We start from the raw sequence: 72,089 nt of genomic DNA, 5'->3' as shown, positions 1-72,089 counted from the left end.
CTACATCATTTGATGCAATATACAGAAAATGCGCCTTTCCTCGAACTAAGTTCTTAGAAAAACTTACATCTTCAGTTCATTCAGTTCAGTTGCTTCTACGTTTTTAAAATGATGACTTAGTATTCTATACTAAAGTACTTTGAATATGCGTTACCCAATCTGTTTCGCTCGTGTAAACATTGTTTTAGTAAATTAGTTTATTTTCGATGTTCATAAAATGTAGCGGTCATAGTACGCAACATTGTATAATAAGTGTGGAATTAGAATAATTTTTACATGTATATACTAAATATATAACAGTATGATGTAGTTTCGTTTGAAAATCTAAAACTTAAAGTTGGATTGACCAAACGGTTGATTTAGTCATGTTTTTTATTCTTTTAGTTTACTGTTTCATGATAATCCTCTTTACGGTAACTCAGGGGGGTGATTAAGGTAAGTGAATGTTAGTGGAGTAATAGGTGGAATTAATATCTTGAGAGGAAACGCGAGCACTCACCGAAAAACCCACGGACATACTGTTGTCCACCACAAATTTACTTGGCCGGGGATCGAAGCAGAGACCCCACACAACAGAGTTAAGACCTCTAACACTGTGTTGCTCTTCCCCCTCAATTTAGAGATATTGAAGATTATGCCAAATAATGTCCCCTTTCGATATGCATATATTAAGAATTTTCAGAGTTTTGTATCTATTAGTTTAAAAATTATTAGTGTGTAACAAATAAATTCTCCACCCTATGTATATACAAGGTTTGACTAAACAGCGGGACTGGGAAACAGGTCAGTAGTGTACGTAAAGCAGGAGAGAGCGCATGCACGCACATGAACCTTATACCTTTGACAAGAGATCGATATGCATGAGTTGCCGTTGCCGCTCTCATTGAGGTTTAGTCTGTGAGCAGTGATTGAAGAGGGAAGTGTACAATCGTGTTGCCGTGAAATTAAAGAAGTCACCGAATGAGTGTGTGAAAGTGTTGCACTATATATTCAGTGATAATACGATACCGCGTATGTGAGTGTTTAAGTGGCACACGTGCAGCAAAGTGAATGAGAACTTTAATGATCATGATAGACTTTGTTGTCCTGTCACAGCAGCAACAAATAAAAATATGGCAAATGTGACTTACGTTGTCCAGAAAGATCGGGGGCTCAGCATTCGATTGATAACAGATACAATGGGTACCGAAGAATAGCCTGTCCTAGGAAATCTGTATGACCATTTAAACATGCTCAAAAGTTATGCTAAAATCGTAACAAAAAAAAAATGAAGCAGAAGCTGAAAGACTTCCGAAAGCTTGTATCATCTCGAACGTCTGGAATCAGAAGCGGACATGATAATAAAAGTTGCCATGGGAGACAATACGTATATCTTTCGGTATGATCCTGAAATAAAAAGCAACCCAAGCTCTGGAAAACTCCCTCGTCACTGCGAATGGAAAAGCCCTCAAACGCAAATCAAAGTTAAGGTCATTCTTATTATGTTATTTGATGTCAATGACCTGCTCCTGATTGAATGGATATCATCAGGCCAGGCAGTGAATGAGCAGTATTATAAGCAGGATGGGTGAAGCTTCGAGAATGCCTGAGATAGAAAGGGCCCCTCTCTTGTAGAATAACAGTGAATGGATTGTGTATCACGACAACTGCTCCTTCGCATACTGATTTGATTGTTAAGAAATTCTGTCAGCTAAGATGACTTGCAGTGTATGAATACCCACCTTGCTTGCGTGATTTGGTACCGTGCGAATAGTTTATTATCCCGAAAGTGAAATCCACCCACAAGAGAACTCATTTTCAAACTATATAAGAGGGTTATCTTGAAACTGCAGCGGTTCTCGAGACAGTGGTACCTGAAGTTTTCCAGAACTGCCGCCAACAACGGAAGCTTTGGGTGGAAACCAGTATATAGAGGGGAGGGGAGTATATTATAGGGAATCACATTTAAATTGTAAGGTTATGAAGATAAACCGTACTTTTGGTACTAGCCCCTTTATTTTTTAACTGGACCACGTACTATATCCAGTAACTGCCACTTCCAGTGAAATTCAGTAAGTATTACATTCATGTGATTATGAACTGTAAATGGATTTTAAGACTATAAAAATATCTCTACTAATCTCAATTTTTTGTAATAATTAAGATACTATCGTATAAGAGACCGGACATCTAGAAATGATCATGACAGTGCAGGAGAACTCAAGGGAGAAGGGTGAGAACTGTTCTTAAAATATTGGGGAAAAATCACTTTTCATCTGGGAAACAAAACTTTTTTGACTCACTTGAGCTGAAATTCAGTGGTGCCATTCGGAGCATCAGCATTCGAATCCAAGTGCACTTTCCTCCAAACTTTCCTCTCTGTGTGGCTATTTTTGGAGATAAACCTAATAATATTGGTACCGTCGGAAAGATAATTTAATGCTTTACAACCTTAAGTAGGGATGCTTTCCATATATGAACATATTGGGGAGATACAGAGCAAAAGAGAAAATATTGAGTACAAAAATGTCAGTTTTTAATGTTTAAGTTAAATTTTTCGAAGATTCGCAGGGTCTATCCAAAGTATGAATAGACAAAAGTGTAAAACAGACCTTAAAGATAAAATCGGATAAAGACATTCATTAATATCTTGATTAATTGCGGAGATATGGCCTTTTATTTAAAACGCTCATTTTTTAGCATCAGTTGAGGGGGAAGGGGTGTACGGGGGATCTTCCGCTCGCATCACGCGACCGGTGGTCTAGAAATGATCAGGATAGTGGACTTGATGTTTTAAAACCACCAGTTGCTTTTACTCTCTCGGGTTGATCCATGTTCTTATTTTGGAGACTTTTCCAAATTCTGCCTCCCGACTATAAAAAGAGACGTTAGTTACGCACTACAGCAACGGGGCAGTTAATATAATTAGCGTTTACAAACTTAATGCAGAGGAGACATTCTTATCTCATCTCATTATAACCGTTATTCATAATAATTAGCCTAAATCGTCTATTTCAGGAGCGTCATATGTCAGCCATGTCCCGAAAACGAGTTTACATGTAGCTTTGATTCTTGCAGGATAGCTACTCCGTTGGACTGTGATATGTCAGAAGTCACGCAAATTGTTTGTGCAACATCGAGCTGTAACAAGTGTCCTGAGCTGAGAAAAGTCAGAAATCATTGACTTACTGCATTATTGACATTACTGACTTATGACGTTTCTTAAATCAGCGATTCAATTTTTTTACTGTAGTAGAGAGCATTATGCGTTACTTGTCCTTGAATCAAGATTTATGGTATTTTGCCCTTGGTCAATTAGCTATAATTATATAAAGTATATAGCATTAACAACTACCTCTACATTTTGGCAGGGGTACCACGGGCAGAAATTTTTGAGGTGTACATAGTACATCACACTTATTTTTTCTAACTGCTAAAACTAAAAAATGGTATTCTAGTACAGAACCGGGATGTGTATCTCTTCAAGTTTAGTTTGTCTCGTTTCCTTTCATGGTATAAAATTTTTAAAAATGTAATTTTAGGAGATTTAAATCTACTGTATTTTGTTCTCTCTAATCAGGTTTTATCACGTTATATGATTGTATAGTTAGGTACAGAGGTCATTTTCGGTTTATAGGACATAAGTACATTAATGCACCCGTCTTAAATTTCTGGACGATACATTGTTACCTTAAATTCAGGAATTGTCAGGAACTAAACTTTTGTGTATGTTTTCTGGGACCAAATAAATATTTCGGTTAATGTAGTTATTCTAGCTTGCCTATTTCAATAAGCAAATATTATTGTAAAAACTGTACATATTGACATACTTCATGATGCTCTATTACAACATATGGTTATATAGTTGAATTTATTATCTTCCGTAAAACACAATTACTATGTATTCATCTCTTAGATTTAGGGAGAAGCATCCTAAAATTTCTGAATTTTCAAAAAATAAAATTTGGTAAATATTCTTTAGGACTCGAGTATCTACTTGTGTACATTTCAGTTGGACCTGCTTCGTCCCTTCTCTGGTAAAACATTGTCATATATATATAATATTTCAGGTGACATTGTACTTTTATGTTCTTCTGTTATTGTTTGGAGGAGTGCACAGGAGAATCACCCCATAATTTTTAAACTGTCAAAAAGTAAGATAAGATACACATTATTTTACATTGGAATGTAACTTTGTCAATTTAGGTGGTCTTGTTGATCCCCTTGTATGGGTAACAGAAAATAACAACGAGTTCGTATTGCCATCTGCTAAGAATATGATCAGTTATTGATATTTATCTTTTTGATTAGCCTTTATCAATTATAAAGCTACATGGCTGAGCACATGGATCAATTATCTTATAAAAGAGACGAGTATCTTCATGTCTTCTCTTAAATTTCGTATTGGGATATGTTCGCCCGCATTCAATTTGTGAATTATTAAAAGGATAACAATTGGTAAATATTCTCTAGGATGTAAATACCTCTATAAATTTGGTTGCTTTACCTTATGTGTTTTTGTGATATTTTTTAAAACAAATATGAAAGCTAGACGTATAATTATACTTTGGAGAGAATTTTCAATATTGGATGGAACTTTGAATAAGCGTCAGAAGGTATTTTGAATATCATGGTACAAGTTCCACTTAGATGAGGCTTTATTTCAAAATATCATTTACATATATATATATATATATATATATATATATATATATATATATATATATATATATATATATATATATATGGATAGATAGATAAATCAGTACATTGGTTTCTTCTCTTGAATAGAGCAGAGTAACATGACATTTCTCAAATTCAAATTTTGCAACATACCTATATACCTAGTTTCCCTTTTAATGTGTAGTTTTATGGTAATATATGATAATAACTTATGAGTGAATACAGGGGCCCTGATTGTGTTGTTGGACATAAGTACCTCGTTACACGCGTCTAAAATTTTTGGAACGTGCATTTGGGCTACGCTAAATTTTGAAATTTCAAAAAAATGAAGTTGAAACTATGCTATGGAACTTTGCGATATATTTTTATACATTTAGATAAGACATTGATCCCTTGCACTGATCACTCACATTAAAAGATGTGAGATTTAAGTTTCAAAGATTTTGGCCTCATCTAAAATAAGAGTCCTCATTCTATCATGAAGTGATATGAATCAGTACAGAACATAGTCTAACGTCATTAATGAATTCTGATTGGGTCTGAACCTTTCCATCTAACTAAAAAATTTGGACTTGAAGCCTGATAACTAATTGTTGTAACGTATTGAAGTAAATGAAAAATTTATACTTTGTGCCTTAGAATTTTACTTACAACAAATAGTGTAAGTTCACTGGTAGAAAAGTTTAGGACTTGAACACTGATACTTAATGATTGAGACGGTTGGAATGCAAAATGTCATTTTAAAGTGGTTTTGGGTTTAAGTAAAGGTGAAGTTTTAGTTTAAGGCAACCTCAGGAGCAGCTGTTGATTATTTGATTAATGGTTAATTTTCGATTTGAGTTCATTGTGCATCGTGAACGGCTACCAGCTGGTCAGAGGATCAATGCAAATGTGTACTGTCAGCAGCTGAACCCTGTTTAAGAAAAACTGAAAACTCTGGAGCCACTACTTCTGAATAACAAAGGGGTCTCCTGTTACAGGACAACACTAAGCCCCACGTGGCTAGGACGACACGGGATACCATTCTATGCCTTGGATGGAAAACTATCACATCCGTCATACTCCCCGGACATTGCACCGTCCGATTATCACCTGTTTCATTCCTTTGGACGTTTACTTTAGAGGACGCCAGATCAAATCCCTAGTAGAGGTGCAAAATGCACTTGATACCTTTTTCGCTTCACGGCCCACCAAGTTCCACCGCGATGGAATCCACGGCCATTCGGAACGTTTTCAAAAGGTCGTTGATGCTGATGGGGAACTATTTGTGATCTTCCAGGTACGTCCTAGGTAACATAGCGATGTTCGAATGTGGCGGGTGAAAACGCGACAGAATTTCCTTGGCTATCTTTATATAAGGGTATAAACTACTTACATTATTGAAATCGTGATATGACAACATGAAATTTCTCTTTCTTTTAAGGTTATTTGGTGAAATTCCTGGCAATAAGAAACAGTACTTTAAAGATTTTGCAGTAGCAGTTGCAAATGTAAATGAAACAACAATGGACAAATTCATTGAATTTGAAAATGATGAAGTACTTGTCCAAAGGAACTTAACACAGATTCAACAGGAGGTAAGAAAAAAATTGATAACATCGTATTTTCAAGCCAATTCTATCTGAAAATACATACACCATTACCCAACTTGTATGATTTGTATTGTATTTGCAGGGTAATTAATTGATTTTTCTGACATGTGTAAATTTTGATTTTGAATAAATATATAGGTGAGGTGAAACGTAGTGGCAACAGTGTTCTTATGACAAAGGAGTGCATCTGGAGTGTATCTTAACAGCAAGAGACTTAAATAGTTGATAAGGAAATGTGAAACGATGAAGTGTGACAAGTAGTATCAAACAGTCAAAAGAAGCAGTACTATGAAGAAGTGTAGGAAAGTGGAAGTGACTTAAAAATATATTTTGAAAAGACGAAGAAGATGCGTGGATTAAGATTGAAGTGCTACGTGGGAGAAATGTTCATTAGGGACGTCCTGACGAACATTTTGCCAATATATATAATGATAGAAATAAAAAAAAAACAAATAAACAAAGTACGAAGACAGTTCTGAACCATATACAAGTGGATCGTTTCCCAGTGTGTTTGAGAGCGCCCGCGACTCATCCCGCGAGTGGTAGAGCAAAATGAGATAGATGTAGAAACTAGCAACTCAATATTTGTATTTTTACATCGTTAAGTATTTTATTTCATATTATGTTCCAAACTTATTGAAAGCATTGCATATAAGGAGCACATTTCATGATGTGGATGACCAGAGATTATGTTGTGTTATAAGATTTACAAATGCCTTTATGATTCAAAGAAATTTGCGTTTTAGTATATACTAGCAGCGTTCACCCCGCTTCGCTGCGGTCACCCCGGAACGCAATAAACTTTGTTACTTAGATAATTTTTACTTTTTCGCTTTCAAGTGATATGATAAAAACCATAGAAGATTGCAGTAAATGTTAACATTATATCGCCTGTCATTTATGTTAACCCGCCCCGCTTCGCTGCGGTCACCCCGGAACGCAATAAACTTTGTTACTTAGATAATTTTTACTTTTTCGCTTTCAAGTGATATGATAAAAACCATAGTAGATTGCAGTAAATGTTAACATTATATCGCCTGTCATTTATGTTAACCCGCCGAGTGACACGGTCATGCGGGTTGCATATAAATACGTTTATTTTTACCTATGATGAACTAACAAAGGATTTGTACGTTATGGACACTTGAATGGTCAATTATCTCAAGACACTGGTAGTTAAAAATTAAAGTGATATGATAAAAACCATCTAGGGTCCAAATCCTAATAACCCCCCAAAAATAAAAGAAATTGGTTCAGCCGTATTAGCGTGATGAGGTAACAAAGGATTTGTGCGTTCTCTTTTATATATAAGACTAACAGCGTTCACCCCGCTTCGCTGCGGTCACCCCGGAACGCAATAAACTTTGTTACTTAGATAATTTTTACTTTTTCGCTTTCAAGTGATATGATAAAAACCATAGAAGATTGCATTAAATGTTAACATTATATCGCCTGTCATTTATGTTAACCCGCCCCGCTTCGCTGCGGTCACCCCGGAAGTTTTCGCTTTCAAGTGATATGATAAAAACCATAGTAGATTGCAGTAAATGTTAACATTATATCGCCTGTCATTTATGTTAACCCGCCGAGTGACACGGTCATGCGGGTTGCATATAAATACGTTTATTTTTACCTATGATGAACTAACAAAGGATTTGTACGTTATGGACACTTGAATGGTCAATTATCTCAAGACACTGGTAATTAAAAATTAAAGTGATATGATAAAAACCATCTAGGGTCCAAATCCTAATAACCCCCCAAAAATAAAAGAAATTGGTTCAGCCGTATTAGCGTGATGAGGTAACAAAGGATTTGTGCGTTCTCTTTTATATATATAGATATCAGACAGAGTGAGACATTTAAATAGTAAATAATTAGACTTCAGTCGCCAGAGTAAATTCCCAAAGAAAAAATAAAAAAGAAACAACAGCAAAATCCATCAAACGAGGAATTTGAAGCAGAGATGAATACGCATAAAATTAATTTACTAGATGACACTTTGTTTATGATTATTATTTATAAAAATCGCCGTAGAAGACTACAACCCATTTGTACACTAATGTTTTCTCCATTCAGACTGAATTGTAGTCCCAGTTCCTCACATCTATAGCCACTGTTCGCTTCAATTGCATCCTGAAGATCTTCATTTTGTATATGCGTTAGTCTTCCAGGACGTACTTCGTCTTCGAGTGTTTCGTCAACGTCCTTAACCTTTAAATGTCGACCAGGAATTTTAACTAAATCGTAGAATCTCACGTTAGGGTTTCTGGTGACCCCTCTAATTATCAGAGTCAGGATTCATATACATCGATGGAAAGTGTTATGAATGACAAATTTTAACGAGGTAGCATTTGTGCAATTCCTGCTTTATTCGTAGAAGAAGAAGAAGAAGAAAGAGAAACAAATATGAAGAAATAGGACTTAGGAGGCCCTGGAATCTCTTACAATCATCCTACGCTAACAAAATGAAGCTCATTGCAACAAAAACGAAATGAATTCTTCGAGTTTTACGTTCCACGTTTACGCCGGTTAGGCTAAAAGAGACGGTGATGATGAGTAATAAATGAAATGGTGGAATGAAGAAAGTGGAAGGAAACGGGAGAACCACGAGGATACTCACGCACACAGTGTTTGTCCACCGCAAAGTTCACTTGGCAGGGGCTGGCATCGAATCCAGGACCCCAAGCACCAGAGGTGAACGTTCTACCACTGAGCCACCGCGTCTCTGGAGCTCATAGCAGTGCAAGCAATGAGGCAACATACTTGTGACAATAATACGCAAAAATGGTAGCAATGGCTGCAGTACAAAGCGAGGCATTCAGAAAAATATTCCTAATAAAAACGCCATGATTTTCGATGAGCGATTGCAAATCTTGACCGGTAGGGTGAGAGCGAAAGTGAAAGAGGGTGGTAGACAAGACTGCTTCTGCTTAGTTATTCGGAATTCTCCGCCGGTAAAGTAACATTTGTTTTCCATTTGTCAACAATGACGCAGACTCCAATAAAAGCAACTTGGTTGATATTGTTAGAAATGAAGGGGAAATGGGCGAATTTTGAGAGGAAATAAGTTAAATGACATTTTTCTTCCTACAAGGAATTATAGTATGTATGTGTGTACACGAAAATAGAATTATTGTTATACTGAACAGAAAATAATAATGAAATCGTTTTTTGTTGGAAAAATAATAGAATTTACAAAGAAAAGTGATTAATTGAATTTCGCATTCGTCCCCTCTCCCCACCGTAGTACCATCTTATATGCACACCATTTTCTACAGGATTGTCCGTAGAGCAAAGCACAAGAAAAATTATGATTTTATACCAATTCAATGAAAAGATTTCTTCTCATATAAAAACGTCCAGAAAACATGTGAAATTTTTGTAAAAAAAATGTCAACTTTGCTTCTCCCCTATTCCACATATATAAACAACAAATCCGTTTACAGGATATTAGAGTATACGGAACTACTCAAGTGTTTCCCATACCAATTTTTATGACTATACCCAAGGCGGGGAGGCGGGATGCTCCCAAAAGAACTGATGGAAAAAAGCACGAATTTTGCCCTCCTTCTCCTATACATACACGAATATATTGAAACCAAAATTATTATCTGCTGAAAAATTCGAAAAAAAATGTTCAAACGAGGAAAGGATAGGCGCAGGTAGTAACGCACGGTGGGAACATATTAAACGTTGCTTACAGTAGGCTGCAGAAGAAGCAGTAGGATACTGCGAACACAAAACTGCTAAGAAACCATGGGTTACAGAGCAGATGTTGCAGAAAATGAGTGAGAGGAAGATGTGGAAACAGGTTGACACAGAAGAGGGCAGAAAGATGTACAGAAAGTTAAATAATGAATTACGAAGAGAAACAGACAGAGCGAGGGAAGAGTTTTACAAAAGAAAATGCGAGGACATAGAAGAATTAGAAAGAGTTGGGAAATATGAGGAAATGTACAAAGAGGTGAAATCTATGGAATTTCGAAAGAAACAAGGGAGTATTATGAGGGCAGTAGAAAATAAGAATGGGAAGGTAGTCAGCGAGAGAAATGAGGTCATAGGAAGGTGGAAAGAATACGTTGAAGACTTATATGAGAGTAGGGATAGACCATGTAGCCTAAATGTTGAAGTGGAAAATGAAGTAGGCGAGGATGATAAAGGATTTAGTATTCTTCGGGATGAGTTTGAAAAGGCTATATCCGAGATTAGGAATGGAAATGCAACCGGAATAGATAACATACCAATCGAATTCATTAAAAATATAGGAGACAAGGGAAAGAAAGAATTGTGCCGACTATGCAGTGAAATATATGAAACAGGAGAATGGCCAAGAGACTTTCTGAAAACGATCATGATAGCGATGGCTAAGAAATCGAACCCAAAGAGATGTGAGGATAGAACTATTAGTCTCATATCTCATGCAGCTAAAATTCTGCTCCGAATACTGAACAGAAGGTTGTATAGAAGAACAGATGAAGAAATTGAGGAGGAGCAGTTCGGGTTCAGAAGAGGCAAGGGCACAAGAGATGCAATTGGATTATTAAGGGTGATCGGTGAAAGATTTATAGAAAAAGGGAAAAAGGTGTATGTTGTATTTATTGGTCTAGAAAGGGATTTTGACCGCGTGAATTGGGAATTGTTGTTGGGAGTTCTAACAAAGATAGAGTTGGAATGGAAAAATAGAAGACTCATAAGAAACATATACATGAACCTACAAGTAAGTGTTAGGATAGGGGAAGAACTGACGGAAGGGGAGTTCGACAAGGATGCTGCCACTCGCCAACACTATCTATCTAGAAGAGATAGTGAAAAAGAGCCTACATGATGATGATGACATTTCGGTAGGAGGTAGAATGGTTAGATGCATAAAATTTGCAGACGATATGGCGTTTCTTGCAGAATCTGAAAAGAAAATCAATAAAATGTTAGAAAAAATTAGAAAGGGCTTTGAAGAATATGGGATGAAAATAAATGTTAGAAAGACAAAAGAATGGTCTTTGGTGATTGGAACGAAGGGGTCTGTGTTAAATATAAAAGTAGGAGGGGAGAAAATAGAACTAGTGAATAGTTTTCGATACCTGGGTAGTAACCTTAGTAATGACATGAAATGCGAACGTGAAATAAAAGCAAGGATAGGAATGGCGAAAGAAACCTTTAAAAGAAAGAAAAGTCTGTTTTGTGGGACCTTGAACAAAGAGTTGAGAAAAAGACTCATAAAATGCTTCGTGTGGAGTGTTGTACTCTATGGGGCGGAAAACGTGGACATTACATAAAGGTGACGAAAATCGACTGGAAGCCTTCGAAATGTGGGTGTGGAGAAGAATGGAAAGAATTAGTTGGGTCGAGCGAAAAACGAATGAGAGAGTGTTAGAAATGGTGGGTGAGAAAAGAACAATTATTTATTATTAGGAAGAGGAAGAGAAACTGGTTGGGACATTGCCTAAGAAGAGATTGTATCATGAGGGTCTTCCTAGAGGGTATGGTGGCGGGAAAGAGAGGGAGAGGGTGAAGGAGACTACAATTAGTGGATGATATTAAAACAGAAAGATCATACGCGAAGACGAAAAGGTTAGTGGAGGACCGTGGAGCATGGAAACTTCTCAGCTGCGGCAAGTGACCTGCCAATAAAGGCAGAATACCTATGATGATGATGATGATGATGATTAATTAGGAGCTGAGCTATAAAGGTTTAAACCCAAATCGCAGCGTTGCGTCAATAGGCGTTTAAAGATCAAACTTTCTAAACCACCGCTGAACTGTCCGCGTAGTGACAATACCCACAAACAGAGATGGTCATCCTCCCTCATTTTGCCCTCATGAGGGTCGCCCTCACCCTCACCTCACCCTCATTTTAGTAGTTGAGGGTGAGGGCGTTGGAGGGTCAGGCCGATAAAGTAATTGAAGGTGAGTGTGAGGGCGTCAATGGAAGGTGAGTGTGAGGGAGTGTGAGTGTGAGTGTGAGTGTGAGTGCCTCAATGAAGGGTGAGTGTGAGGGCGTCAACGGAGGGTAAGTGTGAGGGAGGGTGAGTGTGAGAGCGTTAATAAAGGGTGAGTGTCCGGGAGGGTGAGGATTTCAGTTGAGGGTGAGTGTGAGGGAGGGTGAGTGGAGGGCGTCAATGGAGGGTGAGTGTGATGGAGGGTGAGTGTGATGGAGGGTGAGGGTGTCAGTTGAGGGTGAGTGTGAGGGAGGTGAGGGTGAGGGTAAGGGTTCATAAAATAATTGTCTTGCAATTCTTCAATTCTGGAAAATATGTTAGAAAATGTAATATAGTTTTTTTCTTAGAATTAATCGTCGTTCACAGAAAATCGTCATATCAATATTCAATCAAATTCATACGCTTTTCATGCGCTGAGACAAGATATTTCTCAAAGCTTTATTACTTTTCTATATTTATGTATTTTCACTTTATAGAAATAATAATTACGAAATATATTAAAATATCTACTGCAAGTTTTTGGCTACCGAAACCGAAGTTCAACGAAAGTAACTCATGAAAAATACCAGAAGTTATCAGGAAATAATGTTTTATTTTTCATACATTCGTTCAGAAGAGAAACTAATAAATATTCATACATTCATTCATTCTGAAATTGTAACTAAGAAAAAGCTTTATTTCTTCTTCTAAGTAAGTGATATATATATATATATATATATAAGTACAAAGCCGGAAGAAATAACTATATATTTAATTATCAAATAAAAATATATTTCCTGCTTTTGGCTATAAACGTACTTTTAGACTTCCAAAATACGTTATGCATATGAAAGGGAAGTCTTATAGAACGGCTGTGTCCGTCTGTGCGTCTGTCTGTCAACAGGTGTCACATCAAAATCGGTAAGAGCTATTGACCCAGAAGGTGTTCGCAAATTTATACAAGGCACCTCTATTACTGTATTAATTTGTACAAAACGAAAGATTATTGTCAGTTGCTCTATACGAGAAGTATTTGGCGTACAGTTTATTATTATATTATAATATATTGAAGCTCTCAACGAAGACAGTATTTTCCTTTTTAATTCTTCACTACGAATTTGAATAACTTCACTATGGAAATATTTTCCTAAGCAATGGTGGCATTTTTTGTCTTACCGTGATTCTTTTAATGTGTTCGGCCATGACATTGTCAAACTTTGTAAAGGGTTCTACCAGTTTCAAAAAATTACTATTATTACTTGTGTAAAGTTTATCTGATGTTCCGTGTAACGGGAGACATTGTTCACCTAAAACTGTATTACTGCGACTAGTCATTCTATTACGTTTTTCCAATGTAGTGCTTCGGCATTTAACATTTTCTGGTGTTCTGCGTCAATTGTAAGACCACTCTTCGTCATATCGAAAACTCCATGCATCTTCTTTGCGACCACATAACTATCTTAACCACGTGTCGAAGGTCAATAATATGTGGAGCGTTGCTGTAGGCTGTAGGCCTGTCTCAAGTGGGAGTGTATCTTTTGAATACTTAGAGTGGAGCGTTAGAGATCGGTGAATAGAAAATGTTTAAAAGACACCTTGATAAAATTGTCCTCCCCAGCTGAAAATTTTGTCTAGGCTGCTGCAACGGAAATATTGAACATAATACACTATGAGATCAAAAGTATCCGGACATCTGGCTGAAAATGAGTTACAAGTTCGTGGCGCCCTCCACCGGTAATGCTGGAATTTAATATGGTGTTGGTGCACACTTAGCCTTGATGACAGCTTTCGCTCTCGCAGACATACGTTCAATCAGGAGCTGGAGGGTTTCTTGGGGAATGACAGCCCATTCTTCACGGAGTGCTGAACTGACGAGAGGTATTGATGTAGGTCGGTGAGGCCTGGCACGAGATCGGCGTTCCAAAAGCATCCTAAAGGTGTTCTATAGGATTCAAGTCAGGACTCTGTGCAGGTCTGTCCATTACAGGGATGTTATTGTCGTGTAACCACTCCGCCACAGGCCGTGCATTATGAACAGGTGCTCGATCGTGTTGAAAGATACAATCGCCATCCCCGAATTGCTGTTCAACAGTGAGAAGCAAGAAGGTGCTTAAAACATGAATGTAGACCTGTGCTGTGATAGTCCCACGCAAAACAATAAGGGGTGCAAGCTCCCTCCATGAAAAACACGACCACACGATAACATCACCGCCTCCGAATTTTACTGTTGGCAGTACACACGCTGGCAGATGACGTTCACCGGGCGTTCGCCATACCCACTTCCTGCCATCGGATTGCCACATTGTGTACCGTGATTCGTCACTCCACACAACGTTTTTCCACTGTTCAATCGCACAATGTGTACGCTCCTTACACCTAGCGAGGCGTCGTTTGGCATTTACCTGCGTGATATGTGGCTTATGGGCACCCGCTCGACCATGAAATCCAAGGTTCTCAACTCCCGCCTGTCATAGTACTTGGAGTGGACTCTGATGTAGTTTGGAATTTCTGTGTTATGGTCTGGATAAATGTCTGTCTATTACCCATTACGACCCTCTTTAACTGTCGGCGGTATCTGTCAGTCAACAGACGAGGTCGGCCAGCACGCTTTTGTGCTGTACGTGTTTCTTCACGTTTCCACTTTACTATCCCATCAGGAAACAGTGGACCTAGGGATGTTCAGGAATGTAGAAATCTGGCCTACAGATTTCTGACACAAGTGACACTCAGTCACCGGACAACGTTCGAAGTCCGTGAGTTCCGCGGGTCGCCCCAATCTGCTCTCTCACGATGTCTAATGACTACTGAGGTCGCTGATATGGAGTACCTGGTAGTAGGGGGCAGCACAATGCATGTAGTATGAAAAACGTATATTTTTGGCGGGGGGTACAAACACTTTAGATTACATACTGTACCTGTGCCTAGTAGTTTGATAATTAAAAATGAGGGGGATGCTCTGAATTTCCTGAGTGAGTATTTTCCTGAATGTGAGTGATATAAGTTCAATTACATTCTCAGGTAAAAACAATTTTATTTTTCCATGTGGGCCTAGTACGAACTATTCTATTTTGATAGTAGTCTTTTCTTTTTTTTCAAATGTCGCCGCCCATTAAACGGTTCGACCCCCCTCGCGCCGGCCCTGCTACATGGTAAAAAATAAAAGGTTAATTACACGTTAAAAAAGAAAGATTTAATTAAGATAAAATGACTAGCACCTGGTGTTACAACACAAAGCCAGTTAACTCTGTTCTTCACTTTTAAATAAATCAATCGAATTCAATGAGGCTTTTTCCTCGCCTATTATTTTCATTCTTTTTATTTGAGTTAGCAACCCGTTCAGCGTAACATGGGATCCGAACCACATGAGGAAATCGAACCCGTGTCTCCCTCGCCAAAGGCGATTACTCTATTCGTATAGATACGAGAGATCTCTCCTGTTAACCGCCAATCACTTTTAAAATAAACAATCTTATCAGATTTATCCTAGACCCAGTAATTCCCATCGTTTTACCTGGCGCTCCCCTTTCGTAATTCCTACATACTTTCCGCCCTCCTTCATTCTTGCTTGTTTGCCATATGTACTTTTTGTCTGGCCTTTTCTGGGATTTCAGATGCAGCATTTTATTTTCAAATCTTCAGTAACAATACTATGCTAATATATAGAACAGTAGAAGTGAGTGACTCATTATCAACCAGATCATATTTCTATAGGGAGGAATGTTCAATTTACATGAAATGCTCCTTTTGTCACAAAACAAGGGATAAAGAAGCATTTTCGGAAACGTGTATCATAAAAAAGAAAATTGTATTTTTTTTTCAAGAAACTGTATCTCCCAGATTTCTGAAGTTAGGAAGATAAAATTTGGAACACCAACTTAACATAACAAGTAATTTTTTAGCCTTTTTAAAACTTCCACACCTTAGAGGGGAATTACACGTACTATATTGGGCATATTTAAGTTTGTCGTGTCCTGATTAATTTAGTTGCTTGAGGGTAAGTGTGAGGGCGTCATTTGAGTGTGGGTGTGAGCAAGGAAAGGGTGAGGGCATTAATGAAGGGCGAGGGCGTAAATGGAGGGTGATGATGAGGGCGTTAATAGAGGGTGAGTGTGAGGGAGGGTGAAGTTGAGGGCGTCAATGGAGGGTGTGACGGAGGGTGAGTGTGAGGACGTCAATGGAGGGTGAGTGTGAGGGAGGGTGAGGGGAGGGCGTCAATGGAGGGTGAGTGTGATTGAGGATGAGGAGAGGGCGTCAATGGAGGGTGAGGATGATGGAGGGTTAGTAAAAATGATCATCTCTGCCCTCAACAATGGCCGCTCCGCTACAGCAGTGTTCGACAGTAGTTTGAATTCCAGCATATATGCCCTTACGACGCTCTTTGGAGGTCCCTTGTTCACTCTGCCCTTATGCAGGTTCATGCTGTAAGTGAACTGCCACAACCAGATAGTATGTTCGATATACCCACACCAAGAGACCTTTGCCTTATCCCCATTCGCGCTCAAGTCACGGTATGAGAAGCAATTGAACACAGTCCGGTACAGAAAGCTACACACTTTTCTTGGTTACCTTTATATTACAATAATAATATGATAGCAAAACATATATGTTATATACGCTAAAATACACATAACACGATATACAGGATGCAGAAATTTATATAGAGTGAAACGTTTGTTGATAAATAAGAATTTCTCTATCTGGGTGCCCTTGTGGTATATTAATTTACAATAAACACAATCTTTCTGACAGATGACACACCCAATGCATTCATTCTTTGCGCTGAGAGATGGAATATACCATTATTGGGTCTCGTTGGTCTGTGAGGGATGTGAATTTGTATTTCAAATAACAATTATTGTGAATCTGTTGCACTATGAATTGTTTTATGTAAGGAAGATAATTAATTGAATACATTCAGTTGATATTATTTTCACTTTGAGCCAAAATTTAGCACTCATGATGAAGATTTTTATTTTATCATTTGTATAAATCATTTGGATATGTATATTTGCATCTCACAATTCAGGATCGATAATCGATTCATAGATCTGAGAACGATTACTAACGCTCTGTGAGCATCTAATAGTTATTTTGTTCATTTATGGAGGATTGTTCTGCTACAGACAATCGACATCCCCTTGCATTCGGTATTGCTGACTCAAGTGAGACCCCGTGGCCATTATCACCTAGTCGTTTCTTTATGTATTTTTTGTGGAGGGCCAGTGCTTGCATTGACCGACATTTCCGCGAGGACGTATTGCTACCTCAAGTGACAGCCACAGTGGGCTTTCCCTAGTACCTCCTTCATCCGATTGCCTTGAAAAACTTTCATTCGAGTTACCTACTCTGCTAAGTTAAGTAGTCATCATGCCCCCCTTCCCGACGGGAGCGAAGGGCACAGCCACAAAACCAGGTCACTCTACTGGTACGAAGACCACTAAAGCAGACACCTCGAAACAGGCTCAGTCTCGATCTCGCTCACGATCTCCAATCGGTCACACCATCAATCATAGTCTAAGAAACCAAGGCATTATAGCTCTGATGGAGAAGGTTCTGCTGCCTCAACGAATGTGAGAAACACCGAGAATGACTGGGCTAATGCTCCACCATCTCCCACTTTGCCAGCTAATCACGGTATGATGTATAATTTCATATTAAAGAGCTTTGACGCTAAGCACCAAACTGCACGAGCAATCTTCATGCAAAGCAATAAATATGTACCGCGCGCAGATCTGCATCAAATTATACCTACTACGGACGTCGTCATCTTGAAATCTCCCAATCCTAACTTCCATATACATGTTCGAAACAAGGCAACCTTTGAAATCTTTGGCCCTCAGGCTGTGTTGACGCCTCTTACCCCGAGCCAATCACCTCCATCTCCCCATCGTCCACCATTGCTATCAGTTGTTACCAGGAACATTAAACCTGAACTCACCGACGATGAGATATTTGATGAGCTTCACTACGAGAGTTTCAAAATCAGGAAATGTATCAGGATACCTAACAACACTGGTCCTACCTACCTCGTTCGTATCTTGACCGACCAAAAACAAATCATTCATCATCTCTTAGCCAATGGCGCCTATCCATATCGCCGCCGTTACAAGGTAGAACCGTCTCGAACGCTGCCTCCGCTTCCAATCCGCTACGAGAAATGCCAGACGTATAATGATCATTACAGTCATAACTGCACAAACACTGTCAAATGCGGATAATCTAGCGGGAATCATCTGAACCGAAATTGCCCAATTCAAGTGGACATCCTCAATGCACCACGTGTCCTGAAAAATATCCAACTTAAAGTTATCGCTGTCGTGGCAAGCCTGCACCTATCCCTGATACGCCAAAATTAGTAGCTCCCATCAAAACTTCCGATGACCCCACTCCACCTGCAAACTCGATGATACATTCTGTTACAGTAGAAGATCTCTTACGATTCTTAACTCTGACTGTACAAAACATTCTGTCATTTCAACGCCCTCACGCTCTCAATCAAATCATTCACTCTGCTAAACTTCTCTATAATCTCCAACTACACGCCACATACAGCGGATCCAACGTCCATTTCCAAATACAACCTACTGAATCAACTGTTTGAACATGACTTGTCATTTCTATAGTACTATCATTCTTCTTGTCCTATACGTTATTCCACACAACCTGTTATCTCTTAACATACGTTCTCTCCTCACACATCAAGTTTGGTTTCAGCAACTTCTTTTGGAGGTGAATATCGCCGCATTTTTACCTAATGAAACATTTCTAGCTTCTTACCTAACCTGCTTTGTTCCCAAATACACTCTCCACAGACACGATTGACCCAGCACGTCTACATGCTGGAACAGCTATTAGTTTACAATATTGCATACCACATCGCACTATTACCCTCCTACATGCATTGCAGTTGCCAGAATATAATGTTGTATAATTATATCTCAAACGTCATACAATAGCCTTCGCAACTATCTATGTCAGGCCGAGACACGATATAACTTACCAATTTTTTCAATACCTCTCCGACACCTACTGCAAATTCATTATCATGGCAGTCATCAATTTTCATAGTAGGCCTTAACATGAGAAACAGCAATTTTTGGACTTTGTCAGTCTTCATACAACCGGCACCTTTCATGTCCTACCATAGCCAACTCGAACTTCTAGTAACACGACACCAGATATCGTAATTTATTCCACAGTGATCAACTCTCACATCACTATTGACGTCTTAGATTCTTTGGGGAACGATCATGTTCCGATCAAGCTATCATTAACTATCAGTACTTCTCCACACAATACCATACCCAAGAAGAAAGTGTATCTCTATCGTCAGGCTAACTGGTCAGACAGCCATGAGACCAGTACACACACTCTCTCTCTCAGCTAATTTTGCCTTAACGTCACAAGAGGATCTTGACAACGCCGTTACCCGACTTGCTCAGACTTTACAAACAGCAGCCCAAGAGCATATTCCAACTACCTATATTACCCTGCATAAACCAACACTTCCTCCACGATACCTACCTCTCATTACTGCAGCTCAGCGTGCTTACAGAGAATACACTCGCAGTCGTAACTTAGAAACACTTCGCCTTCATAGACAGTATCTGCGCATCACACACAATTATATCGTTGCATACATACGCCTTCTATGGACCAGAACGAGTAACAAACTCAACGAAACACACATCTTACCAAATATTGGCGACAGTTCAATCAGCTCATCGGAAAATTTCAATGGAACCCTACCCATAAGTTGTTAATCAGCAAGCACTATCTTCTGATGAAGACAAAGCCAACACATTTGCCCAACACTTTCAAAATATCTTCACTCCTCTGCCTGGCTGGCATACCCCATTACATCTAAACGCTGCTGTCGATAGTCGATTTGACCCAACTTACCACATTTACAACCTACTCCCAATCACGCTCTGGAGTTAGACCATTCACTTGCAGTACCGATTCAACCTACTGATACCCAGGCCACACTCCTCAACAAACGAAATTCCGCTCCAGGCTTTGACGCTATTATCTATACTCTGATTAACAACGCCCCTCCTGTTGTCTTCACCATACTAAGTATCATTTATACATTCACACTTCGAACTGTTCTTTTCCCATAATTTGGAAATACTCAAAAGTTTTATAGTTTCCAAAGCTTAATAAACCTCCTTCTGACCTCACGTCTAATCGGCCGATACAACTAACATCTACACTAAGCAAAATTTTCGAACGCATATTAGTTCGCCGCCTCCATGACCATTTCCAGAATCACGAGTTATTTCCGTTGCACCAAGCTGGGTTTCGACCTAACTTTAGCATTCTAGATCCCCTGTTACGTATCAGTACGTCTATATATAACCAATTCAATCGAGACCATCCATCTAGTCTGATCACATTCGATCTAGAGTAGGCGTTCGCTAAAGTTTGGCACCAGGGCCTTATATACAAGGTATACTCTTTTCAACTTCCCTGCTCTTACATCAGAGTTATACATTCCTTTCTTACAGCCCGACTTGCCTACGTCTCCATTAATGGTACTCTGTTCTTTCCAGTCTTTTGCATTCTGGCGTTCCACAGGGATCTTCTCCTTCACCCCCATTATATTTGCTGTACGTATCTCACTTGCCCACTATTCCTAACGTACAGCTTTTCCAATTTGCTGACGAACCAGCATTTCTAGTTTTAGGTCGGACAATTACTACTATTCAATATCGCCTCCAACTGGGCATTGATGCTTTTGTCGAGTGGTGTGATGTCTGGCGATTGGCAATTAATGCTATGAAAACGCAAGCGATCGTTTTCTTACCATTTGGATGCCGATCACGGGTCCATCGAAATCCCCACTTGCTACGTCTTCATGTTGACAACAGTCCGGTTACAATTCATAGTACTTTTAAATGTCTTGGAGTTGTATTTGACTCCAAGCTCACTTGGATGCCTCATCTTCTTACTGTCATCGAGAAAGCCTAGGCACATTCCTTATACACATGAGGAAACCTAGGCAATTTGTCATTCAAGAAGACAGGGCTGAAAAAGTTGTAACAGCTTTTCCACCGAGTGTACTCGCCAGGAAACGAATCCGAGAATTGCAAAATATTCTAGATACAGTAAAATGAAAAGTTCGAAGTTCTGTAAACTGTCTCCTATTCTATCACTAATATCTAATGGCAATTTGACCATGTAATTGTAATTTCCGAACGAATCAGGAATATTTCCATGAACTCCTTGCCTCTACTTGGTTGTCTGGGTCAGCATTTGGGCTATATCGCTAACTAAGACAATGTTTCCTATTTGCATCATATCAAAAAGCCCTAAAGTGAGCAAGATTTATAGGTTACTTTTAAAAGTGACCATATTTCTTCGCCTAAATCAGGTATTAATGGACGCAACGAGGCAAGTGGAATGGATTAGAGAGCTTTGAAACTATTGAACAAATTTTGAATCCAATAGTAGTGTATCTGCAGAACTATCGACTTTGTCTTTTTCTCGTGTCACTATCTTCTGGTATCAAAGATATGTTGGTTGCTTTCCCCTTGGTGTGTAAGAGGAGGTTACTAACATTCTGAGCAGAAAACTAGGACGTCAGACAATACTCAGTAGAAAATCATTGGTCTTGATACTGATCAGTCCTCTAATGCTAAAAGTGTATTTTAGCGTTAATGGATTTGATTTAATTTTCTCTACATGTGCGAAAAGTCACAGGAAGGTATGCACATGCTGATATAAGTATTTCAATAAATAGTGTTTCTAAATTACAATTAGTAGTTTGTCCATTACACTATTCTAAGTTAGCCAAACAATTACAATAATTTTAAGGGTAAGCCAATCAAAGGTATTATGCAACACAAAGAACGATGGCAACATTTGTGTTAGTTCGAATTCTTTTCAGATGCAAAGAATATATAAAATTTGATTTTTTTCACAAGCATGTCGATATCAATTATGAGCGTAAATTAACGTCAATTACAATATTTCAAACAAAATTAACATTGCAATTATTATTATTAATAATAGAAATGTTTATTCTGCTTTTCGCCGCACGCACCTGTATTTAGGTATGTAAGATGCCTTATCGTTTCTTACAGTACAATTGCAAAATCATTTGATACTCAATTCCTTTAAGCGAAATTAATTAGATAACGAAGCCATAATATTATTACGTAAACAAATATTTTCTATATTGTCATCTAGCACCCAATAACAATTACGTTGCCATGTACTTCTATAACCAAAAACTTTAAGAATAGTTTCATTTTCAAAAACCTAACCAAAGGATTTAAAGCATTATTATAAGATTATATACAATTATCTTGTAGTCATAACGATAAGTGACTGACGCAGTTATAATCCGTTCCACGTCAGCCACGTGTAACATCAAGTAAAGCTACTGAATGTTTGGGTTAGGTCATACTGTACCGCACTTTCTTGTCTTGTACTTTGCCTAATGTGCGAGGCATTGATTCTTTGTACATCATTTTGTATATTTCTGTTACCTCTGTAAGAGTTACGAGATCTAAAATTGAATGAGGAATTAAATCTAATCTGCTTACTATTTCTGAAATTTGAGGTATCTATATTTTTGTAAAACTAGATTCGGTTGTACAGGGTGCGGCACGTAAAACCGGCCCGTAAAGTGAACACATAAAATGAAATGTAATGTATTGAATATGATTAACTACAACACATAAATGAAATGTAATGTATTGGATATGACTACTCACCTTCACAGCAGCCTTCACAGCAGGTGCTGAAAGTGTCCTCCGTCCACTTCAACACACATGTGAGCACGATTGAGGAGATTCATATATACCCTTGTCAGTTCTTGTGTTGTAATGCTATTGGTGACATCCTGGATCCTGGTCTTGAGTTCTTCAATTGTGTGTGCATTATTTCGTATACTCTTCCCTTTAACAGTCCCCATAAGTAAAAGTCACACGTGGACAAGTCTGGTGACCGAGGAAGCCACAAGACTTTGCTGATTGTCCTCTCTAATGTAAACATCTCATGCACAAGGGACAATGATGCAGCTGATGTATGGCATGTTACACCGTCCTGCTGAAAGTAACATAACTGACGCTCCTCTTCTGTCAAGTGTGTATAGAACTCCTCCAGGATTCCCATATACACGTCACTGTTTACTGTCGTCTCAAAGAATATGGGCCCAATAACGCGTGTGGCGGAAATAGCACACCAAACACCAATCTTCTCATCATGCAAGGGTACCTGATGGATTGCGTGTGGATTTTCTGTCGACCAATACCGGTTGTTTTGGGAATTTACGTACCCAGACAGGTGGAACCACGCCTCGTTACTCATGATGAGCATTAGTGGATCCAAGAAACCACTGGCAAAATTGCTCAACAGCCATGAACAGAAATGCACCTCTTCTGCAGGTCAGGCTCCTTCAGTTCTTGCACAACACTTATCCGGTACGGTTTTAACTTCAGTCCCTTTAAAACACGTCTGCAACTTCTCTCACTCGCATGAACCTGTTGACTCAATCTCCTGGTTGACTTTCGAGGACTTCTTGTGATTATCTCCTCCACCTGTATCTTTAATTCAGGTGTGCAGACAGATGGTCGTCTGTTCCTGGGAGCATTTTGAACCGATCCTGTACGCCGCCATTTTTCAATCAATTCCTGAATGGTGCTTTTTGCTGGCACAGAACGTCCTGGAAATTTCTCCCGAAACAAATTCTTTGTTTTCACAAAAGATCCAGTGAGAATGAACCCTTCAACAATGGCAACACGCTCGAGTATCGAATACGGCATTATCACACACTGACACTCACCCGGCTTAACACAACGAGGCCTTTTTCTCAACTGGTTTCGACAAGTTTCATGGCTGCGGCTGCACGTGACTGCTGCAGGTCACGTAAGTCGACCCGACCTCGACACGCCATCTCTTGGTAGGAAGGTAGATTATTTGTGCTGCCAAAAACGCAATATACCAGAATATTACGACGGGCCAATTTTACGTGCCGCACCCTGTATTATTCCTGTTATTCAGAGAAAATCTGTTGCTTCTCACACTACTACTATTATATCTCTTAACATTTATATTTTGCACAGGTAATTGGTTAATCTGGTTTCTGCTTGAACAATGTTCCATCACTATTTGATTTTAAAAGTTTTTCATTATAACAAGTAGATGATTAATATTAATACATGGAGAAGATATAAGTGTTTGCGGTATTTTGAAAGGTAAAGGCACACGTATAGGGACGATGATACGGGATTCCGGATGAAAAAGATTTCAAATCATTATAGACCGTTATCACTAAATCAGTAATGTTTTTATTTACTTTGGAATGGAAACACCTAGTCTTTATCTAAGCGTCCCTATTAGCTGAAACTAAATCGTTTTCAAAAGTTGTTATTAATGTTCTTTTAAAACACCATAATTGTGTAAGTTACTCTGTGTAGCGTTAAACCATACAGAAAACGGTGGTCATAAAATATGAAATAAAATTTGATTAATACTAGACCTATCGACACATCAAATCGCACTCATCTTCCAATTTTTCAAGAAAAGTACTTGCTGGAATAATATCAGACCAACAAGTAAATTTTGTCATGAATTCTATTTCACTAAACTTGAAATGTGCTTGAAGCTTCCTTAATTAATTAATATTTACTTGCGTGGACCAACCTACTGTACATGAGCTTCCGTATTTTGTAGTGCTCTTCTTTTCTCATCTTCACTTCTGGACGTCGAGTCCATATCTTATATACCAGAACACCATTCATGTGGAAGTTTAGATTCTTCATTAACTTTATTTTCAGTGACATTAGTTTAAAGCAGGACCAACAAGAGATGGTCTCTGAAGTTTCTTACCACATGTATCTGGAAAAGGCAGCCCCTACCTAGTTGCTAGTGTTAACGACCACGATCATCTGTCTCACAATGTAGATGCATCGAAAAAAGCTTTCACGCGTGAGTACTGCCAACGCCGCTGCGAGTTGTCAGAAACCTTCTTTTGCTTGATTCTCTAGAAGCGCCTGTTAGGTACAGAATAGGATTATGGTTGCCTTCGACCACCTCAAACTTTACTTTTATGTTTTCACTTGTTCTTGTAGTCTCTGAATATGGTTCGAATGTTCATTGACCTGAATTTTAATTGCTTTAACAGAGTTCTTAATCACAAAATTATAACAATTTGTTCTAGTTTAGTATCAGTATCTTCCCTTTTGTTATTTAATTATAATGTAGGTTTCTCTAGCTTGTCATTTAATTCCTGTCTTAACTGTTATGTAGTTTGATCCCTTTTATCATTTAGCTCTCAAAGCATTACACTCACTTGTTTCCCAACTTACCTTATGAGATCGGCCAAATTGGATGTTGACTCATATGTTGTCATAATAATATTTCCTCTAGCACTAACGCTATCTTCCTTTTCTGGAATATTAATTGTAATATTTTATACATTTTCCTTTAACTCCGTAATAAAATATAAACTGTTTTGAGAAATTATTTAGAACGTAAATAAGACATTTTTACTCTTCCTGCAAACTAATCTCAATAAGGTCCTGTTTGTAAAACATCAAAAATATTCAGGTACCCAGTTCGATCTCGGGCGGAAACACCAAAAGTATATGTAACATACGTATATAATTAGATATTGCTGTCCCAGTTTGATTAAAATTACTCTAATAATCACCGGAAGTTATCCCGATAGTTATTTCAATAAATTAAACTAGTTTTGGTACTTTTACATTTTATATTTTCTTAATATTTATAATTTATTTTGCAGAAATTGAAAATACTTTTCAATCATTTACGTCTTCCTCACTTATTACATAGTTTTAACAGCATAACTAAAACAAGTTTAAACAAGTCTGGCTACAAGAGTTATTTATCATGAGGTACACTCATGTCCTAAATTATTGTCGCATGTCTATAAATATGTTGTTGTAAGAATATATTTTGATAACGAAATCGCCCTGAATTTCTTACAATGCTAGTATGTGTATAATTAGCAAAGACATGTATGTGGAAAAAATTCATTTCAAAAGAGCAGTAAATAAGAACAATAAAATGAAAATAAAACTTCCTTGTCCATTTAGCAACATTTTGTTTTACTCATTCTAATTTTCGTAGTTATGATCCTTTTCCTATGAAATTTACCATAAATGTATATTTCCCGATTATACACATAGTATCAGTATTAAACGTACCCTGCAAAATCATTATCAAATTATATTCTTACAAGAAGACAGCTATGGATGTGGAACAATCATTTTGGACATGAGTGTACCGGACTATTGTCCTTGTTGCCCTATAACTCACAGACCAAGGCCAGTAACCAGTCCTGGGCAATATGAGTTGTATGATGAGTTGCATTTTGTATGAGTTGTAAGTTTGCGCAATCGGATGCAGCTCTTCTCTGGTTACTTTCACGGAACATATACGAGCCGTAACAGCTGGATACCTATAAAAATTGATAACCTGAGTAACTGTGGATCGCTAATCATAGTGATGATGGTTACTCGGTGCTGAAATGCCTTATTTACTCGCTATGTAATAATACATGCCAAACAGTGATGGGTGACACTGTGCTGAATTATAGCCCAAACTCGCTGGAAAAAGCAGAAAATGAAAAATGGGTGTGACTAACTTGATACCTATGGGAGGGGGGCACGTGGTCAAGAACAGAGCAGTAGTGTCGCACAAGCAGTGTTGTCATTTCGACATCAAATTGTAGTATTTCAAATAGAATGTGTACCATTTTATGCCATTAAAACAATTGACATAAAATGTGAAAGAAAATAAGGAAAATAGGCCTATGTGTCACCAGCGATATGATTAACGGGCTTGATACAGAATTCACCCAAAAGAGGGCACATGTTATAGTAGCTGTGGGAAAAGAAAGCTCCATGTGACATAATGCGGAAATGTGAACAGCAAGTCTCCCTGTAGAGTAGCATTTCCATTGGAGGTTGCGTGGAATCGATATCTCGAATGGTTTCGGAGAGCTTTAAACGAACTCTCCTGGGGTTGCAACTCTGCGTAAAATCGTGAATGGCTTCCAAATCACAGAAACGTCGGCATAGCGCCTGAAAATATTAGAAAAGCTGTGGCATTTAAGGTAACAAGTCTGTGGCAAGAAAGAACATCAGCATCAATTTACAAAGATTAATGCCCTCTGGTACCTCTCGTTCGGGAATATAGCACACACACAAAGACAAAACACACTGCATTCACGTTACCAGTAATACACATGCGCAAAATATTTTAACATAATACACAAATACATGTAACAGAAACACTCATGTACCTTGCTCTAAATGCACACTCGATTCATGTATCAAGCCCGTTAGTCAGTGGATCTTGTGCATGTGTAGTTTACTCCCTACTCTACATTTGTTCCTTCTACAGTCTTGGTTTTGATGTACATTTGCTCGTTTTTTCTACAGACCCCCATAATTATTCAACTTTAGAGCCCCATATATTCTTTATTTGGCAACACTGATAATCAGCCTTTTGGTTATTTTCTTTCATGTTTTATGCCAATTCTCTCAATACCAAAAGATGATATACATCTATTTGATAAACTATAAGTTTGTGTAGGGATTACAACATTGCTGCTTATTCGACATTGCTTTCGTGTTCTTGATCACATGTCTCACTCCCGTATTTAACAGGCTACCTGCATTTTTCATTTTCTGCCCTTTTCCAGCGTTTTTGGGGTATACCTCAGCACAGCCTCACCCCGTCACTGCTTGGTATATGTGTTATTACATAGTAGGTAAAAAAGGCATGTCCGCACTGACTGACTATCACCACAATGATAGATTATCTACAACTAGTCGGGGTACCAATTTTTACAAATATCTAGCTATCACGGTTCGCATACATCCCTTGTTGGGTTTTGGCAGAGACAAGTCTATGCAGGTTAGGGTGATGTGGAGCAATGGGAAACACTTGACTATTTTAAAAAAGCTGTAAACAAATCATTATACACTTGGAACAGAAACTTTATTCAAAACTTATACATACCTTTGGCAACATAAAACCATTAACTCATCAAAGGGTCTCTTTCACATTTTTTTTAGGAAATGATAATAAATGCAGGTCTACAGTTGTCGCTTGTTTCCCCATATCGTATGGCAAAGAGCAACAGCTATACTCGTTACTAAATGCTTATTTATTTTTCATATTCGATTCCCGGTGTGAGCTTATGTTGTTCTCATCCCACGTTAAACTGTAGGTTCTCTCATATAGCCTCGGTGCTGCAAGAGACGCTAAATTTAAAATCAACTGAAAACTGAACACAAAATATCAACACAAAGAGAAATATCGGAGTTGAACCCAGATGTTTCCAAAATCCATGACGAGGATCTTTGGCTTGGCCCTGTAGGAAATTAATGGTTAAAGACCTCGAGCCCCTCAGAAGTTAGTGACTGAGGAATAGCTACCTATTAAAATATCATATTAATATTAACAATTTCAAAAATTGTCGCTCTCTGTCTCGATACCAACACAACGTTCCTTGAATGAAACTTAAAGATGTTCACTGCTGTTTACTCAAGCGTATATCCGCTTCTGTGCAGAATAACGTCTGGAGTCTAACATAGCAAGGGTAACTGCATCGCATGATCCAATCAGTTGAACACTGCGCCAAATACTGGTTTCAGTAATAAAGAATTAATGATGTTTTGGCGCACTGTACCCATTGTCTCTCGTTTCAACATGTCAGCATAATAGTGTGTCCGGCAGAATGCCAGGATATGGTACTAAATCATCACAGAACCACAAACATGCTTCTCTCTTATTAACATACAGTATGTATTGTACGCTGGTGCTGGCGTTTTCCACGCGTAAATTCAGTTTGCTGTTGAAACAATATAAAGGAAGACTCATTTGATCAGATGGCAGTCTTTAATTACTCCGCAACCCTGTTTTAATGGGCGTTGCACCATTGTTTCCTCATAGCAGCACAGTCAACAGTCACGAGCTTTCTGGAATTGCAGAAGTGCCATAAATACCCTGCTTGTGGAGTTCTCTTCTGTTTGTTTTGATGCTTGCAGGGTTTCTAAGCACTATATTGAGCTCAGCTCGGACTTTTGGCGCCATAGTAATATCCTTGGTCAAAATCATATACAATATGCATCTGTCTCTGCCACGTAAAACACATTTGCGTCAACACTGATGCGATTTTTTCGAAACATCTATACAGATGAAATATTAGAATGAACAAATTGGGAGAAACGGGAGAACCCGAGAAAACCCACTCACAGTGTGTTTGTCTACCCAAAACTCACTTGGCGCGAGCTGGGATCAAGCCAAGGAGCCCATGGAACAGGGTTGAACGCTCTACCACTGAGCCACCGTGGTCCTGTCAAGATCTTCGGCTACTTGGTTTTTGGGTCTCCTTTCAAGGAAGCTCCCACCATGCGCACGTATAATTTGCCATCTTTAAAAGTCTGTCAGCTCAGACATGATTCACAATAATCTGCACGTACCTGTCGCTGAACTGTAACTGGCCCATCTGTTCGATTGGTCAGGTTGTATACCCCACAGGCCTAAAATCTGTTAATATTTTAGTATTTCGGAGTACGTCGAGTGATGTCCATTCCTGATTAGATACGTTAATATTCGTTACATATTAAATGTGCAGTAAAATTTGAAAATATAGTTCAATTTAAATATACTTGTTATTTTTTCACATTCGGTATGCCTTATTTTTTTCGTAAATAGGCAAGCACAAAACTATAAGCAATGGCCAAAGGAAACTAGGAACCCATTAATAACTGTGCACAGAAATAGAATCAGGATAATAGTGCGTTTCCCTTCTCCGGTACTAATATTATGTCACGCACATATTATACCCTTAGAGGGACGACATTTGGGATGAACAGTATATGTATTTCTTTCAGATATCATTATCTTGTAGATCATAATTTTAAGTGTATTTATCTTTGGCTTAATTGTCTAAGATAAAAGAGATGGTTTCATACTTAACAAAGAATTGTATGGAATCCAACATTACATCGTTATACGTGGAGGACTGCTGTGTCCACTAGTTGAGTTCCTGTACTATTGAATCAAGAAGATCCAGACTTAATAGTAATATAAAAGTTTATTATTTATAACTAACATTTAGAATTCCCTTTACAGATTCAGAATCACCTTTCGAACCTATTGCCTATTTCTAAAGAGAGTTTTAGCGCAACTTTCGTTCAATTATATATTTAATATTGCATTTTCTTACAGTAGCTAGGTAATATATATTTATTCTCTCTCTTTTCATACAGAACAGATACATGAACACTACTTTGACTGCATTAGTACTGAGTAACATATATATTTACGCCAAGTTTTAATACAGTATTTTAGAGGTCACATGATATATTGGAAATATATGTTCTTAAATTTTCTACATTTTAATCGTTTCATATTGTGCGTTGTCAAAATGGCCAAGATGTGTGACTTAATTTATCCTTTTGAGTTAATGTTATAGTCTTTATAATAATATATTACTAGAAATGATTTAATATTATTTATGTTGTTGATAAGTCATGTTTGTATTCAGATATAGTGAGAAAACATAAATAAACCACAAAATATTGATTGCATAATTTAAACACATTGCAGACTTACGGAAGAGTTTGATACGTATGTTGCATAGGTCTTAGTAATATATACATGTTTCGTAGTAGTATGTTATTTACATTTATGTAAACATTACAGGAATATCCATAATGTTTCCAGAAAATGATTATAAAATAGCATGCCCAGTATGTCAATTATTTCTGAAAAAAACTCAAAGAGAACTACCCTGAATGCAATTTAATTTTCAGAAAATGTACGTAGTAATAGATACAATAAAATATTAGTCGTTTAATTCACAAGCGTCATTTTAAAACACATTTGCTGGAGGAGATATTTTGCAAAGTTTACGTTTGCGTACTTCCTGTAAAAATACTATTTTAGAAGTAAATAATGCTTTTCTTTTTACGTAGAAGAATTATAACTAATATATATTATGCACTTCTACGCTTTGAGAGGAGAGCATGGTAGGTGGCAATTGTGCGACTTTAAATAGATAATTTGCCAAACTGTCAGAATAAATGTATTCCAAAAACTGTAGGTGTATTATGTAATAGGAAACATCTATATGAATTACAGTTGCTACTATAAATTAACATTTGGAAATGAGAGTCTTTTTACAAACAAGCAGACTTTCAGTATATTAAAACTTGAATTTGTACTTAAAATCTCTTCCTCCTGAGATCATCAATTAAAGATTGGTAACATTCAAGAATGGATCTTAAAACATTATGTTTCACTTTTCCATTAATTAACCATTGTGATATTCTAACATTAGATTTTATTATAAATACCTTTTACCTTTTTTTCTAAAAATTATCAACAGTTCTTCTTCTGTACTAGGTAAGAAAATTGCCGAAAATTCAATGCATGACAGGCCAAGGAGAATTCAATCCCAAAGTATCTCCTTCTGATCTTCTTAATACTCGATTTGGACCATGTGCAGTTTGTCACTCGGTCTTGCTAGCAATTGCCAGGTAACGTACATAACGTAACATGTGTATACCTGTTTAGATATTTGTTGGACTCAAAAGCAACATGATTTATTGAATAAAATTTAGAAAATGTACTTAAGTAGTAGAAAATAAATCGATCTGGGCCATATGAGGCCATATTAGAACAACTCAGGAGCCCCTCGGAAATCGAGCACTTGAACCGTCAACCCACGGTCTTTTACGACCTCCATTTTAGGGGAGAATTTGTTCCCTTTTATGAGCACTTTTTAGGGGTGTACCCGTTTCCTTTTACGACCTCCATTTTAGGAGTGAACTCGTTCCCTTTTATGAGCATATTTTTCAACCCCTAATTTAACATAGCAGATAACACATAAGATTACAAACACATAGAAGAGCAGATAACTTATAAGACTACGTAACATAGCAAGGGTGTATTCGTTCTCTTTTATGATCACTTTTTCAACCCCTATTTGAACATAGCACATATTACATAAGACTATGTAACATAGCAGAGCTAATACAAGAGTATGGCTTATTTTCCAAACCCTATTTTAACATAGCAGAGAATACATAGTATTTATTCCCTTTTATGATCTCTTTTTCAACCCCTATTTGAACATAGCAGATAATAAATAAGACTACGTACTTGTTCCACCCCTTATTTTACCATAGCAGAGAATACATGGAGACTACGAACACATAGTATAGCAGATAATCTTTAAGAGGTGGACACGTATGTTCAATTTTTCCACCCCTATTTGAACCTAGCAGATAGTAATAAGATTATTTAACATAGCAGGGGTGTACTCGTTTCAACCCCTATTTTACCATAGCAGAAATTATGAACTCATAGCAGAGCAGATAATACATAAAATTCATTCCCTTTTATGAGTACATTTTAAGGGGTGTATTCGTTCTCTTTTATGCCTTTTCCCAACCCCTATTTTTACCATAGCAGAAATTACATAAGACTACGAACACATAGAAGAGCAGAGAATACATAAAACTCATTCCCTTTTATTAGCATTTTTGCAACAATGAATACCTATGTAACATAGCAAAGGAGGTGTACATACGACTACGAACACACAACTGTATTCACTCCACCCCTATTTAAACATAGCAGAACTAGTAAAGAGTATGACTTACTTTCCAACCCCTATTTTAACATAGCAGAAACTACGAACACATAGCAGAGCAGAGACACGCATGCGCAGAAATATTTACATTTCCGATTCGATACGCCCTTTGAACCGATTTGGATGAAACTCGGTATATAGGAGTTCTCAGACATGCTGATTACGAATATCATATTTATTTCTACCTGGGTCTTATAGTTTATGTGGAATACGCCCTGTCTATGACAATATTAACCGATTTGGATGAAACTCGGAATATAGAGATTCTCGAATATGCTGATTACGAATATTATATTTATTTTTACCTGGGTCTTATAGTTTATGTGAGATACGCCCTTTGTATGACACTTAAAACCCAATCACTCGTAAACGAAGCAACATATTGAGGTGCCGTTTCCACATTTAGTAATTGGTCATCAACTACTACATGTTCTAAAAGTACTGACTATTGAGGTTAGAGGTCAAATATTTAAGCTTTAATAGCTTTAAACAAAGCCTGTGTGACCTATTCATTTTTGTACCAAGCAGAGAGAAGTGAAGAATGAATAAATATGACTGGCTTACTTCGAGAAATAAAGCAAAGATATAATATTTTAACTAGATGAGAATTTTAAATCATCTTTTACTATTTAAAAAAACAGAGAAATTTACGCGCAAATTTACGCGTACCAACGAGGAATGCAATTTTAACTAGCCGAGAATTTTATATCATTTTGTACTACTCAAATAAACAAGTCAATAAATTTATACTAACCAGAAAAAGCGAAGAAGGATCATTGTAACTAACTCAGACTTTTATAACATTTTGTACTACTTCAATAAACGAAGGAATAAATTTGAATGAAGTATTCAGTTTTATACCAACTAGAAAAAAAGACCGAAGGAGGACCATGTTAACTATTTAAATAAACATAAGAATAATTTCGTACACCAAGGAAAAGCAAAGAAATAGCATTTTAACTAAGTAAGAATTTTCTACCTTTTTATGGCATTCAAATAAACAAAGGAATACATTTGGATAGAGTATTTAGTTTTGTACCAACCAGAAAAATGAATAAAATTTCGGAGGTCTATTCTCTTTTGTATCAACAGGGAAAGTGAAGAAGAGCAACTTCAACTATCTTAGAATTTTATATTATTAGGTACTGTTTAAACAAACGTGAAATGACAATTTTAACTTGCTCAGAATTTATGTAACAAAAGAACAAATTTGAATGTTCTGTTTTTGTATCAAACCAGAAAAAACCTAAGAAGGACCATTTTAACAAGTTCATAATTTCTGTACTTTTTCGTGCTATTCAAGCGAAGAAAAGAAATAATTTGTGTCCTAAACTTTTTATACTAACGAGAAAAAATGAAAGTTCAATTTAACTGAGTATTTTATATCATCTTGTAGTATTTAAATATACGAAGAACAAATCTGAGTGACCTATTCAATTTTGTACCAACGAGAAGTGCCATATTTAACTGGCTCAGAATCTTATACCTTTTGTACTATTTAAACAAACGAGGGGATAAATTTGAGTGGTCTATTTCCTTCTGTACTGACCTTAAAAAAGTCGAAGAAGGGCTATTTTAACTAGCTGAGTTTTTTATGTCATTTTGTACTACTCAAATGAACGGTGGAGAATTTAGTTTTTTATCAACGAGAAAAAACCAAAGAAATACCGTTTTAACAAACTGAGTATATTGTACTATTTTGGGGTATTCAAATAAACGAAGGAATAAATTTGATTGACATATTTTTTGTGTCAACCCTAAAAAGGACTATTTTCACTAACTCAGAATCAATTAAACGAAGTAATGCATTTGAGTGAGCTATTTTCGTAACAACCAGAGAAAAACAGAACAAGGATCATTTTAACTAGCTGAGTATTTTATGCTATTTTGTATTATTTCAACAAACAAAGGAATAAATTTGCATGAGCCGGAAGAAAAGCAAAAAGTACCATTTTATATTATTTTGAACTAGTCAAATAAAGAAAGGAATAGAAAAAAACCGAAGAAGGATCATTTTAACTAGGTGAGTATTTTATACCATTTCGTACTACTCAAATAAACGAAAGAATAAAGTTGTACTAACCAGAAAATGCGAAGAAGCCCCATTTTAACTACTTCAATACTTCTGTACAATTTTGTACTATCCCAAATAAATGAAAGAAGGGCCATTTTATACTTTTTGTACCATTAAAAAACTGAGGATAACTTGAGTAGTCTAAGTTTTTGTACTCATTCGAAGAAAAGTAAAGAGGATACATTTTAACTAGCTCAGCTTTTTATACGTAATGTTGTCATGACTATAAGGAAAGGAACAAATAACTATCGGTGTTCTAACCATTTATAACAGGCTTAGATTTTTATGCTTTTTTGTAATATTTGTACCAAACAGAAAAAGCTACACAAATAAACAAAGGAATAAATTTGTAATAACCACAAAAAGCGAAGAAAGACCATTTGAGTAGCCGATTGAATTTTGTACCAACGAGAAATCTCATTTCCAGGCCATGTTTTACTATTTAAAAAAACGAAGTGATAAATTCGAGAAAGCGAACATGGACTCATTTTGTAATACTCAAATTTGGATGGACTTTTTAGTTTTGTACCAAGCAGAAAAAAAGAAAGAATTAACACTTTGTACTGATCAAGTAAACAAAGGTATAAATTTGTACTGACCAGAAAAGCGAAGATATTTAAAAAATAATAAATTTATTGAGGTGTCCTATTTCCTTTTGTACCAACAAGAACCATTTTTAACTGGCTTAGAATTTTATACCTTTTTGTAAAATTTGTACCAAACCGAAAAAAGCAAGGAAATATCATTTAACTAACTAATATTTTTTTTGTGATAACCAAAAAAGCGAAGAAAGACCATTTTAAATAGCTCAGCATGTTATAACTTTTTGTGCTTTTGGTCTACCCAATTTCTTGACCATGTTGTACTATTTAAACAAACAAAGGAATAAATTTGTGTGACCTATTCACTTTTGTAACAAGCAGAAAAAGGAAAGAACTAACATTTTGTACTAATCAAATTTTGGTGGTCTACTTAGTTTTGTCCATTCTTTAACTAGCTCAATATTTCAGTACCATTGTAACTAACTCAAACAAACGAAAGAATAAATTTGAGTGGCTTAAGCAAAGAAGGTCAATTTATACCTTTTTGTGCTATTAAAATAAGCGAAGGGTAAAATTTGAGTGACCTATTCAATTTTGTACCAGGTAGAAAAAATTGAAGATTGAATAAATTTTGTTTGCAATTAAAAAAGCGGAGTTATGTTTTATGACTGGTGTGAAATTTCCAAGATTAATATTAAACTTAAGAGATGGATGATTATTATCTTCTGTCAATAATGGAAATACATTTCTAGTTAGATTAATATCATCTCAAAAATTAGACAAAACCAAGTTAAAAGTTTTCTCGTACATATTTTTATTATGTGATGTTAAATTATGTAAAGAAATAAAATTCCCCAACATATTACAAACAGACACATCCTGCAATAAATCAAAATCAGCATTCGTAATTGATTATATATTAAAATCAGAAACAACAAGCAAACTTTGATCACATATGTCAGCGATATCCTCTAATTTTTCAATGAAATCATAATAGGTCGCTACATTACTCTTCGGTAAGTATAGAAATACAATATAAAACTTCTAGATATTGTAACTTTTAGACAAAGAACTTCAATACATCTTACTGTTATGGATACCTCAGAAAAACAATAATCTCTTAAAATAGCTATGAGAACACCACCGCCATTTTTTAGAGTCCTATCACACCGATAAACATTATACCTTTATTCAATAAATTCACCATTGTGTATACCCTTACACAGCCAAGTTTTAGTTAGTAATAGTTTGTCAAAGCTTAAAGCTGCAATATTTGTACATAATTCTGTAGGCTTACTACGATACCTCTTACGTTCTGATAATTTAAATATATCAAATTATGGCTTTTACTCAGGTATCTATGTCAGATGCCTTACTTCCTCAACTGTCTTAAGTGTATATACAAAATATCATCAGCTTTCTACTTTAATCGGATATTACCAGCATAGTCTATCCACAAGTAGTTGTAAATTTTTCTCTCTTAAATTTTCTCGCTTCACTAAAGACTATTCGCCTATGCAATGTCAGACTATGGTTAATACAGACAGGAACTCCAATAGATAAACCGAGATCTTTACAGGATAAATTTCTTTTGACGTTCCTTTGTTTTATAAACCCATTCTTGTCAGAATGCTTAACAAATTTTTGGATGATACCTAGATTTGGCTGATTAGGTGATTTTTTTTAAATCTATGAAAACATCGATCATATTCTCAGTTAAATCCATATTAAGTGCACCACCACCTTTTTGACTAGTAGTTAGTATGTTTGTTAGAGAGCAGGGGAACCCCATGAATTTCAACCGTGTTTTTTCCTACTAGATTGATCTATTTTGTCTAATTTAACTGTTAATTTATCTATTTGTTCCTTTAACAGTAAATGTTCGTTTTCTCAGAACATCGATGTCGTCCTTGCATTTATTCAATTCTTCAGTTTGACTTCTTATAAGATTAACATTTTCGTCTAACGTCTCGTGTAGTGAATTTAAAGATTTGCCTAACTCTTCTTCAAGTTTGTTATTACTACCCTTAACCCTATTTTACACAAGGTGGGTCCAACGGACCCTTAAGCATGTAATATGTTTTGTAATTTCTTTACTTTTTGTTGAAGTCATATGAATTTAAAGATATTCCTCCCGTAACGTAAATAGTGCTTTTGCTTAAAATGTCCCAAAAACTATTCTGATATAATAAAGAGGAATTTCGGAAAATTTAAAAATGTAACGCAGATACACAACGTGGGTGCAATGGACCTTCATATTAATATGGATTGTTGATTATTAGAAGGCGTTTTTGAGTAATTATCTTGAAGCAGATCAAATAAGATTTTTTTTCTACGACATTCGAATCTGTTTAATAATAATAATAATAATAATAATAATAAATTCATGAATTCGAAAGAAACAATGTGTAACTTGTCACACGACAATACAGTAAAAGTTATAAACATTTACCGAAAGCTTTCTAGCAACATACAGCTACACACAATGCACACAATGAACAATAAATGACGATATGTACAAAAATAAATTAGAACAATAGTAACTGGACTGGTAAGTTGATATTATTGTGCAGCCTAAATGTTATGTTCTTTATGAATGCCGATACGGTTTTGTTTAAGACCTGGTAACGTTGTGGCGCTATCTGTGTAGTATTCTTGATAATCAGGAGAGTTGTTTGTATTATGTCTTCCGTTTGCTTTGATTTTGCTATAGGATGCTTTTTGCGATTCAGTTTTTTCGCTCTAGTGTTTTTATATATATTTAGTGAAACTGGAGATGACACATCTTTCTTCGGAAAACATTCAAAGAATTCTAGAACAAGATTTGTCAGAGGACGAACACAATGCCCTTGTTCTTAATGCCGAGGATGTCGATTCTAATTACGTATGTGATTCTCCTAGCTCTTGAGAGGAAAACAATTTGCCTGAAGACCTGGATGATGTTCCTGATGAGGTTGACATCGTAGATAGTGTTGAGATTTATGGATCGAAATCTACAGCGGAAGAAGAAATGTATCATACAGTATTTATAACTGTTAAGATCAGACGGAATGGACATCAGAAACAGGTCCCAACACCAAGGTGAGGTCTCAATATTGTTCGCACCAAACTGCAAAAGGTGCAACGTCCACCCAATACTTATATTGAAACGCCAGTGATGCTTATTTGTTGCTTTTATCAAGTAGTGTCTTTGAAGATGTAAAATATACGAACTTGGAAGCTGAGAGGTACTAGAAAAACAAAAATATCGCAAACAAGTGGAAGCCTTGTGACGACATTGAAATAAGAGCATTTTGCTTTTAGCCAGATATTTTCGATCAAATTTTACTGATATTCGAATACTGTGGATGAAACGTATGGGCCGCCCATTTTTAGAGCAACCATGGGATAAGTTAGATTTGTTGCTCTCATGTAATTTATGCGTTTTGATTATAATTCTACATGTTCATCTAAAAGACAGAAAGACAAATTAGGTGCAATTCAGGATGATTGGAAAAAGGTTTGCACATCTTTGCTGTACTATTATCTTCCCGGTCGTAACATTACAGTTGATGAACAGTTAGTCCCTTATGATGGTTGTTGAAACGTCTTGAAATAAATTTGAAATGTCTTGAGTGGCTGGTAAGGGTGTGAAACCACTTGAGATTCTACCACCTTGATGTTGTGAGTTATGGATCATTTTTAAGTTCAGAAATGAAAGAAGAGCTATACGCACAAACGAAAATCTAAAAACATGGTTATTTTAGTAAAGTTTCCGATTTGTAAGTTGTAATGCGCAAACTAAATATAATTTTGAATTTCAACTTTTCTTCTGTGTATTACTATATAACTACGAGAAAATTACTGCCTATAAGAAATATATAAAAGTAAACTGTATTTTATACAGAATGTTAAACGAAGTACATTGTCTGATAATTTGAGGAAATTTTGACCTTGCGCGATTACAGATACTATGAGTTTTCGATTTACTTCTGTCTATTTTATGTACTTACTAAAAACTAACCGCTGTATTTTTACTATAGGAAGTAGCTGTATTTTATACAGTGTTTCAAAAAGAGTACTGTTTTTGATAATTTGACCATTTTTTTATGTCGATGCGCGAACTAAACGTATTGCCCGTTTGAAAAACACAGTTATACATTTCGGTAGACGTCGATCTCTTTCGTACTATAGAAATTCGACTTAAAAAATATTTTTTCGAACCAGCCTAATATATATTTATAATTCTTAAATAAACCATATTTTCCCAAATTAACGTACTGCAAAAGCATTGAAACAGGTAATTTAGTACTCAAACTTTTATAGCATTTAATTATATTACACGATATACTGTATATGAATCTCTACTAAATTACCCTTTACAGTGGTAGTTCAGCCTACGTTTGACCGATTTCGTTCCTTTCCCCGTCCGGGCAGAATGGACTGACCCAACTTGGCTCGTAGCGTCCTGCAATGTTGTGCAGTGCCTCCCTGGGAACGGAGTTAGCTTTCCGCGCGGACGAAAGTAACACACAGAACAGGACCATTGTTGTGAGTGTTCTGTTAATTTTTTTCAAGTGTGTGGGCTTATGCTCTGTGACCAAAATGCCTCCCAAACTAAGCCCATTTTGAAAAGGCTATGTTGAGGCTCTTTATGACGCCCTCTTTGGTGTTTCTGTCATTAGAAAGCAGTGCAAGAACAATGGTTGCAACATCAGTTTAAGTGGAATAAAAATGTTATTAATAAGTACAAGAACAACGAAGCCCCACCATTTGGATTACCAATGAAGTTGCTTAGGAAGCAGCAATGCACCAAGGCAACCTCCACCATGCAGAGGAAACTTCGCAAAATCGCAATGCAAAAATATCCGCCAACACAAAGGTATATGACTAATCGTCTTGATGTGTCTTTGGGGACTGTGAGACGGACGTTACACTATGAACTCAAGCTAGAAAAAGTCATGAAAGCTCGCGGCCATCTTCTCACGGATGTCCACCAAAAGGAACGAAAGGGTAACACCCAGAAGCTGTACGAACGGCACCTGGCAAAACAAAGATGGATGTACATCATAACGCTCGATGACGCATGGATTTACCTTTCCGACCGCGGCAAGCCGAGAGCCATCATGTACGGAGAGAAAGGCGCCAAGAACTTCAGAAGGTTAGTCCGTGTTTGTAAGGAATCCTTCCCAAAAGGTTTCATGATCGTTACTGGCTACTATTACCGAGGTAAACTGAAAATTCGTAGGGCGAAGAACTGCAAAATAAATTCGCAGTATTTTCAGAGGCAGATCATATATCCCATCTACGAGCATGAGATTCCATCAATGTACGGAAATGACGTCAATCTGGTGCGCATTCACATGGACAAGGCCTCATCACATACCACACGATCGTCCCTCGCATTCTACAGGGGGGGTGAAGGAGGCAAGTGGTATACAGGTGATACATTTCAATCAGGTACTTATTAAATCTCCAGATACAAGTCCTATGAACTCTTGTAGATTCGGATTGCTGAAGCGGGCTTTGGGAAAACGGCGTGTGACAGCTGTGGAAGGACTTTGGAAACCTGTGCAAAGGGAATGGGACAAGATTTTTTTAATACTTTTCTCAATTGAATGCAATTTGCATCTAAGCTTTACTGTAACTACAGTAGAGAAATAAGTGGTAGAAAAAGAAAAGTGCTGAATAATAAGGATCAAATTTGAAAAAAATACGCATCATACACTCTGTAAAGAAAAAATAGCGACACTTGCTCGGATATGGTTTCCACAACATACATTAACCAATATGAGTTTTTACATGAATTGCTGATAATATTACAGTGCATATTCTTAATGAGCAGTTCATTCTTATTACTTGCGCCGCAGTTTCAAGTTTTTTATATGTATATAATGAATTTATATGTATATATTAGTAGCTATGTGTGTTTTCAGCAAAAACGGCTGTGGGAAGAATTTTACATAAAAGTATGAAAGATCAACAATAATAGCACAAAACAAAAAATGTAATTTCTTAAGAGTAAGATATATTGTGTACGAACATTGAGAGGTACAATACATCAAACTAGATTTCGTATGTAGACCATGGGCTTTAGGAAGTGCAGGAAATTGTCGAGGCCTTTTTGTGACAAGGCTATTGCAAAATGCAACCTCGATTTCATGGAATCACTCCCGGATTATCTGTTCCATGAGTTCCATTCTATCTGAGATATTTGTCTATTGAGTCTTCTGGTCATATTGACCCAAACTTTACAATTGGATTCATGTCAGGTAAGTTTGGAGGCCACATGAGTCTGAATAGTCATATTCTTGCACCACGTATTAACAATTTTCGCTCGGTGGCAAGAAGCATTAACGTCCTCGAAAAAGAAGTAGTCCATATTTTCTTCAGGAAAGTTATCTTTAGCTGTTGTAAGAATTTTACGTACCAGAATTTGAAGACTTTTTTTTTGTGCATCAAATGAAAGCCCATACCATCACTCAGTAACTGAATATCTGCATCTCTTAAACAAAATCCGTGTCAAGTTCCTCGCTTATTCGTATCCACAACTTCACACCACTATCGTTTCCCACTATTATAATTTTTTTTTTCAACGGAGGAAACAACATGCTTCCAGTTGTCATAAGTGCAAGTAGCATATCGCCTCACAAACCTACGTGTTGAAGTCTTCTATGTTTTTGACAGTTTCGACTTTCCAGGCGGTTTTTTTTTCTTCGTAATATCCCTTTCATACAGTTAGGACAATACAGTCGTACGAGTAACTGCAGTTCCAAGATCACCTCAAATTATAGAAACGATTTTCGGGGAAGTCGTTCCTTAATTCTGCAATGCTATTGATTTTATTTGGCGATCTGCTCTAGGTGATGCTTTCTTTTTCTATCACACTGTTGACAAAGGGATGATTTCTAATACTATTTTTGCTTGTAAATTATTCTTTCTGCCGTTGAATGGTCAATTTTGAGTATTCCAGCCATCTCCTTTAGAGATGTAACTTAGCTGTGCAAAACAAGAATTATGTCTTGTTAACGTGACGACAAGTTACATTTCTTACCCATCATACTTGTTTACAGTCCACATGTAGCGACAATTTCATACAAAAACAACGCTGCATAACCACAATATTGCCACTTGACACAGTTCAAACAATGACAAAGCAGAGAACGATCACAAAATGCTAATTACCTGGGCCTACATATCACAAATGCAATGCAGAATTCTCACTCCAATAACTTACGAGACGCTCTCAGGTGCCATCTGGAGAGAATATTACTGATACATAAATAATTAGTAAGCGCCGTTGTGCACCGTAGGTGTCAGAGATAATGCAAATGAACTATCACACTCATAATTTCCTTCTATTCCTCTTCTAGCCGGTTGTAAATATGGTTTTCTGTGTAAGCTACCTTGAGAATTGAGGTGTCGCTATTTTTTATTTACAAAGTGTACACATATCTTCGCCTAGTTGGTGTACAAACTGACAGAAACTTCAGCGAACTGAATGAGAAATGTTGTAAACAAATCATCTCCAGAGATATTCTTTTGTATTTTCAACAGTGACTCAGTGCAATATAACTATAGTGAAGGAAACAGTTCGTTATGATGTACATATAAAGAATAATCATCATTTTCTGTTGTACGATTATAAAACTTGTTATAAAAATTTGATATCTGCTATGGAAAGGATATGAAAATAAAGGAGAGTGCTAGCGACAATATATATCATGATAGAGAAGACGATTTTTCTTAAGATTCCAGAGTGGTTTTTCAATATGCTAGATATTGTAAATGGTCTGAATAGTCATCTGCTATATATTGAGAACTTTTTCGCAAGTAGAGGTCTGCAAATACATCTTCGTGAATTGGGATTCAGAGCAACCGGTACTCTGGAAAGCAATAGAGTGTCTTAGTATCCATTGACTGATTCAAGAGTTGAGTAAATACATATGCAGCGAGTTCATATGAATACAGTTTCGACTGGGATGGTAAGTTCTCATTGCTAAATGGAATGACAATTAACGTGTTGTAATTGGCAGGCACAAATTCTGACAAAATACATCCTGTTTCGTGAACGATGAGGTGGAGCCGACTACATGATGAACATATTAGAATTGAGCAGGCTCATGTTATCCTACAATAACCATATGGGAGGTGTCGACTGTTTCAAAAACTTAGAATTGGTATAAGATGCAAGAAGTGGTATTGGGTGATATTTTCACGAATTATTAACATGATGATCGTAAACTCATAATCATGTTTACGAAACCAACTCAGTTCAATATGGATCTTCTGACATTTACACGCAACATATCTGAATATCTATCATATATAACAAACTTGGCGGTCACATTTTCAAATGTATGCAATGATGTAAGCCTCGCTGGAAGTGGTTACTTCATTATGGAAAGGAAGACGTAAAGATGCCAATAGATGCACTTAAAATCATTATCATACTTGAAAAGTGTAATGTTACATTGTGTTTCAAAGAGTTTCGTGAAATACCAAGAAGGCAAAGAAAACTAAACTTTGAATCAAAGCTAAACACGTGTAACAAACTAGCACAGGTAGATCGAAATTACAAAATAGCAGTTATCTGAATTTCAAACGTAACAGTCTAGTGTTTCAAATATTGGTATTTGTACGTTCTGTTTAGTTATGTGTCATATATCTTATTTTGTATAATTTTGGTAAATAAACATCAATACAAAACACACACGCATATATATATATATATATATATATATATATATATATATATATATATATATATATATATATATAGATAGATAGATAGATATAGATAGATAGATAGATAGATAGATAGATAGATAGATAGATATAGATAGATAGATAGAGAGAGAGAGAGATAGATAGATATAAATCAGGAAGACTTCGTGCTTCGATAGACCAGCCGTGATCACTCATGCCTTGAGGCACTTAGCGGTAAAAATTTGAATTGCTTCACTTAAGCAATACAATGCAATTAGTTAGGAATATGGCCTTTGTAGTATATCAGAAAGGACCAGCGTCCTATTTATAGGACAGGGCGCAAGTCACATCCGATGCGTAGGAAAAATCAAAATGTTTTATTTTCGTGATACTTGGGCATTAATAAACTAAATTGAATTCTGAAAGTGAAAGGAATTAAAAAATAATAATTTGGTCCCAAAAATACCTTACAGAATATCATGATTTATATGTGCTCCTATTAGCAGTTATGTTCGCGAATTTCTGTGCAACATGTCTTTAGGCTTATGGTATGGACCCTGCTTGGTACATGACAGATCCAAGTTTACCTGGGAATGAAAAGTTATGAATAGCATGCTGGTTTAATATTGAGGTGATTCCGGCAAAAAACATATAAGTTCAAATAATCCAAAATATGTTAGAAGATGCATCATGTAGTGTGCAGCACTACGCACAAGATTAAACAACCCATTGTGTTAACAACACTACAGACCGTACTCTAGAAATCCTTAAAAATAGCGTGAATCGGCAAAACACCCACATGTTTGTAACGTTTCCACGAAGAAAACATGTGCTTGACGCAGCTGCCGCGAGGCCTCTCTGTTCAACATGAGGCTCTTAAGACGACTTGCTCTACATTTTTATTCGTTTGTCTGTTTGTCTCCTGTCTGTAAGTACCAGGCTAAAGGGCGCAATTGTCAGTTTTATAACTTGAAATTTTGAGGTTGGAAGCAGAATATACCCGAAATTTGCTGTATATTATTTCGGCGTAAATCTCCAAATGACAGCTATTGTTTCAAATTGGCACACAGGTATGCTAAAAAGAATAACTTTCAATCTTTGAGGTAGAACGTTTGAGGGTAGTAGCACGAGATACTCTATATTTGCCGTGTAGATGTTGATGGAGATCCGACGAACATTTCAAGACGACGTTTTTTTTTTTCTTTTTTTAGAAAGAATGGTATCAATGTAGTAGGATGACATTTTCATACTTTTAACTTCAATTGTTCAGAGTGGAAGAACAAGGCACTCTAAACTTGGAGGCGATCCGATCTAAAACTTCAATATGACGACCAGTTATCAAAATGGCGGATATCCACCCTTCAGGACGCAATTTTCGTTTCCTATATGAGCATTTTGAGCATAGAAACGAGACAATCAACAGTTGTGTAGCTTTTGAGAACAATGTGACAGAATGTTCTAAATAGCGACGAAGTTTCCAAATGGCGGACATGTATTCTACATTAAGCCATTTTTTGTATTTTAAATTTTGTAGCAAGAAGTATGAGTCATTCAAAGTTTTCTCTATAGAGTTTGGAGGCGATCTAAAGGACGATTTCAAAAATGCGTACTTTTTCCAAATGGTGGGTATACATGATCCAGGGATTCATTTTTAGTTTTTTTAACGCAAGGCAGGTAGTTTATAGGGCAACTAGTGTCAATACGCATTGAGCATTTAATTATTACTTTATTCCGCCAAAACCGACACAAGTCCTATGTATTTTCCTTCTAACTGTAAGTGCATATCGTTTGGTGCCATTTAATGTATTCAGATAAAATTCCTGACGCCTACAGAGTATTTAGATGCAACATCACAACCTTCAGTACTTACGGGATAAAATTATGCGTTTTTATTTGCTATCTCAACATTGTTATTTTCGTCGTTATGATTTTTTTTGTCCTCAATTATTCATAAAAGGATTATAATATGGCTTGAGAAAGTTCTAAGAGTTTTAATTGGCCAATGTAAAAAAGATATGTAAAAGAAAATAATGGATATATTGAAGATTATAATGAAAAGAAAGGATATTCTTCTCTAATGTGCTTAAACTCAAATAACCTGTATGGTTGGGCAATGAAATAATACCTACCATATAAAAAAACTTAGAAGGGAGGAGGTGAGGAAGAAATAAAGGGAAGAGACTTCACAATATACTCCATAATTAAAATACAGTTTATATATTTAAATATACTAAAAATTACATGATAAACACAAAAACTATCATTAGTTCCTGAAAATATGTGTCAACCTGTCTCGAAGTATTAAACCTATTGACAGCTCTATATGATAAAGAAAAGTATGTGGTTCACTGTTGAAACTTGAAACATGTTTTCCCTTAGTTTAAAATTAAAAATAATATATCGAGTGATAGAGTGTATATAACGGGATTGGTTAAAGAATTATATAGATTTAGAGAAAGAGATGAGACCTAAGGCAACAAGGTGTTTTCAGAGACTTCTATAACCTCATGAACAACTCAATTTTAGAGACGACAATGGAAAATGTTAGAAGACTGTAGAAGCCAGTAAAATAGAATATGATCCCACAAGAGTAGAAAAGTTCATTTTTCAATCAAAATTTAGAAATAGAATTGTTTATGCAAAGAACCTATGTGGAATAATATTGAATAAAACCAAATTATGTTTTAACAAACCATTAAGTGTTCAAAGAAGTATAGTAGACCTATCAAAATATTTAATGTATGATTTCCATTAGAATGTGTTGAGCTTAAAATATCAAGACAAAATGAAAATGTTATTCACGTGCGGGATTATACTAAACACCGATGTGTATGACAAATTCTATTGATTACTTCGATACAGATGATTATCCTCAAAATAGTGGATACATTACACCTCAAATAAACAAGAAAATCGTTGGTTAAGTGAAAGATGAAATTAAAGGTATAATTATGAAAGAGTTGTAGGATTAAAATCAGGAACGAACTCAATTAAAGAACCAAATGTCAAATTAACAAATAAAGAGTTTAAACTTAATTTCTATAGAGAAAATGTTCTAAAAAGTAAGTGGTGTTAAGAAACAGCTCTTTATAAAGAAGTCTCCTATAGGATTATAAAGACTGCTGATTAAGGTTAAATCAATAGGAAAATTATAGGAATGCGAAAATAATTAGAAGTTTTAAGCATTATATATATATATATATAACATAGAAGTCAGTAAGTATGCATTAAGCTACTAGAAGATAAGTATGTGTTTAGAAGACGAAATAGTTAGCCTAACAAAGGGTCATTGAAAAAAAGAAGGTAAATAATAATATGTAATTTATTTTCACAACAAATGTCTAAACGTAACACAATAAAGTTAGAGTGTGGTCAATATTATTGCAAAACTTGTAAATCACTTGCAACGCGTAGGAAAGAAAAACGTAAACGTAGTTTCGACACTTGTAGTAACTTTGAAAATTATGAATATATTTATATTTGAAATTTTGTAGAAATGTTAGTGTTGGTGAAGATGTAAATTAAGTATTAGTAAGGTATAAGTACCTTATAGTTAAATTAAATAAAATTTTGATTAATTATATTATTTTAAATGCTTTTGCGCTTATTAATTTTCCGTTACATAAATCAGATAAAAAGTCTTTCATGGACTGAACCGCGACCACAAATTATTCTCTTAAATTTAAAATTCCATGGCAAAGAAAGAACTTCAAGTTAATGCTATAAATCTTAAAATAATTACATTTTATTTGTAATGCCTTTGAGTTAGAATAATTTGGGGAATTATGCTTTATCTAAGTATTATATGTAAAATTAGCTGTTCTACTCTTTTGTCATAGAAGTGAGGTATCTTACCTACTATAACATAACATTCAATTCTTTCTAATAATTTGTACTTCCAAAGTTGACTTCGTGACTAATACAGCAGAATAACTATGTTATTTACTAAAACTATTCTTGCTTGTTAGGAATGAACATCATTAGAAAGCGAAGAAATGTTGACGTGTAGATGGGGTTATTCGGAGTTTTTTTTTTTACTTTAGAATGGTCACGAACACCAAGGAATGAAATAGCAAAATACGCAAGTCATTCAACATGGTTACAAAAAATAATAGTGTGCAAGGGCCGTTTAACGAATTTGAAACTATCCAAAAAAAAGATAAAGCAAACACTTGACTTTCGTAATTAACACTACCCGGTATAGAGTACAAACGATAATAGACAGCAAGAAATAGTTTCTATGATATGAATTAATTATGATAAGGATAGAGTTCATTGTCTTATTCTTTCTGTATTCCTTTCGGAACTGGTGTATACAGCAGGTAGCTATGGTAAGTTTTGGTGGAAATATTGATTACCATACAGAAAAAAACTGTAATACGATGAAACGAAATGTATGCACTTTTAATCATAATAATAACATCGAATAATAACGCTGATCTTATTATCCCACTGAAGTCAGAATTTGTGAAAACTGTAAAAATGTCTGGTTTGAGATTTCAAAGCATATGGTCCTCTTCCAATCGAATTCCTTAATAGCAATGAATTGGAGGTTATTGGTCTATTACCTTTAATTACACTAGTAAATTCACATACCTTAGAAGTCTTCTGTACTTTTACAGTGTAACGAGATATACTTGTTTAAATTGTACTATTATATTTTCAGACATTATGAATAACTTATTTACTAAGTTTATAGTAGATTTTGATACATCTTTTTGCAATATTTTGTTAGTGTACATTATTTTCTGGCGCTACTAGTGTTTCATTACTGAAACAACAAGTGAATGTGTTTAGTAAACTGTATTTGTCCTGACTTTGAAAAGTATATATTCATAATTGATTCATTTCAACTGACATGTATACGTCACGAGTATGCATTTAGATGTAAATGTTCACATGTACTACAATTAAATGAACATAAATATACAGACCTCCAGTTCTATATTGAGAAATTCTATTGAATTGGAGGCATATACTACTGAAGTGTTATGTTAAGTCAGAAACATATACGTTTTGTTATTTGATTTGATTAAATCTGTTAAGTCTATACCTTCATCTTGTTGCTATTATTAAAACTATACTTAAAGACTCTAAATCATTAATAATTACGAGAATGGTGTAAATGTGTGTCATTACCCTAGAAAATAAAAAATATTACGTATAAAATCATGTTGAATTCATTAATATATAGACTTCTTCCTTTTCAGCAAAGGAGTTAAGTATGGCATGGAAATTTTAAGAAATGCATCAATTCAGAGTACGGATCCAAAAATGGTAATTGGTTTAGGTTATATTTCCCAGAAAGCCAAGGTAAATTTTACATAATTATTAATAGCTCATTAGATGATTTCTTAAGTCATCCACTGTATTAATTACGTTAATATAACAAAAGATAAATAAATATTTAAATACTTTCTCTTGCAGTATATTCATGAGTTTAAGGTTTACAATAAAGGATTTACATTATAGTGTATCGACTTCTCTTTTTAATCCGGTTATGGCTAGTGTGGAATTTTGGCCAAATGGCATCAGTAAAACTTTTAAAGATCCCAACATATCAGACGACTCCTTTTGCTGTCTAGTAGAGCCCAAATATTAGAAAAAATCAGCAAAAAGGTAACTTTTAACTAATTATATATATATATATATATATATATATATATATATATATATATATATATATATATATATATATTTCTGTAGTTTAAGTCATTGAAACAGCATTGGAAAAGACAAGTAAATACACACAAGAAGTTTATTATGGCTATTTTGTATATCTCATTCATAAAAATTTACTGAATATTTCGTAAAAATCTCATATTTTTCTTTCTGACTAACGTTCCAAAATATGAGCGTTATAATTATTTTATCACTTAAATAAAAGAAGAAGATTTCTGTATGAGACTAAAAGGAATTCTGCAAATCTTCGTTTCTTTCCAATTGCTGAAAACCCGTTTAGGAAATAATTCAGGACTCAGAACTGGAGGTGACTGCAGAACAAGTCCCATCTGCCTGCTCCCCTTTTTATTTATTTATTTATTATTTTTGCTTAGTTACTTCTCAATAATGTAAGACTACGTATCAAAATTCGGTATTTGCTTCAATGACTTCAGAATATCTAAAACAAATTTGTGCTGTTGTTTAGGTCCACCAACATGCAACCTCCGTGACGAGTTTGACCATTCGTTCAACATTTTGTTTGTGACAAGGAAAGTCTTTTTTGTCCTCATTTACAAAGGCAGAACTTCTAATATTCTTACTCAGGACTTCAGTGCTTATATTCGTCGTAAGTGCTGTCTCCCTTAATTTGCAGTTTAACCAATCGATGATTTCTGCATGTGGTGGCGTGTCAATTCTAATTTCCAAAGGAACAGAAAATTCTCGAATGACATTGGTTCGACACAATGTTGTTCTAGTTTTGAGTATTCTTTTGTACTACAATTGCGTCTTGACAGCATCAGAATCTGAAATCATTGACAAGAGGAGATTACCTGGATGGCTAAACCAGGCATTTCTCTTGATTATGGGTCAACAATATTTCTTATAACTTCGTCCAGACAGTGGTAAGACGTCATCAGTTTCTATAGATGAAGTGGTCCTTCCAAGATAGATGGTTCGTTTTTAATTGGAATTCAAATGAATATGAAGACTTTCATGACAACTAGGAGCACAAAATTGTCGGATGTTTTACTGGTTGATACATAAAAACCTAATATTCTATTTCCAAGAGTCAGCCACTTTGCTTGACGTACTTAACTTAAATTTCTTTCTCCTGAGCCTTGAGGACAATATCGCTTTTGAAATGTCGAGAAAATACTGTTGGTCACAGTTTCGAGTATCCCCTTCTTCCATCTTCAAATCAGAAATTCGAGATACTGGAGTGGGGTCAAAACGTGTGATGGTTTTATTTCTACAATGTTTCAGCAATGTTGGAATTGGATTCGCGTAGGTGTTTGATCCTATATTCTTTCCGTCGAGGGTTGAAGTACCGAAGTGGAAGTTCGATGGTATGGAACACGCAAACAACTCTTTGGAGAGTCCTGTTCAAAGACTTTTCATATCACAATTCTTGAGGACACAGTTTATTGATGTACCATCCCCGCCAATAATACAGATTTGTGACATCAATGTCCTTCTCACGGCAATAATTGTTAAGCTTTGCTTATTGAATGCAGTCTCTCCATCCTAGCTCTGGAGTGACGTGCCTCAGATACTTTGATCCAGGTTATACAACTAGCACAACATGTTCATCTTTCCTCAAACACGTCTAACACTTTTTCTTCTTTTCTAAGGTTAAAGTGCGGTCCTGTCTACCATCAAAGTACAAAGCTATAACTCTTTTTTTCTTTGAGAACTACATCAATGTCGGCTAAAATGGCTCTAGCTAAAACCTTTTCTATCTCTGAATTTTGTTTGTATCAATCACGTTTTGTGATGTGATCATTACGACGTCCTCTAGAGGGAAAGATGCTAGAAGGGCCGCGTGACTTGTTGATGTCTTAGTTCTGTATACTGTAGTAAAAAGACGGATAGTTGCAATTTCTTCTTCTTAGCAGCAAGTTCCGGCGATGTTTTAAAATGTTTTGTGGTTTTTATTCCTCATCTGAACTTCAGATCTTCTCTTCTGCTACGTTTTTTAGCATTCCAGTTCTTCTGGATTAAAGCTTTGAACTGATTGTTATTGATCCATCCTTTTAGCTACTGATCTTTGCCGCTGAAAGATTCGTCCTAAGCTCTTGATATGTCATTTGGCTATGTGATATGTCATTATGTCATTCAATTTCTTAAATGACCGAATAATATAAGAAATATAGAAAATAGTGGTTTGGAAAAACAATTAAAAAGTGATTCTATTCCTAATTTGTTTTAATAGAGGATCTTCCAAAAGTCCTGTAAAAAAAAAGTAAAAAGCTGTATCTTTGAAAGTGCTATTTACAATTTTGTATTTTGTTTATATTGTTTAGTGTTTATTATGTTTATTTGTAGTATTTATTATACCAAACATAAAATTGTTGTTTATGTTGTTACATAAATTGAAGTATTTGTAACCCGATTAGTATTAATTTCCCTTTCAAAACGTTCTTATGAGTTCCAAATTTGTTTTGTGTTAATTGTAGCTAGTTAATATAATGTCAAAAGGTCCAATATGAGATATGACCAGATTCGTTTCCATTCACACAGTAAACCTTTAACTAGTCTTTTAATTAAAATGCAGAGTACTTTCGCACGACCTGGGTTCTTATTTAACTGAACAGCTACAAATACGAGTAACTAATCGACAAATATAACACGTGATACACTTGATCCCAAGTCGTATATGATCTATAGATACCCGGATTCAATTACTATGTAAAGAAAATTATAGAAGCTCCCAGCTCTTATACATATCTACGAGTACTTTAATTAAGAATAATTAGAGTCAAAGAGGCAAAGTTTACTCTTTGCTCTTTTCCCCTTTAAGCTCTTCACATGTTTCTCTCTTGTCATTTGTATGTAACTTCTAATTTGACTGTGGTAGGTCACGGAAAGAGTATAGCGATGTTTCGATTAAATAATTGCAAGGAATAATATTAGTTCTTATGATATATAGCACAGCCTCACATACTCTAAAGCACGTTAAAAGTTTAAGGATATTTGACAAATTTATATTTATCAAATAAAGGATTAATTGACATTTGAAATAAAGTGTGATAATGTTGAAGAAACATATATACAAATAAATTGTTGTACGCAGACAGTATATAATACACCGTATGATCAGTGTCAAGGTAACTACAAAGGTTGTTGCCGTTAGTGATCGTCAGAAACACATGGTCATACAGAGCATAGTAATCAGAGTTAGGCCTTTAACTAATCTGCAGCAGCAGTTACCACTCTTTGTGAATATTCCCACCGTTTGCACAGCAGTTGTGCAGTACGCTGGTGATAAAACGGGACTTGCAAACAAAGAGGTCGGTAAACACGAGTCGCAGGCTTGTATCATTGTGAAGGATTTCCCATGCAAGTGTTTTTCCAAAGCAACTGAAACGTATGATAATCTGATGACGCTACACTATTTTCCTCGAGTATGTAGATATCACAGGTCTCCTAAGCAATTCTCTGTATGCTATCTCTTTCAGTCCTTTGTATATTCAGTCTCCCAATCTTACAAGGGACATCACCCAATTGGCCGGCTCCGATTTCAATGAAATTTTTCTAGCTGATAGGGGACATATATGTATTACTTGTGATGACATAAATTTTTGTCATGGTGCAAGTTTTCTATTTATATCTATCTATCTATCTATCTATCTATATACATACATATATATATATATATATATATATATATATATATATATATAATTTTTAAGAGTTGTGATGTGGTTATTAGAGATTACTACAGAAGTCCCTTACTAACCTTTGTAAACGGAGCGTTAATGAAAGAATAACCATGTAGATACATATAAGGCCTAGGTGAAAGTTATATGGTAGGTGTGACCTTGACGGCAGCCATCTTGAAATCCGTCATTTTGAATTAAGATCAAGCTTTTTAATGAGAATACGGTAATATGATACATAATTTCGGGCTAGAATTTAATCAGGAAGACAATGGTGAAGCTAGTTTTGAGATACACTCTTTTGTGGAAGAGTTACAGGCATTTAATTTTTCGCTTACTACGTGCGAAAGTCCCTTACCTCAGCTTCTAACCCGCGTATTAATGATAATAAGTTGACAAAAGCTGCGGTAATACATATTATGTCTAGAGGGTAGTGATACGGTAAGGGTAACCTTGGCGGCAGCCATCTTGAAATCCGCCAGTTTGAATTAAAGTGAAGTTTGTAAAATTTAAACCATAGCATATGACACCTTATTTTAATAGTAAATTTTCCCAAAAAGCCAACGGTATGCTTATTTTTGTCTATAGTTAACTAGTATGAATTTAAAACTGCTTCTAATGTGCACAAAAATTATTCGATCTTACAAATTGGTAACACTCCTAATTTTCACCGCCTGTTTTAAGATTCCAACTGGCACTTTGCAATTGTTGCCATGGCTCATGTTTTCTAAATGCGTGTATTATTATGTTTTAATGCGTGTATTATTATTTAAGAGTGTGCTATATTTTTTAAAAAAGGAATAACCTGAGAATACCGGAATAAACAAGGTCAGATTAGCTCAGGATTGAAAGTGTTAGACTTCATATTTAACTTACAGATTTAATATAGTTACTAATCTTGACCCGAGAAATTTTAAATGTACGTGGTAATATGATGCAACATAACGTCATACTTATTGTAGGAGAGTGAGCTTGAATGTTTCGTGTACTTCTTTATCAATTGTGTAGTATTCATGTCTTGACTACGGAGACTCAGGAACATATTATAAATTATATCGTGAACAAAATGAATAATTTCTCCATTATGTCCTATGACACGAACGATATTAATAAAGTTAACCCTACTGTGTGTTTCGAGGATGTGTGCCGACAGCCCAGTTGCAATGGTTTATTCAAGCTATTTTCGGTAGGACAAATTTTCGGTCATGTTTTTTAAATATATCGGAATGGTGAGTTTCATGCAATTTTCAGCGCAGAGCGTAATCCTGTTGGCAGATTATGTTTTATCAATGTTTGTTTTATTTTATTTTATTTACGAACATTTTATGTTTAATTTGCACTACGAAATATAAGAAGTAATTACTTCCAGAAGTTTAAGGGAATCCAGAAATATATACTACTCACATATAATGACATCTGCAAAGGTCATGATGCACTACTTACCAACAACATTTACTTCATCCTGATCATCTATATTTTTCTCACAAAAGTTGAAAATTCTCGAACAAGACATACAGATGACATAAGAAAAAATCGGAATAATGATGCAGCAAATAAAATACTTACAAAGTCATCCAAAAGTTCACATTTCACGCGAAGAAAATAACCCTAAAGTGCATAGGCCGGCTACATCCAAACTCGGCACCATAATCCCGAAGTGCAAAGCTCGGCAACGTCCAAATATTAGCTACAAAACACTCAAGTAATAGGCCCGCAACATCCAAATATCAGTACAATAACCTCCAGATTCAAACATTGGCAACAGCTTGGTGTTATCAGCAAATTCAGAATACATTCTGAAAGACGAAAACGTCTATTGAAGGCAGCATTTAAGTTACTTATAGTACGATCTCAACATTGATTACGAAAACGATGATACGTGGCTTTGGGCTCTACGAATCTCAATTGTATGCACTAATACTCAAAAGAGAAAGCAAGAAGTCTCTGACATATTCTATAGTGCTGGTAAGGTGCTTCTTTCGCTTTTTAAACCTCTAGCTGAATCACTATGTAGTATGTTAATGAATTTCCACCCTGAACATTCGAACTTTATGGATAATATTCAGAACTACATCGCTGTTTTCAAATTATATAATTTAGAGCTGGAAAATTATTTAACACGGTGGCTAAAGCCAACATTTGGAGTACAACACCATGTGTGCTACTTGATAGGTAGTTTACTAATAATACCGCACAAGGAACCTAAATTCCTGCCAATTTACTTCGTTGGTGAGGATGAAAGGAAAGTGATGTTGAGATACATGAATTCCCGGAAATGCAATAAGTATGGTTGAAGCAAATACAATTAATGTTGCATGAAAACAATAAGCACATAAAAATTGTGAAGGTTTCGTTACATAAAGGATCTCCAAATTGCGAAAAATTTGAAATTGTCATACATGTCAACCGAAAACTTGTAATAGGCATTGGTGACAATTTCAACAAACTAATAGGAAATGAAGAAGACTGGTCATGGCGGCATAACAGTTTGAGTGATTTGATACGGTGCAGCAGAGTTAGTACAACAATATACATTGCAATTAAGTAAACTTCACAGGTCCTACGACGCTTGGCAGTAGAAGTTTTCTTTTTTGGTGGCGAAGATGGGTATTCCACTCATATATATCAACATGACTCAAAACAAAAATGTCACTAAGGGAGATGATTTTAGCAGCTTCATTTCACGCTTACCTCACTGTGGTCAACGAAGATTACAGCAACCGCTTACTTTATTTCTTTGCTTTTCTTGACCAATTTTGATAGACATATATACTAAAATATAAAGCGAGAATTTGAATAACATAAAAATAACAAAGCATAAATTATTGTAGATAATCGTACTCACCTTGGAGATTCTATAGTGAGAAAAGTCGCAGATAATCTAGGTCAGATAGTGGTACGCCCATTTTCAATTACCAGAAGTCCCTGCTATATGCACGAAAAAACGCAAGATGCTACGATATACGTTTGTCATTATGGCCGACCTGATCACACTTCATTCATTTGCATTTCCAGGATGAATGTAGTAGAATATGTGTTGTTGCCTGTCTAAAAGTCATAAGATCGTCATAATATTATTGTCCGATTATACCATTTCAAGTTTAAAAATTATATGTCTTTTAAGTAAAAGAAAATTCTTTGACGTTTTGCTTTTTGTCGTTGGTAGAGCAGTGTATTTGCCTTAAGAAAATTGACTATGTTATCGGGCTGAACTTTCTGATCCTGTTAATGACACTCTGCTCCGCGACATTGTGAAGGTAAAATGACATACAAATCTGCTTATGAATTTGAACTCATAAATTTTCCATACCATACTGGGGATGTTGAAAAATGTCACAAAATTGTCACAGAACATGCATGAAAAGTTGACGCACAAGAAAACAGAGATGGCTACATTAGAGAAACTTTGCTCTCAAGACTCACAATGCCAAAATTTGTTAAAAATTCTAAATCAAGAACAACTCCCTTGACTAAATCAACACAATTTAGTACAACCTAATTGGAAGGATGGTTGGGTAGGGTGTGGGTGGAACTCGAATTGCAGCCACCTCCTCCTCATGATCAGTTCGGGCTAATTTCATAAACAAAAGTTGAGAATAGGCGAAGAGGTGCAAGATCATTATGAAAATAAAATGTATGAAATCACTCCCATTAACGAATTTTTCACAAACATTACGTCACATAACTCAAATAAAGCACTATACCATAGAAAAAGTTATCTGTAAATTTCTTACGTAAAGGTAAATTTTTGTGTTTTTCTCATTTGTTTCAAACTTTAGGCTGTTTGTGAGACCTGAGGATCAAGCGTATGATATTTTCGTTGTTTTCCCATTCTTAGCGAATACGTAACTTTTGATCCCTATTAGAATTGGATACTCGAAAATCTGTTTTTCTTTTTCGCGAAAGGTAAATTTTGGTGTGCTTTGTCATTTGTTTTAAAATTAGGACGTTTGCGCGAACTGAAGATCCCAGTGTGATGCTTTTCGTTATTTTCACATTGATGGTCTGAAAATAATATGAAATTCCCAGTAAATAAAAGTATACGATAATACGCAACTTGTCAGCTCGATTAGAATTCGGTACTCGAAAATCGACCTGCCAATAATGTCAGGAAACGATGATTATAATCATGACGTTATGATATCGATTGTTTGGAACAAAGAGTGTCTGATAACGAATGATACATGACAGATAAACAATTAAATATTTATAAGCAGCTTATGGAGGACATTATCACTGAGTGTGGTACAATTTTCTTCTTCTTTTCACGTAGAACAGGAAAAACTTTTTTATTGTTGATTTTCACTTAGCCAAAGTATGATGAAAGTATGAAATTATATACTAAAATAGAAAGCGGATAGCTCATGGGCACATGTCAAAGGCAGATAGCTCATATGGCAATGCTGCTACGTTATTTGAGACTGGTTATACTATACATAATGTATTTAAGCTGCCTTTAAGGTTAATAGACAAAGTAACTCCTATTTGCAATATCACAACATAAAGTATCATGATCCAAATATTTTGAGGGCTTACAAGGTTATTGGTTAGGACGAGGGAATTTTTGCTCATAAGGAAAGTTTCAACGCTCTTAGCAGAAATTTTAATAAAATGGGGGCAACGATTCAGTTCCGAGATTGATTACTTTTTTCCGACTGGCTGGAAATTTCCGACATACCTTGCCAATACTTCGAAGAGTGATATGTGCTGACGTAGTAATGGCCTGCATCAAATCTTCATATCTATGACCATTTATCGACAAATTATAACTCAATATGAGCGTGCTAGTCCATATAAATGGTGTTGTAGGCTCCTCAATTTTCCGAGACGCTTCACAAAATTGTCAGCGTAGAATTTTCTGTTTGTAAGGGAAAATGCATACATCCTTATTAGGCGAAGTCGAGCTTGATATAATATATCTTATATCCAAAATTCATCCCTATACCTCATCTCCGTTAGCCTAAAAGGTATATTCGTAGGCCGTTTAACACAATGATTTCATTTCATATCATTTTATGTCCCGACATACAGAATATAAATAAAAGAAAAATCCATGAAGTACCTATGTGAATGTGTCATTTTAACGCCTGAAATTAATATTAAATTTCCAGAAAATAAAGGTATCCTAGACTTTTTATTGGTGTAAAATGCTGCACAGGTCCATTGGTTGGTAGTTCAGAGTGGATATTTGGGATAATTATACTGTGGAATTTATAACACGTCAAATATGGGGGGCCTTCCCAAACATAAACTTCTCTATAAAGTGGGAGCGATAGCTCGCCTAAATTTTGCAAGGTTCTCCACAAAATATGAACAAGGCGACGGTGATAATTATTTCTGCTCAAAGAAATCTGTATTTATACCAAAAATACCACACATACCATCAGAGTATCCATTTGATTTCAAAAGGCTATAGTTTCTCCTGAAAGTATGTTTGGAATGATAATTCATTAGGCACTGTAGAAGATTCTCCAAATAATCGAGATTGACTTAAAGGTTGTTGCTTTTGCATAGACAATTTAACGTAGCGTACTCTCGAGTAAGCCCCATCTCCAAAAGTTTGGTAATTCTAGCACCTGAAGGTAAAACTACAAATGTAGTCAATAAATATGTCATTGAGGGTAGTTATAACAAAATACTAAGGAGGGATTATCTGCAGTAATTCCCGATATACATGGAAGGGAAACAGTGGACAACCGGTAGTTTCAAGATGCTTAAGAAAAGTATGGCTACGAATGTGATTTTCTTTCCCGCTTAAACCCTCCCTCGTGATTTGAAATTCCACATGATTTGTTAGATAAAATGAAGTCTAAATAATAATCAAAATGCATGTATTCAGAAAATTTTAAATGTCATTATTTTATATTCTATTATCGATTATTTATCTTCACTATTATTTTAAGAAAATAGTTTCGACATGAACTGAGAATTATGATCGAGGTTTATAGAACTGAGGAAACATTTCGTGTGAACACGTGATTTAGGTTCCAAAGATTTTTGAGCAGAATTTCTGTGTCCTCTTAACACATGTAAGAACCCCATTTTCATTTGTTAATCGAAGTCCCGTCTTTGAAGCAGCAAGAAGTTGCAGGTTTGATTTTCCGTATAAAAGAACTAGTCTTTCCCGTTTCGATTCTACATTAAATTATAGTCAGCATCTTACATTGTCCTGATGATGATGATGTACCCTCAGCTTTATGAAGAAACAGAAATATCATTAAAAATATTTGTATTAAAATTGTAGCTTTCTCTTGTATTTCAACTAATAACCTGAAGTGATTCCTCTTCTGATATAATTTAATGTAATTTCCAGAACTTTAAAATAATTAGGTAAATAATATACTTTATATATATATATATATATATATATATATATATATATATATATATATATATTGCAGTTTTCCTAAACTTTATACATGTCTATAGGATACAGAGTATTTAACGCATTAATGACTTTCCATAATACAAACCGTTTACAAAATGAACAAAAATAATTAGTCATACACTATCAGAGATCTAACATTTCCTCATACATGCTCGTTGAAGTAATGTCCTTCTTTATCAAAACTCTATCATTTAATCTTTACTTATGAGAACCGCAAAAAATCTTCCCATACTTGAGAATACTTTTTTCTTAGACTTGCAAATTATCATATATTCACTTTTGAGCTAATCTATTAAGAATGTAATAGAAATTCGGCGTGCTTCAAAAAAGAAAAAAAATCCATAAGTATAGTGAACGCACAAACATTCCATGCAATGTAGCCCCATGCAGGTTTATAATTTGACGATTGAAACTTGTGAGAGAGCACTTAGTAATCATTCCGTTGAATCATTCCGCGCTTTAGATTGAAAAATTCAGTTATGTATTCCTCACATTTCAGGCTACAAGTAAAAGGTAACTCTTTAAAGTAACATTTACAAATACCATCATTTACGAAAGAAATTTATTTCCTAACCACTAACCTTATGATTTGATAAGCTGTTAAAAATTTTAGAGATTTACTTACCTTTTGCGATCTTTACCTCGTGAAACTATTGTCTCATAATTATTCTAGATATCAAGCAAAAGACCCATATAAAACGCCAGGAATCTTTGTCTAAGATTTCCAGTGATTTAGTAAACGGCTAAAATGCTCTGAAGAACGCTCTTCACCTCAAGAAAAATATCAATCCTCCCAAATATCAGTCCTTTAGTTAACCTAGAACAGAGTAAAATCATCAGCAAAACTTTCCAACCTTTTAACCCGAACTACAAATGGAAAACCTTAAAAAATATTTTATTACAGGTTTCTGAACTTTGGCTACATGTCCTGCAAAATTTCGTCTTATACGCAGCCTAATGTCAAAGATTTGCATGAAATTTTAGTTTAGTAGACACGATGATCTCATACTTACGTATATGGTAGAAACAATCATGTTCAGAAAGCCTGATTAATTTGCAAAAAGGTTGCAATTAAGTGAAATGAGAATTTCTGGTTTTGGACGAAGAAAGCAATTTGGTTTGAGGAACAAACTTTGCAAAGATTATAACGGCTATTGTTTTCAGATTTCTTTATAAGTGTAACACATAGTATTAGCCCCGTAGGAGGAACTAGAAGCTAGAATAAATTGTGTTTTTTCAATACTTTCTGTTATATATTCTGCAATATTATGAAATTTTTTGTGACATTGTGTTTTATTTTTTCTTACAGATTTTCTTGAACTCACCGTTTGAGTACCCATACGAAATCATCAATTCTTTTGTCTATGAGAGACAGAGCAAAGGAGAAAATGTATGCCTTTATAATGTGCACTTATTGTTGACAGTGAACTCTCCAAGCATTAGTAAATTATCTCCACTGCAAAGGAAATGTTATTTTAAAACTGAAAAAACCTTGGACGTGAGTCCAGTTTACACAAAACTTGCCTGTAATATGCAATGTAAATATCAACGGCTGATGGATGCATGTCAATGCTCTCCCCTAATATTCCAAACTCATGGTACGTTTAAAAATTTCATTAAAAAATTATGTTTGTTATTCTTTATTTCTGTCAATAAAATAATGTAATAACATACATTGATTATTATGTGGTAAAATCGCAAGAAATGTACTGTATTTCAATATAAAGTAACAATTTTTAAATTCTTGTCACATGATTCTTTTCTGATCAATGCCATAAACAAAGGTAAACCAAATTGCATTGACAAAAGTCTGTATCAATTTGCGTCATATAAATTACTTTTATTTGTTGTCACTATATTCAATTTAATTACCAAACGAAATTATGAATGAGAAACTTTAAATCAAGCTTAACAATTCAATTAACCTTTTTATATTTTTAGATATCTTTATATGGAGAGGGCTATATTTGTTGTAATTTGGTATGCCTATGTCACAAATGGATGAACTTTTGTGAAGGCACTAAGAATATTGTAATTGTGTAAAGTGTTTTGTAGGCCACCCACAAACCGAGCGTATGATTATATCATATGCCCGTGTAATTTGCGGTACCTTATAGCAAAATGTTTATGAGTTCGCTTTCAATTCATTCATTAAATTTGCTACCCTTGAGTAGTTTTTGAAGTATTTAAAATACCATTGTTCTAGAAGAATATAAAATTTATACCTATATACAACACGCAACATCAACGAACAATCACTCACTTTCGTACCAATTCTACTAGTATAACTATCTATAACGAAAAATATAAATTCATATTTAGCATTATTATAGCATAATGCAGAAATGTTAGGGTAGGAATGGGAATTGTGTGCAGTGATAATTGTGCGGAAAACTTTTTTAGAAAATTATATTTTCCATTTCAGTATATGTTTATGGAATATAACTACACTAAAATTTTGGGTGAGTAGATGTCGATCAGAAGTAAAACCTAATGAATTTTGAGAGAGTGTAGTAATGACAAAGAAATAATTTGGTTGAGAAATGCCATATTTGAAACTGAGTTTCAGATTTATGTGTGTTTTGGTTTCAGTCAAAATAAATCGCGCATCTGTTAATGTTTTGCGTCAGATTTTTTACTGCTGCTTAAAAACACCAAAAGGATGATGCCTTCAAGAGCAGCAATCTTGAATGGTCACTGAGATGCATTTAAAAATTTATTAAAATTTGTACCTCTCAATTACCATCACGGGGTTATTGGACGTAAAATGCGCGCTTAAACCGGTGGAATACCTTAAGTGAATTTTTAAAGGGTTCATTTAAATGCTGTGTTATCTTTGTCTTTTGTGGTGCACACTTTTCTTTCATGCAAGCAGTGCATTCTTTTTACTAAGCTTTTCTGTTCAACGGAGGCAACCAGTGGCCACTCCGTATGCGAATAGTGCTGATGCTATAAAAGGACCTGTTTATCAATCCACAGTTCCAGAGTTATTTAGCGTTAGGATTATTGCCTTCTCCTGTGTTTGTTTCAATATTAAGAACGTTTCCCTTGCTTTTTATTCTTTTACGTTTTCAGCCAAAGTTTTCACCTCTTATAGTTTCATTGTATGTGATATATTTTGGTTTAAGTTCTTAGGGTGTGCCATAGTTACAGGACGTCTATAAAGTCTGACTCTGGGTTGTTTTGCGGAACCAGCTGGGTGGATGGAAAAATCGGCGAACATGTATCACATTTTGAATGAACAAAATTGTCTCAGTGTCCTCCGGATGGTCCGACTCATGATGCAACCTAAATTTTCAAATTGTAAGGGAGCAGGTAATATAATATGTGAAAGGTATTGTAAAAAGAAGCAAGATGAAGCAAGTCCATAATTTCTACGCTCACCCTGTACAAAATTGTAGGCAGTCAAAATGATAACACAGTTGTCATGAAAGAGTCGGTCGCCACCTTTTTCCATACGGTATGCAAACGTTTTAAAATAATGGGACACATACGCACCGATGATTCCATCCTTCCAACCGTTTCAGCAAAGATGGCTCGGGGTCAGATATTTTAGACACCTTGCCGATATGGCATGTCCTCTTGCGTACGTTTACACCAGCTTGCAGCAAAATGGACATTAATGTTTGCTCCAGAGATGCTAATGCTACAAATGCTTTCATATTTGTACGTATTTGTCCGTCCAGAAAAGTATGTGAGCCCAATCAAACAAATAAGCATAGATATATGAATATGAATAGTGTTAGTACCCCTAAAGCTTTAGGTGATGTTCATTTCTCTGTAAGATGTAATCTTGCAATAATAGATGGCGTTACAGAGTAGCAGGGAGAGCACACTTCATATCGACCGCTACTACTCCCAAAAGTGAAACTGCAAACACCTGTTCTTACGCCACGTTACCTACGTGGGGCTCCTACTGTGACCTCTCGTGGAGGATTTCAACATCTTGCAGACAAACTAACGTCACCATTAGTTGGAAGGCAAGGGGACTTGTTTCATCTCATTATTGCCAATAATACCTTCGCGACGATACTCAAGTTAACCACCTTACTATTTGAAAATTTTGGTTTGACCCTGTCTGGGATTCTCCGGGGAGCCCTGGGGCACAACTTTTTCATTCTAACTGTGTGCTCGTAAAACACAGGATACGTGTGCGCCGATTTTTCCTTGGACACAACCGTTTCCGCAAGAAAAGGCATGAACTCAGATTTTATGAGCGACTTTTTATTATGGTACTTGCTCTACTTTTCCCTGCTCTTGCGAACGTTTACACCATCTCGCAGAAAAATCGAAGATTACTGTTTGCTTCCGGGGTGCTAACATTACACATGCTTTCTTTTTCGTGCGTATTCTTCCAAGTACTTTCCTTGTTATTGTAAGAAAATTTCGTAACTTGGCTGTTACGGAAGACTAAAGTAATTAAATCTTACGATCGTATGTGAATTTATTCCCATTATATCAATGGACGTAGTCCTATAGATTCTGAAGTCTTTGACCATGTCACATTGATTAAAATATATATTTACTTGTAATTATAATTACACTGTCGATGAAATGCTACGCTAAGGAGTAGGAGTTTCAAATATTTTTCCTAAACAATTTACTGCGTAGAAAGAACGTGTATTTCAGGTGGTTTCTTAAAATACATTTCTTCCTACGCTCTACATTGCATCCAATTTTCTTCATACAACAAGTACGTATTTCCAAGTGCAGTAACAGCATGTGATTTTATCGTAATTTAACATCTTAATTTTAATATGATTTGTCAGTCTCTCTAATTAATGATCTCAAGTTTTTAAAGAATTTGATGAAGACAATTGAAATATGAAGTAGTGTAGTTTCTGGTAGTGTTTCCTGTAGTAGCGTTATTCACTGTTCAGTTATATTTTAACTTGACTGATATTTATTGCTATTGAAGTATATCTAACATAAACTCTTTCATCTCTAACTTCCGGACTAGTTTCAATAATAAATTGCATATGCATCAGGTAAATAACAAAAAATCTTCATTGCTTTTGTACAGACTTGAAATTTTGTTACTTTCATTAGGTGTAAATAAGTATGGTTTTTATTCTATAGGTCGGTATAAACCATGTGATGTGGAAGGAATGGTTTGCATCTCAAAGGAACGAAGTAAGTATCAATGTCAGTTGCATATACAGATTTAAGAAAGTGACAAGAAATGTTGCTTATTCTAACTTGGTTTCATTGCAGCTAATTAATATAATTTGCTTCTCTAGAATTGTGATATGATAAACACGAAGAGTAAAGGTATTGCACTACCTCCTCAAGTTTCGAAATCTGGAGTTAACTTCGCGTTGGACTTTGGGCAATCTATTTCCTGCACCAGTGTGTATGATTTGCATATATATAAAATGTTTATTCTAGCTTTCGCAACACTAGAAGAAGATTCCTTAAGATTTGATACGTACTTCTACTGTTTGCTTTATTTATTTCATCTAAGGATACATATCTTAGAAGTAGCATAAAGTTAAAAGGAACGTGCAATCAATTTAGTAAATGTATTTCATATGGATGAATACGACCCAGATAATAATTTTGTATTGCAGGTATACTTTATAGTTTTTCACCCACAATGATTTAGTTGTAAATATCAACACTAACTCTTAGGGTTCCTTTATATTAAACGTTAAGATAAAAATATAGAATAAGCAATCATTAAACTTATTTATCTGATGATTTATGCAGGTTATAACAGTCAATTGTAGGAAAATTATACGCTGCTAACAATAAAACTTTCATTTATAGAACTTCCAGAGTAAAAACCAAAACGCTTCTTACAGACGAAAAAGTTATTTTTCGTCATATTTGGAAGATATGCTATAGGTAGATATTTCAAAGACAAATTTACAACCAGTCCTGTCTGCCATTGGTTTAGGGGGTTCTTTCGAAAATCAGAAGATAAAAATCTTAAAACTTCATGTAACCGCACCACACACTTTAGATAGTAACGTGGAGAAAATATTAATATGGAGAAAGTGTTAAGAAAAATCTTAAAACTGATCAAGGAATTTAAATATATATCGATGAACCTTTCACAGGATTACTGATTGTCCTTAAATGATGATAGTCATTTCTCTAAAAGAAGCTGTGAATGTTTTTTTCTTATGAACGTATATTGTGCAGTTTCCTCCAAAAAAAAGTCATATTTCTTATTATCTTCTAGAATATGGTATATTTTTAACTAAAATCATAGGACTTCATAAATTATCTACGAGGAGTACAGTGAACTTTTTAGCAATGTATATACGTTAGCGATAAATGGTTTCATGAGCTGAGCTGATTTTCAGTTTGTCCTCTTCAGCAGTGAGGCTATATGAGACAGGACCTACTGATTAACGTGGAATTTGAACCACATGAGCTCCCGCCGAGAGTGGAAACTAGGTCTCCCGCACCAAAGACGCGTACGCTAACCGCTTAGCCAAGAAGGAGCTCAAATGGTTTCAGTAGTATATAGAATTCAATGAATTTGTTCAGTATGCAGAAAGAAATAATAATGTTAAAGAAAACATGTATTGCTTTATTGTTATTAATATTATTGCTTTTCTTTCACGTTCACACTTCATGTCAATACTAACAATACAACTCAAGTATTGAGAAAAACATAGTATATTTCTATGTTATGTTATATTTCGTACTTATATATTTTACACCGACCCCTTCGTTCCAATCACCATAGCTTTTGTCTTTCTAACATTTATTTTCATCCCATGTTCTTCTCGACCCTTTCTCAAGTTTTCTAACACCTTATTGATTTGATCTTCAGATTCTGCAACTAGCGCCATATCATGTGCAAATCTGTAATACGCCGCTACTTTATACCTGTGAGGCATTACATTTCACTATATTTTGGAAGGTGGTGATTTGCATTCTCGTCTATACCTTATGGTTTAAATCTTAATGACAACTAAATTTTCGAAAGGAAAATTAGAAAACAAGAAGACATTTTAAGAAAATTTCAAGATTAAGTGTGTTTGAATTAAATAAATAAATATTTATAGGTCTTACGATTAGTATAATATAAATTCGTAGGCTACAAAATCCGAATGAAATAACTGTACAAAATTTCGCAGATATCAGGCGGGAAACTTCCAAAACTTTTAGAACTAAAAAATACGATTTTTTAAAGCTACAATTAAGGAACTGGAAGATAATAGTAAAAATAAAAATATTCGGGACATAAGGGGATGAGCGAATTTAAGAAAGGCTATCAACCTCGTGCTTATATATTAAAGAAAAATGACGGAAAAGTTCACACTGATACGGATAACTTCTTAAATATATGGAAATATATCTTTGACGATTTGCTGAACACGCAGCCAAAAACTAATGTGCGTGGAGAAAAGGAGATACACACCGCAGAACCGTATATTCCAGAACCCAACCGAAAAGAAGAAGAAACCGCAATACGGAATTTAAAGAAACACAGATCTCCGGGTGTAGATGAAATTCCGGCTGAGTTAATTTTAGCTGGAGGCAAAAAATTGTGGAGCAAGATACAAAAACTCATTCTCTTTATCTGGAACAAGGAAGAATTGCCACAACAGTGGAAAGAATCAATCGTTGTTCCAATTCACAAGAAATGCGACAAAACTGACAGCGTAATTATCGAGGCATTTCTCTTCTGTCAACACCCTATAAATCCTTTCAAATATTATATTAGAAAGATTGACTCCACACGCAGATGAAATTAATAGAGATTATCAGTGCGGATTTAGACGAAATTGATCAACTAGCGACCAAATATGTATCATTCGAAAAATACTCGAAAAAAAGTGGAAATAAAATACCCTGGTACATTAATCATTTATTGACTTTAGAAAGGCGTACGACTCGGTTAGCAGACAAACATTATACAAGGTTTTTACAGAACTTGGAATACCGAGAAAGCTAATTAGATCAGTTAATGTATGTTTAAATTAATCCCAAAGAAAGCCCGGGTAGGAAAATTTTTGTCCACGATCTTACACGTCGAAAATGGCCTGAAACAAAGAGATCCGTTCTCGCCATTATTAATTAACTTTGTGCTGGAATACGCTATAAGGAAAATCAAAGATAGCAACCAGGGCCTAGGGTTGAACAATATTAACCAGGTTATTGCATACGCTGATGGTGTAAATTTAATAGGGGATGATAGGAGAACAATAGAAAGACATGCAGAGATCTTACTAAACGCTTGCAGGGACATGGGTGTAGAAGTAAATGCAGAGAAAACTAAATATATGGAAGTGCGTCGGGACCGTAATACGGCAAATTGTGGATACGTTAAAATAATAAATAATACTTTTGATAAAGTGGATACTTTCAAATATTTAGGTTCAATATTAACAGACGAAAATCATATTCAAGGAGAAATTAAATGTCTACTAAAAGCAGGGAATTCATGTTATTATTCCGTTCAAAATCTCTTGTCGTCACGAATTTTATCGAAGAATTTGAAGCTTAAAATATATAAAACGATAATCGTTCCTGTTGTTCTGTACGGTTGCGAAACATGGTGGCTTAGTCTGAGGGAAGAACATAGACTGAAAGTATTTGAGAACAAGATCCTGAGAAGAATATTCGGACCCAAGAGGAACGGGAATGGGGGAATGGCAGAAACTTCATAACGAGGAACTACATAATTTATATGGTTTACCCAACATTGTTAGGGTCGTCAAGTCTAGGAGGCTTAGATGGGCAGGCCATGTAGGTAGAATGGAAGAAAGTTGAAACGCTTTCAAAGTCTTGACTGGAAGATCCATCAGAAAATGACTATTAGGGAGACCTAGGCTCAGATGGGAGGACAATATTAAGGCGAATCTCGCTGAGATAGGAATGCAAAGAAGAAACTGGATCCAATTGGCTAAGGATAAAAGTCAGTCTAGTGCTTTTGTGATCGCGGCATTGAACCTCCGGGTTCCATAGGCCATAGATTTAGTTAGTTTTAGTTTAGTATAATAAAACCTGTTTAATAGAGATTTGTAGCAGAAAACTAGGACAGGTAATATATATATATATATATATATATGTAATTATCTGATTTTGTGGAATAAGTAAGAAGTAATCAAAATGACGAACTAATTTCACATTTTAGGTTGGGAAAGATTTTCTCTCTCTTCCTAAGGCACCTAATACCGTGCAACATGAAGATTGAAATATAAAGTATAACAAAATGTTTTAAATATTGCGTCTACTTCAAATCTTTACATTTTCAATCCTAAATATGCTGAATATGCCTTAAAGCGAGAATGGAATTCTAATAGATTTTATTCAATAAAGAGAGGAGCATATGATAGGGCTTTTGGTATATAACTAAGTTATTAATCGAAAAGCAAACTAAAGAAAAGCCATTATTTTATTCTAATTGTATGAAACAAGTTGTATGAAACAAGTTACTTAGAAGTATCAATATCAACGTACGTTTTTGTTGATGTTCTGACCAGGAGATACTCAGTTACTAATTTAGTGCAAGGCCGACTAACCTGCATTGAAGAAAAATGATATTACTTAATATTGTAAGAAAAAGGATAATTATAAATATAGATTAAATAAGATATATATGCTATACGGAGAGAGTAAATGGAATCAATATAAATAGAAAAGGAAAATAACATTTATTTAAAATAATGAAGTATATTAAATAAGGGAAGAAAGCCGTGTATATTTAAAATTTATCCAATGAGATCTTCAATCGACACGTCGTGGGAAATTTGCAGAGAAACCTGAAATAAAGAAGAAACGTAAAAGCATAATAAATAAGTACATAAAATAATGAATTTTTGATACTAAATGACTGAATTAAAATGCTACCTGACAGATAATGCTATTATATTTCTTGTCCAATAAAATAATATAAAAGTACTTACGTAAATAATCAAAAAGGAGAAATAATCGAAAGTTAATCAATTATAATCAACAGTCCATGTAAATTGCCGTAACAATTTTGTAAATTATATCAAACTTTTTGTTGTTGATTATAAAGTGATTATAATATTCAACTATAAGTACATTTCAAAACTTTTTCTTGCATTTGATACAGTTCAAAATAAAATTATATCATAATTGATTCTCACCTTAAGCTAATTCTTATATATTCCTCATGTGCTACCTCTTCTCTCACGAACAATCTCGCTTCCTTCTTATATACATTTTGCCAAGCCATTATGCGCGAAGATACGACCGTTGTCACGAGCCAAACCTTTGCTCAGTTCTCGTAAGGAAACTTTAGATGTCTCCTCGCAGGACTGTGCCCATAACTGCAGAAATAATCAAGCTGTAAGAACCTGTCAGCTGTGTAGCTACCACTGTATATCAAAGGAGATTGGATCCAATGTAACATCTAAAGACCTATATCTGCATATACGCACGTCAGCAGTTAAGAGTTGCGAAAAAGTTTGCATACAAATGTTATTCTAAATTACAACACTGCAATATAGTAGAGCAAATGGCGTTACAAACCGTTTACACCTAATCATTCTACTTTCTACTAAAATGCCGTCTTCATTTTGTAGGCTCTTCTTCGCTATCTAGATGTATATTGAATAATGTAGACGAGAAAGAGCATATTCTCGGACTTCCTTCCCATTGCACTCTCCTTCTGCCATTTCTTCTCAATTCTAACACTTACTTCTTGGTTCATAAATTGATTCCTTACGAGTCTTCGAACTTTCATTTCCAACCATAGCTTCTTCCTTAGAACTTCCAACAACAATTCTCAATTCACATGTTTAAAAGCCTTTTCTAGAACAGTAAATACCGCAAACCTCTCTCCTTTTTCTATAAACCTTTCCCCGAGCACTCTTATTAATACAATGGCATCTCTTGTGCTCTTACGTCTCCTTAAACCGAAATGTTCTTCCTCAACTTCTTCATTTGTTCTTCCATACTATATTCTGTTCTTAATTCGAAGCTAAATGTTTGCTGCATGAGATATGAGATTAATAGTTCTATACTCTTCACATCTGTTTGGGTTCGATATCTTAGCCGTCGTTATCATGATCATCTGGAGGGAAGTCTTTTGGCTTTTGTCCAGTTTTTTATATTTCATTATATAGTCGGTACAATTCTAATTTGCCCCTGTCTCCCATTTTCTTAATGTTGTATTTTAACGGCAAAACAAATTTCCTAAGATTGCAGGTAAATTAAAATTAGAAAGCTATTAATATTAAATTATTCTTACCGATTCTTTCCAATTATATTATTTTGAAAGACTCAATATAAGAGACATATTATTATTAAAATAATCACTACTTACCACTCAAGGAAATAAATAAATGTTATGAAACATGTCAAAGATGAAAACAAAGATGCACATACACAAGTTCAATAAAACAATTATTATTTCAAGTTTAATGTTACACGAGTTAAAGAATTCTGTTGAATATAATGCATTTTTATAGTTGCTATGGAAATATTTATAAGGAAATTGAATAGTACTGAGAATGTAAATGTACATTCATTATTGAATTTCAGTTATTGTAGACCATTTGAATAACTTTCAGTCTTATGAAACACGACTTTCATTTTTGAACTACGCATTTTGTGGTTTGAAAAGTATTGACTTTTTTATAACTTCAACACAATTTGATAAAACTAGTATGACTACTACGTTAATAATAATATTAATAGATTTTTTATTTAGTGAGAATACATAAAATGTGTGCCTTCCCAGTAAAATTACATTCACGAGCTAATAGAAATATTTTTAGGAGTATGTTTCCAATTACATTTAGCGCTTATATTTTTTATTGATTTGTTTACATAATCAAATCGTCGAAGTATTTAAAATAATTTGAGAGAATTTAGTTTTGGAAATTTACTCATTTTTTAATTTAAGCAAACCCTTTTACTTACGATTCATTTAACGAAACGAGATTTATTTTACGTGGACTGCAATCTCATGAATTATATTCAGGAATCAAACCTGAATCTTCCGCAACAAAGTAAGCTTCCTAAATTCTATGATCCTTATTTCGTATATTTGTATTTAGTATATGGATTGAAGTATCGATTGTTCGTTCCACATACAGTTATATTATATTTAATTTTGTGATACAATATCCACTTTGTTGAAATCTCTACATGTATTTACCTTTTTCGTCTTTTTAAGAAAAGCAACAAACAATTAGAGAAGATTGCAAATGTTATCCAGCCTGTGATGACGAGAACTTCCAAATAAGGCAATATGGATCCTTCAAGTAAGTTAATATTTGCTGTACTTCTTCTTCTTTGAATAAATAAAATAAAGTT

The 72,089-nt window shown here is 35.3% G+C and overlaps 1 protein-coding gene across 1 annotated transcript; it reads left to right on the top strand.

The window, feature by feature from the left end:
* Positions 1-31,579: 31,579 nt before the first annotated feature.
* LOC145689451 (uncharacterized) lies at positions 31,580-61,503 on the top strand. Its single transcript, XM_081763610.1, has 3 exons — positions 31,580-31,704; positions 49,337-49,439; positions 61,147-61,503. The coding sequence occupies exons 1-3, from the start codon at positions 31,598-31,600 to the stop codon at positions 61,501-61,503; spliced, it is 567 nt and encodes a 188-aa protein (XP_081619736.1). The 5' UTR covers positions 31,580-31,597.
* The last annotated feature ends 10,586 nt before the right edge of the window (positions 61,504-72,089 follow it).

This window comes from Thermobia domestica, chromosome 7 (genome assembly GCF_964235325.1).
Source record: "Thermobia domestica chromosome 7, izTheDome1.hap1.1, whole genome shotgun sequence".
NCBI lineage: Eukaryota > Metazoa > Arthropoda > Insecta > Zygentoma > Lepismatidae > Thermobia > Thermobia domestica.
The sequence above is the reverse complement of the archived record's forward strand: the minus strand, read 5'-3'. Positions and strand labels throughout refer to the sequence as shown.

Bases quoted from the DNA above. Each gene is read 5' to 3' on its own strand.
- LOC145689451 (XM_081763610.1), top strand. From the start codon at position 31,598: ATGACAGGCCAAGGAGAATTCAATCCCAAAGTATCTCCTTCTGATCTT. The intron at 31,705-49,336 runs GTAACGTACATA...CTTCCTTTTCAG, and splicing joins GTCTTGCTAGCAATTGCCAG to CAAAGGAGTTAAGTATGGCA. The intron at 49,440-61,146 runs GTAAATTTTACA...TTTTTCTTACAG, and splicing joins ATATTTCCCAGAAAGCCAAG to ATTTTCTTGAACTCACCGTT.